The following is a 72,089-nucleotide window of genomic DNA, read 5'->3' as shown; positions in this document are numbered from 1 at the left end:
AGGGATTGAAAGCAACCACCTATAAATAGAAAGAAAGGGAAGACAAGAAGGATCATCTGAGAGACCATCACTTTTACTCATATACTTTGTATTCTTAAGCAATATACTCGCCTGTCACGCCTGATATAACAATACCCTGTCAGGCTATCCAAAATCATAGTAACAATCACTCCTGGCTTGGTGCCCGTGGTTTTTTCCCTTATTCCCAGGGTTTTCCCACGTATAAAATCCTTGTGTCATTATTTATTAGTTTGTTTTACATTTAATTATATCAATCAGGCAAGTTATTCGAGTTAGATCACCCTACATATAAATCCCTGGCAGGACGCTCTAGATCACCGAAAATCCTGCTAAAACACATACTTTTTCATTTATTCCTTTATTTATTCAATTATACTAGTCAAGCTATTCAATTTGAGTTAGATCGCCCTGCAAAATCTTCCCTGACAGGACATTATCTTTGTGAGAATTCCTGCTAAAGCAATTGGCGCCCACCGTGGGGCATCTAGCTCAAAAATAATCAAAACCTAAATCCAAACAACACAAAAAACAATTTCAAAAAATGACTGGAGATATTATTGAACAACATCTGGCTGCTGCCCAGTAACAATTGCTGGAAATGGAACAACTGTAATAGAAAATGGCCCAAGCTGAAGCTGAAGTTATGAAACTAAAGGAATCAGAATCTAGTCTGAAACAAAGGCTAGGAGACAAAGCCTCGGGCTCAAAATTTAAAATTCAGCCTGGCACACCATTTTCTTCAATCATCAGAAACATCGATTTCTACAACTTTGGTATACCAACTCCATCAAAATCCAGAGTGGGAGAAGATGATACAGACTCAGAAGAAATCCCAAATGAAGAGGTTGTACCAGATCAAATCAACACAGCAATAATGATGGCCATGCTCCAGGTAATCCAGAAACTCCATGAGAAATTTTAAAAGATACCTGGAGTACCCACACCCATTGAGGAAGCAAACCCAGAAAGTTATGCTGACTCACCCTTCGTGGATGAGATAGCAAAGATATATCTACCAAAAAAATTTGTGGTACCATCAATGAGAATCTATGATGGAACCACAGACCCACAAAATCAAGTAGCCTACTACAAACAAAGAATGTTGGTAGCCTCCATACCTAGTGAACTACGACAAGTTTGCATGTGCAAGGGATTTGGAACAACCTTAAATGAACCTGCCCTACAATGGTACATAAATATACCAAATGGAAGCATCAAATCCTTTGCTGACTTAATAAACTCCTTCAACCACCAATTCGCCAGCAGCAGGGAACTTGAAAAGAGATCCAGTGATCTGTACAGAACCAAGCAAAAGTCTGTCGAATCAATCAGAGCATTCATGACCAGATTCAACAAAGAGAAAGTATCAATTCCCATATGTGATGTTGGAACAACTGTGGAAGCTTTCAGGCAGGGGATACCATTGTACAGTGATTTCTATGATGAAATGACTATGAAGCCTTGCCAGACCTTTGAAGACGTCCAGGCATTGGCCCTTGGCTACATTCGGCTGGAAGAGGATTAAGGTTTCAAAGAAGATACCACTGACAACAACCCAGGATATGACAGGTCCAACAGGAAAAGTTCCAATCACAGAGGAAGCAGTTCCAGGCCATCCCCTTATACCAGACCTGACAGATCAGAAGTCAATTATGCACATGAACAACGAGCTAACTCCTATACTTATCCCCTTATTCAAGAATATAACTTCTCTGTTGACACTGCAGGATTGATCAAAAGGCTTGAAAACATGGGAGACATTGTCAAGTGGCCAAAGAAGACAGACAACCCTAACTCAAGGAAAGACACAACGAGATGGTGTGAGTTTCACATGGACTTAGGACACACAACAGAGGAATGTGTGGGACTACGCAGACAAGTGGCTTACTTGTTAAAGAAAGGGTACCTGAAAGATCTAATTTCATCAAAGAGCAAGGAAGACAATGGAACAAGAAAGGACCAGAAGAGACCACAACGTGACCTGCCTCCAGCACCACCCATCTATGAGTTCAAGTTCATCAATGGAGGATCTGAAATCTGCGGCCTGGCCAGCTTTGCAGCAAAGAAAATAGCCATGGAGTCAAAAATAAAATCTCCATTTAAACCCAAAAATTTACCTCAAATTACTTTTGATGATACTGACATGCAGGGAATCCCTGATGTACATCATGACGGCCTGGTTATTACCATGCAAATAGGAACTGCACGTGTCCTCATAATTTTAGTAGATGGGGGCAGCTCAGTCAACCTGATCATGCTTGACGTCCTGAAAGCAATGAAGATTGATGAAAGCCAGATCATAAAGAAATCAAATGTCCTGGTAGGATTCAATGGTGAAACAAAGAACACTCTGGTAGAAATATAACTTCCAACATACATGGAAGGTGTCTCCTTATATGAGAGATTTGGAGTCTTGGATTGCCTATCATCTTACAACGCCATCCTAGGTAGGCCTTAGATCCATAATGTCCGAGCTATCCCTTCAACTTATCACCAATGCCTCAAGATACCAACAGATAGAATAGGGAATAGCAACTATTAAAGGTGAACAAAAGTCTACTCATGAATGTTATACTGAATCATTAAAACCCTCCAAGGCAGGTAAGTCTCTCGCCTAGCAATTACAGTACCCTGTTAGGAGCACTTATGTGGCAGAAACCAAAATGGAGACAGATTAGGTAATTTTAGACCCTGAGTATCCTGACAGGCATGTACTGGTAGGATCTGATGTCCCTAGCAATATCAGACCAGAACTCCTAAGTTTTCTTAAAAATAAATTTTCATGCTTTGCCTAGTCCCACTTTGATATGACTGGTATAGACGCCAATATTATTACCCATAAACTCAATATTGACAAATCATTTAAGCCTGTGCAACATAAAAGGAGGAAGTTTGCCCCTGAACGCAACTCTATCTTTAATGAATAAGTGGACAAACTCCTAGATATGGGAATGATCAGAGAAGTCATGTACCCTGAATGGCTAGCAAATGTGGTTGTAGTACAAAAGAAAAATGGCAAGTGGAGAGTTTGTGTAGACCACACAGACCTAAACAAAGCCTACCCAAAAGATCCATTCCCACTTCCTCATATAGATGCCATGGTAGATGCAACAGCAGGACATGAGCTCTTAACGTTTATGGATCCTTCAAGTGGATTCAACCAAATCAAGATGCACCCAGTTGACCAGGAGAACACTGCATTCATCACGGAAAGGGGCATATATTGTTACACAGCAATGCCCTTTGACCTGAAGAATGCATGGGCAACCTACCAACGCCTGGTCAACATGATGTTCAAAGATCAAATAGGTGATACAATGGAGGTCTACATTGATGATATGGTGGTTAAATCAAAAAAGGCTGAAGAGCACGTAAAAGATTTAGAAGTAGCCTTCAAGATCCTGGAAAATTCAATATGAAGCTCAACCCTTCCAAATGCCACTTTGGAGTCTCTTCAGGCAAATCTTGTAATACCCCTTAATTATAAAGGTTGATAAGTGAATAATTTATGTAATTTAAATAATTAGTTAATTAGTAATAATCGTATTTATAATAATAATTGTTGTGAGACGGTAATTAAACGAATTAAATAATAAGGTAAGACGGGCTTATTTCTAGTGTCGACTTGGGCATGTGTAATATGGAGTAATAATGGCATTAGTATACTAATTTACATAATAATAATAATAATAATAATAATAATAATAATAATAATAATAATAATAATAATAATAATAATAATAATAATAATAATAATAATAATAATAATAATAATAATAATAATAATAATAATAATAATAATAATAATAATAATAATAATAATAATAATAATAATAATAATAATAATAATAATAATAATAATAATAATAATAATTTACTTAGCTTTGTTATTGCTAAGGGTGTGGGAGCCCAGATTGTTTCTCGGCTCCCCACCAATTTCATGTAAACTTTTATTTTTATTTTAATGAAAGTTGCGCGCATCCTTATTATAAAAAAAAATAATAATAATAATAATAATAATAATAATAATAATAATAATAATAATAATAATAATAATAATAATAATAATCACATATGTTTCTTAATTGCTTCCTAAACATATCCTACCCCTATAAATAGAAGACATAACCTAAATAATGAACCTTATTCCATCATAAACATAATAATTGATAAAGAAGAGAGCAATGGAGATCTAATGAGGAAAGAGAGGAGAATTCTAGCTAGAAGATCGTCACAAGGTAACTTTTAATCACCTCCTAACATACTCGCCTTAAGACGAATATAACTTGTTAATTAGACAACCGTTGACTGACCCGAGATCGTGACCTTGATCGTGGGATACCAGGGAGTGACCGGACCCGCCGTTGACCACCTTTGACCGGCGGGAAAGGGGAGTTTGAAGGTGGTTTTGGTTGGTGGTTGGCTTATTCATTTTATATGATTTTTGAACCCGTATTGACTCGTCTTGACCTGGGTGTAGGTTAGGGTGGAACCTAAGGCTGAGTCGACCACATTGGGTGGTCAAGGGACGGTAAAGCTGGTTGCTTGGGTGGTGTCTGGCCGGAAAACGCGAAAGAGTGGTGGTTGTTGCATTATGTCTTAAAACCGTGAATTAGGTAGGGATTTTAACCCCCACCGTGACTGAAATCGGACCACGACCTGGATTAGGTAGCTTCTAGGTGGTTAGACGATGCTATTGGGTGGTCTTCGGTGGCCATGGGTGGGGTTTGCGCAGTGCTTGCCGTGGCTTTGCTGGAATAGGGGAAAAAGGGGTGGCTTTGTTGTTCGTTGGTTTGATGCTATTTTTGGGAGGTTATGGTAGCTGCAGCCACCGTAGCCTACTGTGGGGAGAAGGTGGGTCAAGGTGGTGGCCCGTAGTGGTGGTGGTCATAAATAGTGTTTAGCCGTGAGTTGTATAGGTTGCGTCGGGTTCGGGTTTGTATATAATGATATTGTGAGTTAGGGCGTGGATTGGTGGTTTAATGGGTTGGCTAGGAGTGGATTCTGGACCAAGGTTGGGCTGCCGGCAGTGGAGGGTCTCGGTGGTGGCAGTGGCAGGCCTTGGTGGGTATCAGGTTGAGTTGTATACACGGTTGAATGGGTTGTTTTAGGTGTCGGGTTTTCGGTTGTGTGTGTAGCTTGTAATGGTGAGGCCGTGGTTAGGGAGGTTAGTGTGGCCGTGTATAGTGGTTGTGAGAGGGTGGTTAATGATGGTGGCAGTGGCGTGGTGGTGTTGGCGACAGAGGGAGCAGTCCGGGGAGGTATTAGGTAGTGGTGTTGGTGACGGGTAGGTGGAGGTGTAAGGTGTTGGCATGTATGGTGAAACACGGGTAGGCAGAAGGAGTGATGTCCTGTGTTTTTAAGGAAAATTATGATGGGACACTTACATTTATTATTTATTTAAGTCGGGTTTCGTAAATTGACTCGGGTTTTCCGTATATCGTAATGTTATAATTATTAATAATAATTAATTAATGTATAATAAATAATTAATTACAAACAAAGTGAAAATAATTGGTTTAAGGTGACGGTTTCGAGGTGGAATACTTTTGATTGATTGCTCGGATTTGCTATTGGATTATATTTGCAACGAGGTAGGATAACTACTCAACTGCTATTTATGTTGTATTTCACATGAGTGTGTTGGCTGAAGTATGTTGGTTATATTGTGGTGGTTGATTTGCTATATCGTGGTGGTTGGTGATGGTGGATTACTCTGGCTAATTGTTATTATTTGTCATTGCATTAACATAAGCATGGTTTTGATTGTGGTCGAGTATTGTTGTAATGTTAACAGATTTATTCTGGCAGACATTACTTATAGTAATGTGGAGTGGTTGAACAGCTTTATTCTGGCAGACGATATTTATCGTGTTTACTCGAGGCAGGCCCCAAATTGGTCTGCAGGCCATCTGGTGGATATTAATCGACTATGAGTTGAGGCAGACATTACCTTATGGTAATGTAGTGTGTGGTTACTCACCTTCGGGTTCAGGCTACCCCGGCCAGGGATTGGCGGGATGATTAGTGTAACGAGTAGGGCTCGGCTGAAGTGTGCTAATAAGTCATATATTGCGGAGTTATATTGTCGTTGTTATTTACTGTTGTTAGTTATTCTACTCAAGCTAGTGGTTGACTGTGTATTCGTGAACACCTGTGATGAACCATAATGGGGAGCAGATTTGACAGGTACTAAAGATTAGTTGACTTGGGAGCATTGGGACGTAAGCTTGACTTGGACCATAGTTGCTGTCTAGATCACTTAGATTAGTAGTCACTTTATTTATTCCACTGCGATTTGTAATTATTTTATATTAAGTTTTAGTTGGTTAATTTGTAATAAACATCTAATCGCTAAGTTTTAATTAAAGTACTTTGGTATTGTTATACTTTGTTATTCACTACCTCAGGAAACCGAGATGGTAACATTCCTATTTAGTTGGGAATGTCTAGCTAAAGGCTTCTGATTAAATGGGGATGTTACAAATTCTTTGGATACATGGTCACAAAAAGAGGGATTGAAGCCAGCCCAGAACAGATAAAAGCCATCCTGGAATTGGAATCTCCCAAATCAGTCAAAGATATCTAAAGGTTAACAGGAAGAGTTGTAGCCCTGAATAGATTCATATCCAGATCATTAGAAAGATGCAGTTCCTTCTATGACCTCCTCAGGAAGAACAAATCATTTAAATGGTTGCCTAAACATCAAGCAGCCTTCCAGTATTTAAAAACTTACCTAACTACTCCTCCACTAATGGCTAAGCCTAACAAAGGAGAACTCCTGACGGTTTACTTATCTGTCACTGAAACAGCAGTAAGTGGAGTCCTAACCAAAGAGGTTGAAGGCTAATAACACCATGTCTACTACGTAAGTAAAAGTCTCCTGGACGCAGAAACAACGTATAGACTTCTTGAAAAATTTGTACTTGCTTTAATTATATCATGTACTAAACTTAGACCTTACTTTGAGAGTCACCCAACAATTGTCCGGACCAACCTGCCTATCAAATTTGTCCTGAGAAAACCTGAGCTTTCAGGCAGAATGACAAAATGGTCAGTACAACTAAGTACTTATGACATAACCTTTGAACCTAGGACAGCAATTAAATCTCAGGCATTAGCAGACTTTGTGGCTGAATTTAGTCCCAACCTAGAACCACACCTCATAAAAGAGGTCAACCATCTAGACACCCGTAAATCACGCCAGGAATGGACCTTACACATAGATGGAGCAACACACATGAGAGGAACTGGCCTAGGATTAGTACAAAAATCACCACAGGGAGACCTAATTGCTCAGGCTATCAGTTGTGAATTCAAAGCAACAAACAATGAAGCTGAATATGAAGCCCTGATAGCTGGACTCAAGGTATGTATAGAACTTGGTGTAAAAAACCTCAAGGTAAAAACTGACTCCCTTTTAATTTCCAATCAGGTCAAAGGAACATATGCTGCAAAGGATTCCAAAATGATTCTTTATCTAGACTACGTCAAAAACCTTTGCAAAAAGTTTCGTTCATTTGACATTGATCAAATACCAAGAGACTTGAATACTCAGGCTGATGCCCTAGCTAGCCTGGGATCAAATTTCTGCCCTGCTGTATTTGATAAAATACCTATTGTTCACCTGCTAGAACCAACCATTGAAAAGCCTGACCAAACTTGTCCCATCAATGAGGATATAAACTCTTGGACCAAACCATACTATGATTGGTTCTTACAGGGAACACTACCTAAAGATAGGAATGAAGCAAGGGCCCTTAGGATCAAAGTTTGCACATATACTATTATAAATAATATGTTGTTCAAAAAGTCTCAGGTTGGACCTTACCGACGATGCCTGGAACCTCATGAAGCTAAACAAGTTATTGAGGACATACACGATGGATACTGTGGAAATCACAAAAGTGGCACAAGCCTGGCAAGCAAAGTTCTAAGGACAGGCTACTTCTGGCCAACCCTCAGAGCTGATTGCATAGCTTACAGCTCCAAATGCGAAGCTTGCCAAATCCATTCTTCATTCATCCACCAACCATTAGAGCTATTGCACTCCATCTCAGCTCCCTGGTCGTTTATGAAGTGGGGAATGGACATTGTAGGCAAACTACCCCAAGCTCCTGGACAAAAAGTTTTTATGCTAGCCATGATCGACTACTTTTCAAAATGGATAGAGGCATACTCATACATGCAAGTCAAGAAGAAGGATGTCATATCATTCATCAAACGCAACATCATATGTAGATATGGCATCCCTTCAGAAATAGTCTGTGACAATGGTACTCAGTTCGTGGAAAAAAGGACAATAGCTTTTTGTACACAATGGAACATCAACCTGGTAACCTCCACGCCAGGCTACCCAAAAGCCAATGGTCAGGCAGAATCTAGCAACAAAGTGGTAATCAGTTGCCTGAAGAAAAAACTAAAAAGAAGAAAAGGCAAATGGGCTGAAGAACTCCCCTTAGTCCTCTGGGCTAACATGACCACACCTAAGACATCCACTAGCGAGACCCCTTACTCCCTAGTCTATGGCTGTGAAGCAGTAATCCCAGCAGAAATCCATGGATCAACCACCAGAAGTAGCCTGAACACTATAGAGGAGAACAGGCCACTACTGCAAGATAGCCTGACCCTGGCTGAAGAATTAAGAGACGCAGCCAAGATCAGGATAGCTTCCTACCAGCAAACAGTAGCCAGAAGCTACAACAAAAATGTAAACATCAGGGTATTCAAAGAAGGGGACCTGGTCCTGCGAAAAGTTTTCCCTAACACCAAGGACAAAAATGCTGGCAAACTAGCCCCCACTTGGGAAGAACCTTACCTAATTGATGCAATAGTAAGACAAGGAGCCTATAGGCCACAGACCCTGGACAGAGAAATGATCCCCAGATCCTAGAATATTACCCACCTAAAACTATTCCACATATAAAACTAATATCCTATGATCCAAATCAGGTAAAACAACTGATACCGTCGTTCAGTACCAAAAGAAAATACCTAGATACTACTAACAGAAGTCAGCGGTAAGTAGGGTCGATCTCCACAGGGAAACGGTCACTATCAACTTGTTTACTCGGTCTGTCTAAGGTCACAGGGGGGTTTAATTGTTTGAACTAAACTAAATAAGATAAAGGCAAGATAAAAGGGATAAGAGAAATTAACAGGAAAAAGAGGGAACTAGGATGTCGGTTCATCAATGAAGTCAGTCAATCGCAGTTAAGGACACATATTGGTCGCATGTGTCGGTCTAAGGGGCAACGAATATCTCATTCCGGTCTCAATTCGCCCTAAAGCACAAATAGCTTAGCTTCTGCCCTCACTACGGTGCCCTAATGTTCGCTACGAGTCTCACCCTTTCCAACCTTCCGGTCCAGGTCAAGGTTTACTACGATAAAATGGCTAATTGCGTTGACTCAATTATACAGAAAGAATTAATTGTAGAAATTAACAACATAGATACAACCACAATAGACGATCTGTAAACCTAATTAGCAATTAACATTCATTCATCGAATCCCTTAATCCTAGCAGGGATAATTAGCTAGACATAATAACGAAAAGAGCAAAACAGAAGTAAGGGAAATAATAAACATTAAATAAAGAGAAAAGGGAAAAGGAAAGATTACAGAGATAATAGTCCAGAGAAAGAGAGAAGAGCAGATTACAGAGAAAAGAGTAGAGTAAAGTATGAGGTCTGCCCCCAAATGGCGTCTAATCTCGTCCTTTATATATAAAAGGCGATTCTTATTTAACCTTATAGCGAAATAAAACAAAAAGCCCGAGCCCAATAGCAGTTCCACTCGATCGAGTGATTTGAAACCACTCGATCGACCAAACTCAAGCTCAAACCACTCGATCGAGTAAAAAATCTACTCGATCGAGTAAACCCTAAAATGCAACTACTCGATCGAGTAGAATAAGGAGTCGATCGAACACAATTGTACTCGATCGAGTACTTTCCAGCGCACAATTCCTGCTTCGCGCACTGAATTTCAAACGGCTGCCATTTCTTTGTTACTTGGGCAAACAGGACGATTCCGGTGGCGTTGGAAAGCTAAGAAGACAAACTTTCATCTTCAATTGGAATCACCTAAAAATAAGTTGTAAAACTCGAGATATGGCTCTTCAAAGTAGGCACTAGTAATTTGAAGTCCTTCCTTTGCTCGCCTAGCTATCTTACTTCTTTGCGCATCTCAAGACAGCTACATTCCCCCTCCAAATTCACTCTTCCTCCAAATGCATGCTAAACGGATGGTAAAAGGCTCAATTTCAGTACTTTATGGTCCATTCTTGCAAATAGAACAAAACAAACCAAAGTAGAATATTCAAGGCATTTCGTAGCATAAAACTACGATAATAGCATAGAAATACGTGCATAAAAGGCCAAAAAAGGCTATATAAAATGCACGTATAAAATCTCCCCAAACCAAACGTTTACTCGTCCTCGAGTAAAATAAATGCAAACTAATGGAACGGAAAAGATAACTCAGAGCTAGCTACAAATGCCCACTTAAACCAATTTAATGCAAGCAAACTAACACTTATAGCAAACTGTCAAATGCAAACAAGTTGTAAGATAATTATAAAATAGCTGACCCGTCGACCTTGAAAGACCTTTAATAATGGACTCTCACGGGTCACTCTTCTCTCATGAAGCAAAGGGTGAACATATGAATGTAAGAGAGAAATAAAATAGTCGCTCACCCAAACTACTACCTAGATAAACATGCATGCAACTAATATGATAGACAATTCTAACTACCGTACATACATTCCAACCAACAAGGTTCAGTCACAGCCGAGGGCTTACAAAAATATGGCAAAGTGAGGCAATGGGTAAGAAAAGGCAAAACATTTATGGGAATGTGGAGGTATAGGTGGCCAAGCTAGTACCTAAACAAAACCATATGACAACATCCGTTTCTCACTCAATTATAGAATTAAGCATGAGTGCCCTTCATTTGTCACAAAACTTACCAAACCAAACTGAAATTACTCCTCAATAAATGTAAATAAAGCATAGGAGCGAAACCATCAACAGTCCCTTTTTTTTTTCTTTTCTTCTTTTCTTTTCTTTCATCACGTCTTTTTCTTTTTTTTCTCTTTTTCTTTTTCACGTTTTTTTTTTTCTTCTTTTTTTTTCCTCCTCCTTTTCTCATAAATTACCAACTCCAGGACATTACAATACAAGCCAAACTCGGCACAATGAAATATATATCACAAAACAATCTAAACTAGCTTGACAAGGCAGGCTAAATTTGGATGTAGTTAAGGGTCAACAGGCAAATTTGGCTAATGTAGAGATAAATGGGTAAAAATGAAAGAAAGGGAAATTGTAAGCACCTCTCTGCATGTGACACCAACCACTAACCCGAATGTATGCAGGCAAAAAGCAATTGAATTTCATATACGTGCAAATTGATGAACATGCTATGCAAGGAGTAACTACTCACAATCCTACATGAAACTGGTCACAAATGACACCAGTTTATACGGCTCTAATTCCTTAGAAATTATAAGTAGCTTGCCAAAATTTTCAGGTCAAGTCTATTCGTTCAGCTAAATTTTAACATAAACTCGTAGATATGCAAAAAGACAATGCTAAAAAGAATAATAGTTTATGCAAGGCTTAAGCAAAAAGACAAATTATAGTGCAATTTCATCATTGAAATCTACCGTTCTGACTCAACCTATATACAAAAATAAACGTGAATTTTTTGATTTTTTTTGAAATTTTTTAATTTTTATGAGATTTTGAATTTTATAAAAAAAACTAAACAACAATGCATATAGAAAAAAAACGTGATAACAGAAATGCAATAAAAACGTAAATGCAGACACAGATATGGATGCATAACCTCCCTAAACCAAATCGTGCAATGCCCTCATTGTACCAAAACATGGAAAGGAAATGCAAACTGAAAGAGGAAGAGTGTAGATGCGGAAAGCTTGCAAGATTGCGCGAATAAGGGACCTCCCCAAATCAGCCAGCAACGTGGGAGGTCGCTAATAGCTGCCAAATACCGTCGCAAGAAGCTAATCCAAGCAAAAGGCATCCAAAGGCACTCGATCAAGAGAGAATTATACTCGATCGAATGAACTGGGCATACTAAACTACTCGATCGAAGAAGAATAGTGGTCGATCGAGTTATTTCTCTCTTTGCAGATACTCGATCGAGTAGCATAAATGCTCGATCGAGTAGATTCAGCAACAAAAGGGTTCGATCGAGTATATAAAGTACTCGATCGAGCCATCCACAATAGACTCCTGCAAAGACGCAATAAACAACCACAGATACGACCAAAACCAAGCCTAAATTGTTCAGAGTCTATGCTTCATAAACTAATTATTACACACACTACTGAAATGTTTTGAAAAATAGCTAAAAATTAAAACTCCGGGTTGCCTCCCGGACAGCGCTAGTTTCAGACAGGTCCCAGCTCGACCTTCTTTCCTTCAATAGCTGCTCCAGTTAGTCGCGATCAAAGTAACTCAAAGCCCTTAGCATTAGATCATAAATCTGCGCATGTGCTACACAAGAGCATAAGTAGCACCAAAATAAAGAGGGAGCATATAAAAACAATCTAAAGTATCGTCTGAGCCTAACAAATTTCCGATGACAAATACGGTGAAACATTATTAACTTATTTATCCAACTGGGATGGGGTGAAGTATTGAAATACAAAGCATAGGTCATATGAGGTAGTGTACTTTTTATACCAGTAACAAAATAATTATCATTAATTACCTCAGGTTGATTGCTCCTAACGTCAGAATCATTGACAAAAGAGTATATTACCTCTTCTGTGCTAGGAACAATTACTGACTCAGCAGTCTTCTCATTCCCCACCTTTGAGGGTTCTGTCCCATATATCGCAGCCTCTAAAGCATCCAACTCGGCTTTGAAAAGGGAGGGCTCACCGTAACCATTGTCTTCATCACAATCGTCATCCAAAATGAACCAAGATGACATTTCATTGCTCTCCATGGCCAAGATCAAAGGTACTCAAGCCTTCCCTTTGATGATCTTTTACCTAGAATTGTCTAGGTAGGACCTATCAAAACAACACTAGAGAAAAAAGATGAGAACTGCCTCAAGGAATTAATCCCTTGAGGCTAAAGACAGATAAAAATAAACAAGAAAATAAAATAGTTGCCTCCCCGGCAACGGCGCCAAAATTTGATACCGTCGTTCAGTACCAAAAATAAATACCTAGATACTACTAACAGAAGTCAGCGGTAAGTAGGGTCGATCTCCACAGGGAGGCAGTCACTATATACTTGTCTACTCGGTCTGTCTAAGGTCACAGTGGGGGGTTTTTAATTGTTTGAACTAAACTAAATAAGATAAAGGCAAGAGAAAAGGGATAAGAGAAATTAACAGGAAAAAGAGGGAACTAGGATGTCAGGTCATCAATGAAGTCAGTCAATCGCAGTTAAGGTCACAGATTGGTCGCATGTGTCGGTCTAAGGGGCAACGAATATCTCCTTCCGGTCTCAATTCGCCCTAAAGCACAAATAGCTTAGCTTCTGCCCTCACTACGGTGCCCTAATGTTCGCTACGAGTCTCACCCATTCCAACCTTCTGGTCCAGGTCAAGGTTTACTACGATAAAATGGCTAATTGCGTCGACTCAATTAGACAGAAACAATTAATTGTAGCGATTAACAACATAGACACAACCACAATAAACGATCTGTAAACCTAATTAGCAATTAACATTCATTCATCGAATCCCTTAATCCTAGCAGGGAGAATTAGCTAGACATAATAACGAAAAGAGCAAAAACAGAAGTATGGGAAATAATAAACATTAAATAAAGAGAAAAGGGAAAAGGAAAGATTACAGAGATAATAGTCCAGAGAAAGAGAGAAGAGCAGTTTACAGAGAAAAGAGTAGAGTAAAGTATGAGGTCTGCCCCCAAATGGCGTCTAATCTCGTCCTTTATATGGCAAAGGCGGTTCTTATTTAACCTAATAGCGAAATAAAACAAAAAGCCCGAGCCCAATAGCAATTCCACTCGATCGACTGATTTGAAACCACTCGATCGAGCAAACTCAAGCTCAAACCACTCGATCGAGTAGAAAATCTACTCGATCGAGTAAACCCTAAAATTCAACTACTCGATCGAGTAGAATAAGGAGTCGATCGAACACAATTGTACTCGATCGAGTACTTTCCAGCGCACAATTCCTGCTTCGCGCACTGAACTTCAAACGGCTGCCATTTCTTCGTTACTTAGGCAAACAGGACGATTCCGGTGGAGTTGGAAATATAAGAGGACAAGCTTTCATCTCCAATTGGAATCACCTGAAAATCTGTTGTATAACTCGAGATATAGCTCTTCAAATTAGGCACTAGCAATTTGAAGTCCTTCCTTTGCTCGCCTAGCTATCTTACTTCTTTGCGCATCTCAAGACAGCTACATTCCCGCTCCAAATTCACTCTTCCTCCAAATGCATGCTAAATGGACGGTAAAAGGCTCGATTTCACTACTTTCTGGTCCATTCCTGCAAATAGAACAAAACAAACCAAAGTAGCATATTCGGGGCATTTCGTAGCATAAAACTACGATAATAGCATGGAAATACGTGCATAAAAAGGCCAAAAAGAACTATATAAAATGCACGTATCAACAACTCACTTTATCTCTTGCCTTGCTAAAATTTTACACGGTAAACCCCTGAATAAAATCATGTGACCTGAACATGCTATGTTTTTCTGCTAACTGCCATCTTGCCTGAATATCTGCCTATCTTATTTAAATACAAATCCTACTATGTCTGCCTATTCCTGCTTTGTTGAATCCTAAAAATTTGTTTTACGCCTTTTTTCATAATTTATTTATTACAAACAGGCTTAAACAAATGTTCAGGATTGAGGGCCACTCCACCCAACCTAAAAAGCATCTCAGAAATGCTTTACAAAACTTGGCACCTGCTTGCCTGACCCAAAAAACACATACAAAAAACTGAGTTCAGTACAAAAAAACAAAAAGACAAGTACGATGGTAAAAAAGACCAGACCACTTGTCTAAAAGCGCTCCTGACAGGCTGAGGGCCATAAACCCTCCTGACTGGCAACTTCCCCTCTTACTAAAAAAAGCCCTCCTGACATGCAAAAAGCCATGATTTACTTAAAAGGATTGAGGGCCATAAGCCCTCCTGACAAGCATTTTTCTAACAAAATATTTTAAAAGCTGCGTTATTTCAAGCAAACATTCAAAGAAACAGGAACACTCCTTCAAATTGCATCAACACTAAGACAGCAGATCCAAAGACGCCCAGGGAACATCCCTCCTGGTTAGGACAAAACATTAGCAATATCTAAAAATTGTTTGTCCAGGGAACAACCCCCCTGGATGGGACAAAAAACAACTACCCTAAAAACCAAAGTCAACTAGCCTGCCTTAGAAGCAGTAGCAGAACTAATTCCTTCATCAGCTGGCTCCTCTTCCTCCTCGTCATCCTCTTCATCATCAGCTTCACCGCTCTTTTCCTTGGATGGGGGAGAATCAACCTCGTCATCAGCATGCAATTTTCAAAGGTCAGGATAAGTGGCGTTGAGGTCAGCCATCTCCTGATCAGGGTTCTAGTAAGGCCTGACTTCAATGGGCTCCTTCATAGTATCTACACGACCCTTACCAAAGAAGTACAAGTCAGCATCCTTATATCTACGTTGCACCAAATCCCTCTAAGCAGCCAGCTCCTCGTTCACCTTCAGCTGATCCTGCATAGCCTGCTTCTTAGGCAGCAACTCTTCCTGAATAGTGTCAAACTTGGCCTGGAGAGATTTCAGAGCATTCTGAGCAGAACCCAACTTTGATGCTTCCACCACCAACCGTGCCTTTCCTGCCTCATTATCTTTCTTTAAAGACTCATTCTCCGTTTTTGCCACCTCCAAATCTGTTTTCAGGGATGCAACATCCTTCTTCAGGCATTGCACCTCCCAGTCCAAAGTATCCTTGACACCATTTGCAGATACAGCTGGCAGGCACCCCTGAACATGTCATTCACATTCTACAAAAAGACCACTAATCAGACAAAGCAAAACAAAAAATACGCAACCAAAACAAAACTGAGAAAAAAAAAAAACATTACCTCCTGCAACATAGTAACCAGGTTAGCAACACAATCCCTGGAACAATACATAGCAGCCAAAGCACGAGCAGACGACTCCTTAGCCTGATATTTATAGAAGGGATCATCAACCAAGAAAGAATGGGCCTGGATCTGTTCTTTATCAAATTGTACCTCGTCAAGCCTAGCCCTAACCCCCCTAGCCTCATCAACCCCCTCTGAAGACTCATCAGGCCTCTTCCTCTTTTCAGCATGATCAGGCTCATCTACCACAACCTTTAGGGGAGACACCAATTGAGTTTGCTGGGTAGGCACCTGGACCTGCAATGTGCTGTCACTCCCTGTAGCCTCACTACTCTGTGATTTCTCCCCTGTAATCTGGGAAACACCTGCCTTCACCAAAGATAACCCAAAGCTAGCAATCCTGGCAGAAGCCCTGGTAGCTACACGACGAGACCTTATATCAGTAATACTAACATATGATCAAACAAAACAAACTACAAAGCAAAGGCAATAAAACTTACTGCCTGACGAAGAAGCCCATGTAGCTTTGACACCCTTAACAGCCTTATAGGTGCTCAACTTAGCCTTCTTGAAACGAGGCATAGGTGCCTGCCCCAGACAGGCAGGCCACGTCATCTCCTCATCAGGTAAGGCCATAAAAGCAGCAATCCGATCAGCCGATCCCTCAGCATCATGATTATTAGCCCATTCAGCCACTACAAAGACAAATCAAGTAAGCCTATTTTCAAAAATCAATAAGTTACCTCTAACCAAAACTGAATGCAGGAAAACGAAATTACCTCCCTCAACGGCAGGATAGCTGATATAATCCAAGTCAGGGGCAATAGAATCAGCCCTGATGAACATATAGGTCTTTGCCTATCTTTTATCATCGCCTGAGTCAAAATTGGTGATTAAATGAGCCATCTTTGACCTGACTCGAAGATTGAAACGCCCAGTAGAATTACTCTTCAGATGATAGACGCTTTTAAAATCATCAAGAGTAATGACCAGCTTGTGCTTGGCACACAGTTGTTCAACGGAATAAACAATCTTCCAAACCATTGGCATAAGTTGGAAAGGAGGAACCCTAACGGCCGTGAGAACTTCGGCCATAAATGGAGAAAGTGGAAGCTGACAGCCCCCTTTGAACGCCCACTCAAAAATAAAGAACCAGCCAGGACTACACCAATTAGCCCTGACTGGACCACTTTCAGGAATCCAAACTTCACCTCAAGCAGGAGAAGACCCCCCCTTCAAATAATGCTCAAAAGCAGGCTTCAATTGATTAGCCTCAGGAAAGGAGGCAGACAAAGCCTTCACAGGGGTATAAGTAACTCCCATGTGCGTCACGGACAGAATTTCTGGAGGGGCAGGAACCTCCACAACCTCATCTTCTGGAATGATCTCGGGAACATCAACAACCACATGAGCCTTTTCAACCTCAGCAGCGGCCTTGGATGCAGCCGTCTATCTTCTTCCTCCGGCCATTTTTTAGGTTTAAATTTGAAGATTGATTTTTTTAGAAAAGACAAATTTGCAAAGAGAATTATAGTGACAGAGAGAAGAATTTGGAGAATGGAAATATGAAAGCAAAAGTGAATGGAGCAAAGAATTTATAGCCGCAAAAACAAACGGGCAACACAAGTGGACAAACCTAATCATGACTCTCCTAGGGTTTGATGAACCTACCTCATTTATGGAAATTAGCCGTTATAGAAGTTGAAGCAAACACAAACTCTTTCCGGTAAAAAATCTTATACACCTTTTTGCCTGGCCCGAATTTTTATCTCCTTATTCCTGGCCAGATCCATTGGGAATAAGAAGATAAGGGGCAATTGTTGGGTCCAGAATTACCTTACCTCGTCAGACATGAGTCAGGAAATGCCCAAAGCCAAGCCTGAACCAAAGTTATCTCATACAGAATAATTGAGACGCCTGATCAGGCATCAACCACGAGGGAAAGACAGGACAATAGGCCTGGCCTGAAAAGATACCACGTCAGGCATAAACAGCATAATCATAGCAAGATAGGCAACAATGGAAGCACGGTCAGGATATAGAAAAAGAGTTCCTATAAACAAGGAAGACCCATTCAGCATTCAACACGAAAACATAGAAGAGTTGACCAAGCAAGGCTAACGGCTGGAATGTTGCAAAAGTCAAGTAACCACCTCCGGGTAAATAGGGCACGAGTCCTATTTACCAGGAAACCGTAAAACTAACCTGAAGGAGCCGTTGCAAAGCTATTATAAATAGAAGAGAAGAAGAAAAGAAGAGGACACTTGCTTACACAACTATTTACTCTCACTTTATTCTCATACTTGTATTCAACTAAAGATCTTAGCATTACTACTAAGCAGCCTTGCTATATATTTCGCCTAACATATAAATTCCCAGGGTTTTTCCACGTATAAATCTTTGTGTCATACTTTTTCATTTATTCCTTTATCTATTCATTTATACTAGTCAGGCTATTCAATTTGAGTTAGATCGCCCTGCAAAATCTTCCCTGGCAGGACATTGTCTTTGTGAGAATTCCTGCGAAAACAACCTCGTAAATGCGCCATTCCTGCATTTAAACACAAAGTAGCGGCAGTATCGATATTCTAATATAAAAGGCATATAAAGGACATATTTGGCACAGAAACTATATCAAAACCAACACAAAAGGAGTCATAAAAGTGTATATAAAAGTGGTACATCACTAACATTTGACAAACTAATCTTGGTTTATTTGCAAGCTTCCAAATATCTGAGACTGTTCTTTCTTTAACTCCAAATCTCACAGCTGCTTCCTTCAATGCACCACGACTGAGTTTGCCTTGTTTTGACTGCTGGAGCATATAAATGGCCACTTCCTGCCTAGCATCTTCTGAAAGACACTTGCCCAACATTGTAATTTAATGTTTGTGTAATGTTTTTGGCTTTGTAATTTAATGTATGTGTAATTTTTGGACTGAAAACTGTAATTTTTTCAGAGGATGTAATGTGTAATTTTGTTGGCTCAAGAAGTGTGTAATTAAGGAGGGTGATTTCAGGTTATGTAAAGGAGCAAGTGTACTCGCTGATTTGATGCTTTTTTTTGGGGGGGGGGGGGGGGGGGGGGGGGGGGGAATGGTGGGGTTTTTTAAACTCTTGTATTATTTGGTGGGATTTTGTAATCAGATAGCACATTTTGGAGGGAGTATTACCTCCTTAATCATATGCTTAACACAACTTGATTTTTCCCCTAATAAAATAGTTTACTTTAAGAGTTGTTCTTTTATTATTTTTTAACCATTGCCTTGATATCTGTGCATAAAGCATAGTTGCAAAGTGGAGTTGAGTAGAAAGAGTATAAATGCTTCTCAATCTCTCTAGGTCCTACCCAGTTGATCTGATGTTAACCATTCATTAGTTTCAATCTTCATTACTGTTATCCCGTTCATACAAATTCATAAAAACATGAAAATCGGTTATAAAACATTCATTTACATGAAAGGAAAACTACAAATAATACGTTGAGAGTTGATACCGGCCAATATCTTGTCAAAAATATAAGCTGTCATATGAATAGATGTAATGATACTAACTATGCAAAATCAACTAGTTTAACTCGTAAAGATGCAAAGTCATCGAAAGTGAAGTAAGTTCAAAATCTGTCAACATGAAACTATATTCCTGACTTCCTTCACACGTTAAAGCAAATGAGACTGCATAAATTGCAATTACATGAAAGGACAAACCTCAATGAAAGAGCAACCCCTGCTTAAGTGCTTAGCATTACATTTTGAAATTGTCGAAAAGAAGACAAAAGAGAAAAAAGTACATGCTTACAAACATACAAATTTCACATAAAGGGTGATGATCAGTGCTGGACACCTCAAACTTATAGCCCTCTTCACCTCACTACACTAGCATGTTGCTACTTGCAACATAACCTTAGCTTATAAACTGCCTAGTATGCACAGTTTTAAATAACCCAAAAATGGGAAAACTATAAAAAAAAACCCCATGACAAAATACTCGCCTATTTACATTTACTGTCAGTGTTAAATTTACAATGAACACTGATTATATCATGAGCTTCGCGTTAATGCCCTCTTTATATCAGCTTTTTGATCTGCAGAGAGCCTTGATGGGAACTTGACATCAAACTTGATTCTCAAAGTTCCTTTTGTTTTCGGTTCCTTGGATATTGGCATTCCCTCGCCAGATATCAAGACTTCATGACCCGGTTTAACGACATCTGAAACTTCGATGGTTAAGTTTCTTCCATCCAAGGTTGTCAAATTCAATGTCTTGCCGGAGAGAGCCTCAACCAGTGATATCTTCTTGTTAACAATAAGATCATTCCCGTCTCTCTTGAAAGTGGCATGTTGCTTCTCATCAATGACAAATATAAGATCTCCAGGTAGCAGGCCAGGCTCTTGGTTACCTTTCTCAGGGAAAGTGATCTTGGTACCTCTCTTCCAGCCTGGTTTAATGTCTATAGCTAATACCTCTTCCACTGTACTGGGCTCGCTGCAATATGGTTTATTGGTCAAATCATGTTGCCAGTCATCCATCAAAAAATAAAAATAAAAATGTTGGCAGTCACAGATTTATTACAAAAACAAATGTCGGGCGTAAGGAGCTCCATAGGAAGTCTAGTTAGATGTTGATAGGCTTTGAACTTGGGTTTTCATATCACTCCATGATTTAACAAGTTAAACTAGTTGTAGTTTATTGTCTATCACAGTATCACAAGTGGCAGAACAGGAAAGACGCAGATTTGGTTCAACCCTACAGTCAAACGCGGAAGGAAAACAGGTAGAATTTCCATCAGTCGAATCGTAGTTTGGCGTCTCAGGTCTCAACAACCAATTCAATAAGCACAATGTGAATTAACACCTAAAGGAGTAAGGGGCTCCCCCAACAATTTAGCAGAAACTTATGAATCCATTTTTATTGGCATTGCTTCCATAGTCCATGAATACGGGTGAATCAATCCAGGGCTGTAGCAAGGACTAACGGGTCATATTCAGCTTTAACTTTGTGTCAGTTTTGAGTCTTTAACTCGAATTTTTTGGCAAATTGGTGTTTATTAGCAAAATAATTAGGGAGTTGGGATTGGTTTGAAACTATTTAGACTTATGGTGTCCACGTCATCAGTTTCATTTTTTTTCCAATTTTTCTTAGCGGCTTTGTCTCTTTGTCATTTTTTTGATAATAAATGTCATAAGTTTATGAAAAATAGAGAAATAAGGAAGCCGCTAACTTTCTTAGCGGCTTTGGTGATTATTTATTTCTAGAATAGGCTGTCATCAGTGTTAGAAGGTGACGGTTTTTGAAAAAAAAAAATGAATAGTAAAGCCGCTAGGTTTCTTAGCGGCTTTACTATTCACTTTTTTTTTAAAAAAAATTAAAAAAAAAATAGTAAGCCGCTAAGAAACTTAGCGGCTTACCATTAAAACTGGAAAAAAAATAAAAACCGATGACGTGAACACCGTAAATCTAAATAGTTTCAAACCAAGCCCAACTCCCTAATTATTTTACTAATAAACACCAATTTGCCAAAAAATTCCTTTAACTCTATAAACCATATGAGAGAACATAAACAAAAACACTCAATGATCGAGTTCATTAAAGAGTGGAAAATGAGAAAATCTTTCATTGTCACGTCCAGAATGAATAAAACAGGGGAATATAGTTTAAGAACAAGTCACCAGAGATAAACAAGGGTAAATGGGATCACTAAATTACGAAGAATTCATCAAAGTTGCTCATTTCATAATCAAAGATGACCTTATCACCAGACAATAACACAAGTTGACAACACGATATCTCCCTCAACAAGAAATACTAATATAAGTAGTTGACAGGTGACCAACGCAACGATTATAAGTAAACCATTCATTGGCTACCACTGAGAGCCAATGACAAGTCATCATACATACACAAATACTAACTACTCCCTCTCTCCCGGTCATTTATTGTCTTTTTCCATTTTTGGGTATCTCAGTTATTTGTTGTCCTTTCTATTTTAAGAATGAACTTGATGAGCAATTTGATCATTCACCCTCAATTTGTTTCATTTGTCATTTAGTAATTGACCCCTTCCTCTTTCCTTAGTCTTTGTGCCAAAACCAAAGGACAATAATTGACCGGGACGGAGGAAGTCCTTCGTATATTAGGGGGTACATTATTATGCAATTACAAATTCTTATTTAAGATGGACCATTTTCGTCTTTCTAAACAGGCGGGATCTTATGATTATGAAATGATGATCTCCATGGATGATCATGTAAGCTTGTGTAAGAAGAAATCAAGAGTAAATAAATGTGGTTTGTTATTATCATCAACGTTAGTTACAATCTCATGTGTTTATCTCTTATATACAATGAGCTTAGTTAACTAACTATAGTTAGCTCTATACTAGTTAGTTAGTTATTCCTAACTAATTACATGAGAAGTCCAACTTGATAGCTTGATATTAGCTGGCATTTCTACACTCCCCCTTCAAGCTGGACAGAATGGTCTATACTCCCCCTTCAAGCTTAGCAGGTTTAAGAAACTTCATTCCGAGCATATCAGACAAGAACATATGCTGTTGAGTGCCTAAAAGCTTTGTCATAATATCAACAAGCTGCATGCTGGAGCTAACATGCTTGGTTGTTAGAAATCCTTCCTGTAATCTATCCTTGACATAATGACAGTCTATGTCAAGGTGCTTAGTCCTTTCATGAAATACAGGATTTTGTGCTATGTGCTGTGCTACCTTGTTGTCACAGTACAATACAATAGGTTTAGGTACAGCAACATGTAAGCCAGCACGCAACCTCTCTAACCAGACCATCTCGACAGTATAGGACATGCACCTGTACTCTGTTTCTGCTTCAGTTGAGCTCTTGCTAAAAGTCTTTTGTTTTTTTGTTTTTCAAGAAATTAAGGAATTACCTAAGATAATGCAGTAACCACTCAATGTGACCCGGAGCTGAATGCACATGATCCCCAGTCTGCATCACTATAGGCCTTGAGTTGTAGATCACTATTTGCATAATAGAATAACCCTGCATTAATGGTGTGTCTTAGGTATCTAACCACATGTGTGGCAGCTTGAATATGAGGTTTCCTAGGTTGAGTCAGAATTCCTAGGTTGAGTCAGAAATTGGCTAAGATGTTGAACTGCAGGTCTGCTTAGATTTAGATATAACAATCTCCCAACCAGTCTTCTTCTTCTTCTATAACTTTCTGGATTAGACAAAATTTCTCCTTGGTCAGTGCTTAACTTTAGTCCTTTGGGCAAGGGAAAACTTGTTTCTGTGCATTCTTCCATCCCCAAATCTTTGATAATATCAAGAGTGTATTTTCTTTGATTGATTGTAATGTCTGACTCATTCCTTGCCACCTCAAAGTCCCAAGAAATATCTCATTAATCCAAGATCTTTGATTGTAAAGCTTGATCTAACCCTTGCTTGACCTCTTGGATCTGAATCTAGTTGTCTCCAGACAATAGGACATCATCTACATAGACTAAGGCTACCATGAAAGATCCTGATTTTGTATTTGCCCTAATAAATAATGAATAGTCTTGTTTGGATTGAATAAACCCCAGACTAAGAAGATATATTGTTAATTCAATATTCCATTGTCTTAATGCTTGCTTTAGCCCATACAGAGATCTCTGCAATTTGCATACTTGCCCCTAAACATGGACATTGTACCCTTGTGGAGGCACCATGTAAACTTCTTCATCTATGTAACCAGAAGCAGTGATGGTTTAATGGTGGGAAAGGGCTTGATGTCGGGTTTTGGTGAGTGGTGTTTGAGCTGCTGCTGCAAATGGAGATGGCGGATGGAAAAATGGTGTTTGATGATGATGGAATAGTGGTGTGCGGCAGTACTTTAGTGTTGCGTGTTTGCAAATTGCAAATATGAATTCCATCTTTTGATTGTATATATAGTCATATAAGTTTATGATTTTCCAATGATACATAACTTATAAAACTCTATTAGATAGAATTTGCACAAATATTAGATAGAATTTGCACAAATATTGGGGATAACTAACTATACATAAAATTATTTTAAATAAAAATTAATAAAATCATATGTAGATAAAATTTGCATAAATATTGAGATAATTATACATAATATTATTTTAAATAAAAATTAATTAGGTAATTTTAAAAAGTTGGAGTTTTTAGAATTGTCAGAAAAAAGCCTCTTTTATATATATATATATATATATATATATATATATATATATATAGAGTCAAGATCCGGTGCAAACGAACACTCGGTGCAAACGGTGAGAACGAACTAGCTGTACAAACATAAAAGACAAACTTAACTCCCGCATATGGCATATCTCCAATTGTATACTTATCTATACTTAGACTTCCCGCACTCACGACCCCTCATTTTCCCAATCACAACTCAGCACCTGCCTCAACCACCGACCACCACGAAAACCACCGCAGACACTCTCTCTCCACCGTGTATCTTTCGCTTCACTGATTTATCTCGTCGGAACCCTACAACTGGCTATATCTAACCACCACCACCTGTGAGTGTGAAGCCGCTCTCGGATACCACCTCCACCATCGTGACCAATTTCACGCTCCTCCACGCATATCCCACATTTTGTGGCCGTTGGAAAATGACAGTGACAGTGGCGATGTCAATACGAAGTCGCAAGAGTAGTTCTTCAAGAATATTCTCCATTACCGATGACATTACGTCTAACAAGCGTGCTGGTGATGGTGACTTGGAGACGGTTGTTGTTGGGTGACTTGCAGACGGTTGTTGCTCATTATTCGTCCTTTTCTACAGGTAATGGAGTTGAATGGCCGAAGTAACCGTCGGCGTGAAGGATTCAGGCGCCATCGTCGGAAGTTGTTGTTGGTGGTTGTCTGGTGGTGCGGTTGGTTAGCAGGGGAGCCGATGGTGGGTGTTGGTCAATGGTTTATGGCGGTGGTAGTTGCGGTGGTGATTGAGTTTTTTGAATTTAGGGTTTTTTAATTGGGGATTTTTATTTGATTTAGGAATTTTTAATTTGTTTTAGATACATTAAAAACATTATCAGATACATTAATTATAATCCTAAATACATTAATCATAAGTGGAAAAAATGTACTCCCTTGGATGGAAATAAATTAGTGATGATTTTACATAATAGGACTGAGATAGGAGCTTGCACGAGGATGACGGAAAGTTGCAGCTAGTTAAATGCACAAGTTGTTTGCACAAGCATGACGGAAACTTCAGCAAAAATGAAGTGTAAACGATATTTTCTGGCCATGACTCTTTGGTGTCTATATCTCATATTCTCATATTCTGGCCATGACTCTTTGGTGTCTATATCTCATATTCTCATATCTGAGTTTTCGTCATTCGCGAACTCGAAAACCAGTGTCATGAACCATGCATAATAGCTACAAAAAGCGCTCACCAACACAAGTTTATCTGAAACTAATTTTTGTTGTATTTTTCCGCTCTTTTCTTATCAAACTTTTGTTGTTTTGTTGTTTTGTAAGCACACTTAAACCAGTGTCAGGAACGTATTACATTTCTGGCCCAATTGAAAGCAATCAAGAATTAAAAATATATTTTAATATTAAATAGAGAATATAATATAAAAAAGCCTTTCACATTATTAATGAGTGTATATAGAATTCTGGTAAAAAGTGTACCTATGATAGTCAAAAGTGTATCTGAAATTTGGTAAAAAAAAATGGTGTATCTACATTATTGAAAAGTGTATATAGAGTGTATATAGAATTCTGGTAAAAAAGTGTACCTACGATAGTCAAAAGTGTATCTGAGATTTGGTAAAAAAAAAGTGTATCTATATTATTAATAAGTGTATATAGAATTCTGGTAAAAAGTGTACCTACGATAGTCAAAAGTGTATCTAATATTCGGTAAAAAAAAAAATGTATCTACATTATTGAAAAGTGTATATAGAATTCTGGTAAAAAAGTGTACCTACGATAGTCAAAACTGTAGCTGAGATTTGGTAAAAAAAAAAAAAAAAAATAAAAAAAAGTGTATCTGTATTATTAAAAGAAAAAATCTTAGATACACTTTAACCTATCATAGATACACTTTTTTACGTAATTCTAGATACACTTTTTTTCAGTACATATACATTTTTTACAAATATTATAGATACATTTTATAACGATGTACATACGCTTTTTTTCATTTCAGGTACATTTTCTCCCAAATAAAGATACAAAAAATACAAACTATCTATATACACAAAATATTATCCTAGATACGCGTATTTGTGATCTAGATACACTTTAATTATAGACAAAAGTCAACCCCAAATAAGAAAATCCTAATCAATTTAAAATCCCCAAATTACAACCCTAATTTCCAAAAATCGAACCACCACCATATCTACCATCGCACGACCACCACCACAAATTCCTGGCCAGCATCCGCCACCACCACCATATCTACCATCGCACCACCACCACAAATTAGCTCATTTTATTTACTAATTTATAATAACTAATCGTCTCAATTTAATTTATTTATTAATCGGTTTTAATAATATTAGTGTTATTATTGTTTTATTGTTTGTAATTTGTAGGTGAGGTGAAATAATGAGACGGAGTCAAATGATAAAGAGATGAGAGTGGAGTCATGATGAACAAATCATGCAAATCAAGTTATGTTGACCAATACTTTTGTAAAAATCCAAACCCACTGTTGGCCTGTTGCTAAGCCTTTCGTCAATTTCAAATGACTAAAATTTCCGCTTAATCTAAGCCAATTCCCATAATCCCCATTATCAATAACTTGATTCATCATCATCACCATTTCCGTAACAATCACTCACAGCATACCACTCCCATCATCATCTCCATTTCGGCATCATCAAAACCATCTGCTCCTCCATTTTCACATCGACATCATCATCATCATAAACTCCAACCTCCATTACTCCCCTGCCTTCATCACCTTGCACCATCACCAAATTCAATCCATTTTCATCCATCGCACCACCACCACCGTCGACAAATTCCTGGCCATCACGTCCCACCGTCGACGAGCATCGCAGCGCACCTCCGACATCCGCCACCACCTCACGCAGCTATACGTTCCAACCCACCGTTTCTCTACCTCAAGCATAATCAAGGAATTCCGACCTCTAGTTCGTCGGAGATGGTGGTAGTCGACGTCCTTGGTTGACACTTCAACCAGTTCGACAACCTTCGTCGGCATCGCAAGGATGTGACCAAATCGAACCACCAGAATTTAGAGTAGAAGTGAGTATAAAAGAGGATGTTGCGCACCACCGCAAGTTCACAATCACAAACTTGTCGGTTACCCCACTCGACGTCGCGCATTATTCATAGTTGTAGCCAGCAACTGATTTTTCTCCGGCGACGAACCTTGCTTTTTGTAGATCTAACAAAAATGGGAGTGAGCACGATTATATATAGTTGGCAAGTTGTTGGATACAGACGGCGGCGGAAAGAGCAAGGAGGATGAAGGCCGTCGTCGGCATCAGAGCCGCGATAATTAGGGTGAGTAAGGTGGTGACCGGAGTAGGGATGGAGAAGAGAAAGAGAATGGGAGGAGTTTTGTCGCAAAGGGAACGACTGTGTGATGGTGGACACGCATTAACCGACGTCTGGTGGTGGTGGTTGACAGCGGTGGCTGGTTGGGGTGGTGACTGGTCGGAATGTTTGTTGACGGTGGTGGCTTAATAATTGGGGATAGGATTATGGTAGGATAGTGTTAGTTGTTATAATAAGCGGGGCACTGGGTTAATAATTGGGTAGTGTATTAGTCCGTTCTCACCGCTCTCACCGAAACATCGTTCACCGGGATCCTAAATCTATATATATATATATATATATATATATATATATATATATATATATATATATATATATATATATATTGATTCTCATTTATAACATACACTTTTCATCACAAGCAAGATTTGCTATAGATACCCCTTTCACTTTCCGTTTCAAGTTTCAGGGTCATAATTAAATCATTATAAAATTATGTATGATTCATACCGTTTTACAACAAACATCCCTTCAAAATAAAAGCGCCAAAAACGATATCACCCAAATTCGTGAATGACGGTATCACTCAAATTCGAAATTGCAAAACTAGATGTGTTTGTTACGAAGATAATATGTCATTTAACTATATAATCCGTAAAGCGATGATCCTTTAACGACATGTGAAAGGGTAATATTGAATGAATATGAATAATAAATAGCCCGCGTCATTTCATTTTCCTTTTGTTTACGGTTTAGCGATAGAGTTGCATTACATTAAAGAAACAAATTAAAATAAAACCGAAAAAGTTTAAAATAGAAAAAAACATACCCAGAATCATCAGGAACAATCCTGCAAATGACCATCTTACGTTTAGAACCCTTATACAATTCCTCCAAAGTACACCCCAGCTTATTCTCAATCGCCGCTGCTTTACTCTTTTTACTATCTGTTTTATTATTATTATTATTATCATTATTATTATTATTATTACCACTTCTTTTACTGTTACCTTTACCATTAATATTATCATTATTCTTCCTAATCTTGTGATTAATCTCATTATAATCACCATCATTACCAAACCCATTTAAGAAGTCATCAAAAATATCTTTTGCCTCCCTTCGGCCACCGTCGCGGCGGTGAGTGGCGGCGCCCGCAGCGGAAGGAGATGACACGTCGTACTTGAGCGCATCTTCGCCGTACAAGTCATAGATCTGACGTTTAGTTGGGTCAGAGAGTACGTCATAGGCTTCACATATCTGTTTGAATTTCGCCTCAGCCAGTTCTTGTGTGCCACTTGGATGTTTGTCAGGGTGCCACCTCATTGCTAGCTTCTTGTAGGACCGCTTTAGCTCTTCCTCGCCCGATGTACGTGACACCTTCAGTATTTTGTAGTAGTCCACCCCCATGGTAATTATCGAGGACGAGGATGAGTTAAGACGGAGCACGGATGTGTTGTGGACGATATAATTATGAGTTTTGAGTTTGGGGTGAGATAATGTGTGTTTTGTAGGTGGGATGGGAGAAATCAGACGGTTATTTAGGAGAGTGAGGGTCGGGTGTGATTAGTTGGGGAGGGTGACGTGGAAGGATGTGAATGGATGAAGGCTGTGAGAAAAGGAGGGTGAAGGATGAGAGAGGCAGAGAACGTGGAGGGAAGTAAGTTGTAAATTAGAGGGAAAAGTGGAAAGAGATGGGAGAGAGTTGAGGAAGTCCGCGAGGTGGCAAGGCTTTATGTTTTCTTAACACCACCTTTTTTTTATTTCGACTTCGGAACTTTTAAAAAAGTACGGATATCAATTTTTTTTTCTTTTTGGTGAGGGGGGATTGCAGTACCTGGCTGTTAAAGGTCGTCGACAAATTACTAAATATCGTCGACAATTTTAATGAACTTCCAATTTTGCCCCTCCCTCACACTCCCCCTTATATTTTCCTTTTTATTCAATAACAACCTTTAAAATTCGAAAATTTGAAAACAAAAAAAACCCGACTCAAATTTCAACAAAAAAACGTATCGAACGCATAATTTCCGTCACGAATTCAAACATTCAACAAGGTATGTGATTACTATTTGAATTTTTTTTGTAGTATTTTGTTAATGTTGTAATTTTGTGACGGAATTAGGATAGATGCCAAATTAGTGACGGAATTAGGATAGGTGCTACGATTTCAATCGGATTTAGTCTAGTTACGCGAAAATCAAACGGAATTATCGTAATCGAAAAACAAAAAAAAAAAAAAAAAAAAAAAAAAAAGGAAACGTGAAATCTGGGCTGGGACGAGGAACTTCTTCGTCCAAGACCAGGCCCAGACGAAAGAAGATCTCGTCTCATATGGGCTCTGGACGAAGGAAGAAGTTCTCGTCCTGGTGGATGTTGGACGAAGAATTCCTTCGTCAGCCCAATCGCGTATTTTTTTTTTTTTTTTTTTTTTTTTTTTTTTTCTTTTTTTTCTTTTTGTTTTAGAATATCTAGTCTTGTTTTGTTATATTTTTTCCGTCTCGTTTTGTCGATGTAAAATATAAATTAATTATTACTAATAAACTTCTTTTGGTGATATTTTGTTTTTATATTTATTTTTTAATTTACTTAAACTTATATTTGTAAATTCTTTGTTTTATTAATTTAAGTAATGAAGTTGTTGTAAAATTATTTTTGTTGCGTCTCGTTTAGTTTACGTAAAATATTAATTAATTATTATTAATAAACCCCGTTCCGGGTTATTTTTTTTTTTTTTAATTTTTAATTTACTTTAACTTATATTTATAAATTCTTTGTTTTATTTTTTGGTATAGATGGCCATGGAGGAAATGACCGTCACGTTCGAGCTCGAAAGGGGCTCCAGGTTTGAGTCCGAGGTTGGAGATGTGAGTGCCGATTCGTGGACCGATGAGCGGGTGGAGGAGGAGCGTTTGAGCGGTCCAGTGATGTGATAGGTGAGGAGGAGGCGGGTATTGAGCGAGTGCGTAGGGTGCCACGTAGACGGAATGAGGAGGGGCGTTTCGAGCGGAGGTCGGATGGTAGTTCTAGTAGTGTGGTGGCTCCGAAGAAGAAGTCGGGTAAGGATGTCTCTTGGTTGATCGATCATCGTGTTCCCGGTGGTCCCGACTTTCCCCACGTGATTCCTAGCTTCGGGGGCCACATTGCCAACACCATATGGGCGACTCCTAATGAGGTTGGTCGACCGGTTTGACGGGTTACCACCGGTTTGGTAAGACGAGGTTGTTGAGTTGTTGGCCACTCCTCCGCCGCCGTTAAGACTATTTATGACTGTCGGTCTTTCTCACCTATTAGATTCCATGGCCGAGAATTATAACATGCCCCTTATTTCTGCTTTTGTTGAGAGATGGCAACCCGACACCAACAGCTTTCACATGCCTTTTGGGGAGATGTCCATACTCCTTCACGATGTTGCGCAGATCTTAGGCGTTCGGGTTGATGGTAAATGTTGTAAGGTGGAGAGTAATGACGGGACGTTGGCGGATCCCCTTATGTATGTATGTGGCTTCTTTGCGATTTCATCAGAGAAGTTGAGGTTGCCGTTAAACTCTACTAAGAAGGTCCCTATTTACAAGAGTGGGGGTATATTGGTAGATGCAGTTTGTGAAACGGCGAGAGCTAATTGTGATGTTGTTTTTGCTCGGGGTTTTTGGTCAGGTGTTGGGGTCGACACTTTTTGTCGACAAATCGGTGATAGGTTACGTCCTCGCTTGTTTCCTTTAGTGTATGATACTGATGGTGTACACGACTACGCTTGGGGAGCCGGTGTACTTGCCTTCATGTACCGACAATTGGGGGTGGCTTCACGTCTTTGGTGTGAAGACTATTGGTGGTTGCTTGACCTTGTTGCAATCGTGGATCTATGAGTATTTTCCTATGTTCGGACCCGGTCCACCTTCGGCAATTGACCCTACTCAGCCTCGGTCGTGTTCTTGGAGATCCGTTGGTCCTTTCGCTCAAAATGCGGAGAAATTGTTGGAGTATCGGAGGTTGTTAGATGGGCTTACTTGTGCTTCCATTAGGTGGGATCCGTACGGGCCGCGTCGGGAGGAGTATCATCCTCGTACTTTGTATACGTGTTGTATTCGTTTCATGGACATAGCGGAGCCGTACCACTGATCGGTGTTTACTGACGTTTGGGTATGTGCAGATCATACCCAATCCCATTATGAGATTGACAACGCATCGTCCTGCTTCGGGTTTAGGGTACGAGGTTAGTGTTGGGGTTGGGAGACCGATCATCTTTGGGATTGCTTTGGCAGGATCACGTGGTTCGACTTTCTCGTAAATCGAGACCAGCTTAGCTTCCGGGTGAGACGGAGCCAGAGTATGAGGCTTGGTTTAATGGGAATTCTCACCCGTTCATCATTGATCCCGACCACCATGATGCCCCCGCCACATGAGGATTTTGATATTCCCTTGAGGTAATAATATTACTTACGATTGTTGTAATAATCGATATAATTTTCTTCTTGTTCCTCGATAATGTTTATAATTTTCTTGTCAATTTGCAGACCGCACGTCTTTGTAATGTTTCATTTACGAGGCCAAAAAATTAAGGATGACAAGAAACAGCTTGCCTTCCTCCGCAAGATGATGAAGAACGTCGGCCCATTGATTGAGAGAGGGTTGGGATATCATCGTCGGCGAGGACCTCGTCAAACACCCGGTGATGTTGTTCAGTAGAGATCGATGGTGTGTACACGATAGCGGCGAAGAGGATGATAACTAGTTTGTGTTTGTTTTCATTTATGTTGTACGGTTTTGAAGACATTTTTTATGTTGGATGATTATGTTAGTTGACTATTTGAACGTTTATTTCAAAAAACATGACGGATTTAAATTCTGAAATTTCTTAAATTTGTTGAATACATAGCAACTGATGCAAATTCATACATTTCTGGAAATAGTAACTACTTCATGACAATGGCCAACATAATGAAAACAAACAAATACAAGATACACTTGAAATAAAACTTCATCATCCTTGTCATTTCCGAAATCTCCTTTTTTATACCTATCACTTGCTCTTTCATGACATTTCCACTTGATGCATCATCACCTTCATCTTGACATGCTATATTCAACTTTTTTGTTATTGTTAAATGATCTTGATCAACCACGACACAAAACGATCGCAAGGTACGCACTTAAAAAAGCTTTCTTCGGATTAGTAGTCATCCTAAATCATGATGATAGCGTTTCTTTTACAACGATTGCAAATTTGATTCTTAAAATCAAGGCCTTCAATTGGTCGGGTTCCCCACATTGAGGATGATGTTGACATAAGTAAAGATTTGAAGAAGAAAATGGAAGATGATGAAGATGATTGGAAAATAGAAAAGGTTGAAGATGAGTGCAAAATTACAACATTATGTAGATGTTTATATAGGGAAAAATGTTACCGTTATAATTCAAATGTTACCGTTATAATTCAAATGTTACCGTTATAATTCAAATGTTACCGTTATAATTCAAATGTTACCGTTATAATTCAAATGTTACCGTTATAATTCAAATGTTACCGTTATAATTCAAATGTTACCGTTATAATTCAAATGTTACCGTTATAATTCAAATGTTACCGTTATAATTCAAAATAACCGTTGTATTTCAAAAATAACCGTTGTAATTCAAAAATAACCGTTACAATTAATAGGTTATAAATAGGCCATTCTATGTCAATTTCAATCACAACATCCAAATCATCTTCACTCACTACAATACTAATTATTCACTCACAACATCCAATCCTAAAATGGTTCTCACAAATGCTCAAAAAATCAGAGTTTATCAAATAAGAATCGATTTAATTGTTCAAAATTTACCAATTCTAATTGAGCGTCTTGAATCAGTGGTTCCTAGTGACACTTTGTATGGCACCGCTGAAGAGCCTCCAATTGGTACCCTTTGTATAATTTTACAAGGAAACCCGGATCATGTTCTAACTCCAAAGAGCTAGAGATGAGGTTGTTTCTGATGAAGTACTAAACGAGAAGATGTGGGAGTTTCGTAGGTTAAAAAGTGATATCTTTACATATTTTGAGCGCATTCTCACCGTGATTGATTACCCAAGACTATCAGACTTATGTGCTGGTAGAGTGCCGGGGCAAGGAATTCTTTATCTCTACTTGAATGATTTATTGACTCAATATATGTCTACCCAACCTGAAGAAATTGAGATTCAAGATCATGAAGAAGATGAGGAATCGTCATCTTCATCATCGGAAGATAATTAAGTTCGGTAGTTATTTAATTATGTTATGTTTTAAGTAATAATCGTTTATGGTATGGGTTTGGGGTTTAGGGTTTAGGGTTTGGGGTTTGGGGTTTGGGGTTTGGGGTTTGGGGTTTAGGGTTTGGGGTTTGGGGTTTAGGGTTTGGGGTTTGGGGTTTAGGGTTTCATTATGTTTTCAATGGTTTATGTTTTAAGTATGTCAAAACGCGTTTTAAGGAATGTTTTAATTAAAATATGTCAAATTATGTTTTAAGGATTGTTTTAATTAAATTACGTTTTAAGTCAATTAATCGGATGCAGAGGATAATAAACTACAATAATCGGATAATTAAATATAAAAAAATATAAGGTACAATATTCAGATATATAAAATAGAAGGTACAATAATCGGACAAATAAAAGCTAAGAACACCTCGCGAAATCGCGCCATAATCGGATCTGAGATTGGTCACCCCGAACAGCATGTGAGATAACTCGAAAACCACAATGACCGTCTCCGTAAGGATTAAACCATGCTTCTACATACTCGTGAAAAAATGAAGGCAGGAAGTCACGATAAGGAAAATACCTCAAATCACCAATGGTGTAGTCGACCTCAAGAGGTGCGCAATACGTTGTGCCGAAACTCCCCGTAGTCGTGGTAGCAGTGGTAGACGGTGTACCGGGGCCCGTTTGAGTGGACCGGGGGGTTCTATACGGAGTAAAACGAACCGACGGAGTAGAACGGGGAGTAGACGACGGAGTAACAGGAACCGTCGGAGTAGAACGGGGGGTACTAGACGGAGTACGTTGGGAAGACGGAGTACGTACTCGAACACGAACCCGTGCATGCTCAACGGCGGACGGATCTCTACGAGTTCCCCTACTCGGACGTCCTCTAGGGTTCTCGTTCACCCGAGGCTCGTTTACATCCTCCTCTTGCGGATGTATCTGAGAGTAAAGGGCATCGAACATGGATGATCTCATACTCGGATCTGCATTCCGAATTTCATCGAATAACTCCTCCAATCGATCATCATCACAAGTCGGCATTGCCTCCGAACCATCGTACTCCAACTTCCTCCAAAATGCATGTAACACATCAACAGGGACCCGAGATCCGTTTCTAGAAATGCGGTGAAGTGAACAAGCACATAACAAACCAAGTGTAGTAGCCTTTACACAACCGCAATCGATCGTCAAGGCATCTTCCGTCATCTTGGCACCTCTTTCGAATTCTTTACGCAATTCATCGATGGCATTCTTTGATATTTTGCAAGAAAGTCTGGAAAATAATCGCTGAATCCCCGTCAACCGCCTCGATCTAGATAACTCCAACGAGTGTCGGATCTCAACATGTTTTGTTTCCATCAAAGAATGAAACCGACTCCATTCTATCAATCGCCGCGCGCTTTCATTGCCATCTCTTCAAATTCGCATGAGCCGACTCAACCCGGGATGTAGAAGTATTGCCAAAATGAGTTATGTTGTTCGTTCTATACTTGGCCCATTTTTCCAAGTGCGGGAACCATTGCCTCTCAATATAAGCCGCCACTCCCGCCCATTCCCTTGCCAATGTGCCCCACGCAACATTAAACTTTTCTTCGGTTTCCGCATCGACAACCGCAAAAACAAAGTAAAGGTTACGTGCTTAGCCCAACTATCCCGACCCGTGATATCAAGTGCTTTCGTCTCCACGTTAGAATATATATGCCAAAGACATAGCAAGTGAGACGAATCGGGAAAAACAATGGGAATCCCGTTCAACAACCCTCCTCGCAATCGGAACAATAACATTAGGTTGAACGGCATCATTTAGCAGCCCCTTCAGTTTCCGTAGGACCCACAAATATTTGTCCTCGGACTCATGCGTCACAAGAGCATAAGCGATGACAAAGCTCTTCCCGACGGGTGTGACTCCAACCATCTCAACAAGCGGAAGACGATATTCATTTGTCTTGTACGTGGAATCGATCTGTACCACATAATAGTATGATCGAAACATCTTAACGGCTTCGGGATGAGACATGAACACGTGGGTTAGCTCGTCGGTCTCCGATCGGTGACCCAATAATGAACGTACTTATCTTTGAACCGCAAGTGCTAACATCTGTTGTGCCGGGTTTCTCCCTTCTCTTTCCTCGGCCCTTACTTTCTGAGAACGGTTGTAGATTTGTCGCCGATTAGGTCTTGACTTTTCCGGATTCCGCTGATGCAAACCCGCACTAATAATTGCCGGTCTAACGTGAGCTCTAACTTGGGCATCGATATAAGCCAACTCCTCGTCATCAAGCTTTGCAAAGTATCTCGCGTCACAATACAACGTTAAACCATGATTATGAAACCCGGATCTCATCACAAACTGCCACTTATTCTCTTCTAATTCAACAACTTTCATTGAAAATTTGCAATTGCACCACCCCGTAGCGGTGTTACCCCTCATTAAAGAATCGGCATCCTTATTTACGGGACCTTTTCCACCCATCCGACAAACAAAATAACGTTGTCTCAAATTCGTGTTACGACCAACTTTCTTGTTGCTTGCTTTTTTTATACCAAACCCGAGTCGGAGCCCGATCTCATATGCCCAATTAAACGCTTCAGTACTAGATGCAAAAAATCTCGTTGTCGTAAAATGATCTGAGTAATCAACACCGTCTCCATCGTTAATCACCTGCGCACGCATTTCAACAAGTTAGTTATTAATTCAATTATTTGCTACGGGACTAGTCGAAGTAAATATAAAATAATATAAAATTAATACAAACACGGTAATAAGTTATTTTTTACAAAACGAGTCGGAAATGTTAAAGATAAAAATTCCATATAAAGACGGTAATTAATTAATTCAATTCTTTTATAATACAAAAACGGCATTTAATTATTTTGTACACAACGAGTCGGAAATAACGGAAATTAATTATAATTATTTGAATTGTCGGAAATTATAAAAAATAAAAAATTTTAATACAAAGACGGAAATTAATTATTTTATACAAAACGAGTCGGAAACAAAAAAAAAAAAAAAAAAAGTAACGACAAACTCTAAAACAAAAAAAAAAAAAAAAAAAAAAAAAAATAATTGGGCCAGACGAAGAATTCCTTCGTCCAACACCAAGCCCAGACGAAGGAATCCTTCGTCCAAACCCACAATGGGACGAATGATGGGCTCGTCTGGTCTGGGCCTGGGACGAAGAACCCACTCGTCTCAGCCCAGTTACGTGTTCAATCTTTTTTTTTTTTTTTTTTTCGATTACTTTTTCATATAAATCCGTCACAAATTCTATCATAATTCCGTCTACATTCATGGCATCTATCCTAATTCGGGATTCAAACGATAATAAAACATAAATTTTTAACAAAACTAAATCGTAAACTAACCTCGTTACTATCTTCATTGTTGAAATCGTTGTTAAAATCGTTCCCGATCATGTTGTTAATTACAAAACCCGACTTTTTTTTTTTTTTTTTTGAAATATTTTAGTGAGACGGTGACTTGTGTTTTAGTGAGACGGTAATTTCATTTCTCTTTTGAGACGGAAATTGCATTTTGGTGAGACCAATATGGAGTCATGATATGGAGGGCAAACTTGGAATTTTACGTTAATTGTCGACGATATTTAGTAATTTGTCGACGACGTATAGCAGGACCCTTGCAGTATTGCACCAGCCGAATGGCATCTTGCGATAAGCAAGGTGGATAAAGCCATATAAACGCAGTCTTTCCCACTAGAGTGCGACAGTGAAATGTATGACCATGAGAGCCCCGAAACCCAATGAGTATGAGGTATTGATAATTAATTTTTATTCAATGGCCAATATTTTTTGTTTCTACTAGTTGTTCCTCCGCGCATGCGCGCGAAGTTCCAAGGACCATCTCCGTCTATTATGAAAACAATTAACTTGCATTCAACTGTCAAAGCATCAATTATGGTATAAGCGTACCCACAACTCCCTAACATTATTTCGTAGACTGAAAGCGCATTACAAGTTATAATCGTAAACCAAGACCATTGCAAACTAAAGCTCCTAACTTGGTCTTCAAATGGAGTTTGTAAACAGTTTGATAATTGAAGTACGTTCTCATTAATGATAATGATATCTCCTTAAGTTTGGCTTCCATAAATTGGCTCCCACAAACTCAAAAGCTCAAGTTTATCTATCGGTATGCTTGTAGGAAAAATTTAATCATAATATAACATCAACCTGAATTCAAAAATTAGACTATCGTAAGCAAGGGAGAAACAAAAGATACACTTAGATCAAATATACCTAGTATAATAAAGCGTTAGTACTTTCTCAATGGAGTGTTCTGCCAGCTCCTCCAGTACAAATCACGAACAAATATTTTGGCATGAGATGTAAAGTGTATAGGCGCAATTCTAGGTGACAATATATTTAGGCCAACGACAGCCTTTATTTTGGATAATTTTTTTTTAAATCGGGAAATTATGAAGGGGGGCAAACAGCTAAACATATAAACAAATCAAACCGCAAAATTATTATTAATAAGAGTACAAAATGGTGGGAACACGCCATCGGGAAAGTACTCTTGTACATACTAAAGCTACGATGTTATCGTAGTGACAATGTAATTTACCTTGGTATTGTTTAAGGAGTTGTTTATAGTTAACGCAAATTTAAAATGTGAATAACTCACCAAATAAGTGTGTGAAGGCTTGTTTCCCCTATCCAGCTTGACACGTGTAGAAAAATCTCTAACTGCTGCCCTTAAATCCTTGAATTTGAATTTAACAATACCTGAAAGAGAAAGAGTCAAAGACTCAAAATAAATTAATAGGAAAGAAATTCTGACCAGGGAACATTATCTGCGTTCTTGTGGGCTTAGGTAAAGCGTTAAGCGTAGGAGGCATGCCCAAAGGACAGTGACAGCAGTGTAGTTCCACCCTCTTCGCAAGCAGATAAGAAGCAAGGGAAAGTTATATAGGTCTTTCTTCGTTTTCTGGCGTAAAAAGGATTTGAATCATGTTTCGGTTCCTTTTATTAGTCTAGCTTTTTTTGTAACACCCGCGAATTTCCCTATTTGACATTTAAAATTTATTAAACCGTTTAATCACTTAATTATATATTTTTGAATTATTCAATTTAATTAATTTTATGTCAAAGACGATTTTTATGTACGTATTATATAAAAGCTCATTTTTATAAAAATTCGTATTATTAAATTATATTTTTAAGGCATAATTTGTATGAAAATACGTATCTTAGTCGGATAACTTTAATAACGACAAATAACATTAATTCCCGTCTAGCATAAGACCGTCATAATTCATTAGTAAGGCTAATTTATTTCGGACCAGCCCAATTTCGACAACACAACATCCTCACCTACTCTCTAAGTTAAATAATCTTTTATTATTATTATTATTATTATTATTATTATTATTATTATTATTATTATTATTATTATTATTATTATTATTATTTATTGTTGTTTTTGTTTGCGCGTCCCCACACACCCATCCTCATTCATACTCCCTCCCCCCCTTTCTTCTTTTTCTTTAAACAAAACAACAACAACGAAGAAGAATAATACTCAACCTCCATTTTCGCCCCCTTAAATCCCAGATTTCTCCCTTATTCCTCAACCAAATCTCCTAATTCTTACACCATTAGCTTCCCCTGTTCATTCTTCATCTTTTGAGGTAAGAAAGTATTGTTTTTGTGGTGATTTTAATTTGACCCGTCTCATGAAAGTTCTGATTTTTAGCTCTTTTATCTCGTTTTCTTTCCTCTAGTTTAAGAAACTGAAGAACCGGTGAGAAGCTCATACTTTTTAGACGTTTTCTCGGAGTTTTGAAGGGCAAAAAGGTAACGGTGATAGGTTACTCGACAATTGTCGACACCTCTTGTTGTTAGGCCGTTTTATATGCTAGGTTCGTGTGTGGTATGCTTAGTCGCAGTAAAGTCTCAATCTTTATGGGGTTTAGCTTATTATTCGTCTGAAAATGGTGTCTTAGCTGGGTAAAAGTTCTGCTTATTCGCGTTCTGTATGTGGTCTTAACCCGAATTGGTTTTGGGCTGCTTTAGGCGTAAGAACAGAGGGCGTTTATACTGTTTTGTGGTGGAAGTTAGGGTGGTGCGAATGGTAACCGTTTGGGGATTGCTCGTGGCAGTTTTAGGCGGTCTTAATGCTGAGTGTCGAGTCGGTAAACGCAGCTTTCAAGCTGCTTTGAATGGTTTGTGGAAGGTGGTAACGGTCTAGCTTGGGATAGCATAAGATGGGTATATTTAGACGGAATTTGGTCACTTGTACAGTTGGAATTATCGTCTTAATTTACGTTTCATTCATGCATATAAAACCCGTCTTAAACTTGTCCCATGTTGGTTGTTGTTATATGGTTTTAGTGGCTGCCCAATTTAGGTGTTGTAGGAGTTGTTTTGGAGTTGGACGGGTGACCGGCCGTGAGCTGACGGCGCGGCCACAGCCTGGTTGTCCTGGGTCAGTCGCGGGATGGGAGTATGGTATGTCGATGTTCCTTGCCCCTTTTCCTCCTCAATTTATGTTTTGGTAGGGGTCATTCATTTGGGCTGCTTGTTTCGATGCCTGATGGTATCAAGCTATACCTCGCAAGTGCACGATTTTATCGTTGTACACTATTAAGGGTCGATCCCACAAGGAGCTAGGAAGATTACTAATCGTTTTAACTCTATGGTTTAGCTAAGTCGACAATAATGGGAGAAGGTTATACTAGAACTACTAACAACAATGTAAAACAAACTAAATAAGAATTAGGAGAAAAGGCAAGGTAGAATGAAAAGATGGAAATCAAATAATTTAAAAACCTAAGACTCGGTTCTTCCCAAAGAATTCGTAATTCCACACAATCAAATCTCTAGGCTAATCACAAGGGTAGTTAGGTGAGGAGGTGACGACTCTAATTCGCCTAAGACCCCCCTCTCAGGTTCGAAATAGGACACTAGTACTACCCACCAACCCCCCTCTCGGGTTCGAAGGTCGGAATCCCTAACTCAATACCCGACTACCCCAAAAACATGCATTATTCCCAAGGTAGTCCAATATTTGCTAAGGTCATTAAGCCCCGTCAATTCCCGGGTCATCCCACTCCCTCTCTCGAGGGTCGATTTCAAACGCTAGATTAGAGGCGTCCTACCCCGGTTCTCCCTTTCGGTCTCAACCAAGGTCAACAATAGGGTCAAATATCGGGTATCCAAATCACAACCTAACCAACTCTCGTTGGTGGTCAAGGGTCGTAAGTCAACACTACCCAAAAGTCAACCCATAAACCAAGTCATTCCTCTAACCTACCCTCACCAATTTCCCCAAATAATTAGCCTTTATGAAATTCAATTAGTGAAATTACTCATATTGGGTCAAACCGAGCCTTAGAGGGAGACTACTCACTAATCATGGTCCTAATACCAAAATAGACAATAAAGATGGAAACTTTGGTCACAAACATGGTGGGAAGATGAAATTCACTACTAAACATGCAACAATCTAACAATAGGTGTAAGGAAAGATGATTTAATCTAATAACAAGGTTGATTAAACTAAAAGACACAATCTTTAACCAAATCAACTCAAAGATTAAGTCTTTGAGGACAACTACCCAAGGAAGGACAAATGAAAGAGAAACAAAGGAAAGATGAACAATAATGAGATTAACAACAACAAACAACAATCAACAACAATTTTAACATAAACAATCAAACAAATATAAAAGAGGAATAAAAATGTAAACAAATGAAAATAGGGAGAGAATTAATACCAACAAAATAGTGAAAGAGGAATTTGGATAGAAATAATAAAGAAGGAAATCCTTCAATCTTCTTACAAACCCAAATTCAATCACTAATTGATTGAAGAATTTCTCTAATTAAGGAAAGATTAACAAAGAGATTAACAAGTTTTAAGCTTGAAAGGGTAAATATTCTGGATCTAGGGTTGTGTGTACAAAAGGGTTTAAGAGGGGGTATTTATAGGTTCCACCAGGATTAGGACAGAAATTGAAATGGGCTTTGAAACACGTATGTGCACTCCCGGCCGGTCAACCGGCTGCCGGTCATTTGGCCGGCTGGGAGATCTCTAGAAGTTTTGAACAAGTTTGGAGGTCATCAGGTGTGCACGGCCGGTCGACCGGCCGCCGGGCCCTGACCGGCTGGGACAGCTTCTTGACTTGGAACTTGACTTTTGGCCTTGGAGGAACTCCCGGTACCGCTAGGCGTCACGTCATTTGACCACCGGGAGATTCCCAGTAACTTTCTTCCAATTTCTTTGTTTCTTCACTAATCGTCTTCCCGTACCGGCTAGCCGGCCGCCGCCAGGGGAACACTCCTTCCTTGTTTCCTTCTTCATTTCTTGTATACAGGTGCTCCCAGCCGGCTGGCCGGCTGCCGGCCTACCAGCTGAGAGTACTCCTCAGCATCATTTCCTTCATCTTTTATGCGTGGCTTAGCATTCCCGTCTTTTTAGCCTCACTTTGCCCGTTCCCGCCTCGGTTTTACGCAAGGGGGCCACAATGTCATAGTAAAGGGAATCGGGACAAGAAACAAGAGGAAAGGGGGTGCTAAACCGCCTCAAATGGAGTTGAATATGCATGAAAATAGGGGGAAAAAGGGTGCAAAATGGTCCTATATCAACCTCCCCACACTTGAACCTTACTCGTCCCCGAGTAAGTCCCAAAACCAATGTACACAGCATTATTATGATAGATATGGAGAGTGGATGCACAATGTAAGCATCACTCAACTAAACTACTACTACTTAAGCCGATCGAGTATTAGCGCACTCAACGCCCCTTCAACTCACAATTTGACACTCATGAGGGAAGAGTGCCCTATTGCAAGGCAAGTTGGGTCTTGCTACAAAACTTTCGACACATTCATCAAGAAAGCATGTAATCAACAGATAGAATGCATCTAACAAAATGATCCACTTTCCTCATCTAAGTGGCCGAACTTTTCAAATGACAAAACACGGTCTTGGTCGGGAGTACCATCTCAGAAGTGCCAATTGAGGTGCCAACCCCCTAAATGTGACAAAAAGCAACCCTTGTGTGACCAATGCTCAAGAAACTAATTCAAGAGCGGGGAAAGGGAAGAAATGGCAAGTCCGCCGAGAATTACAAAACCGACACAAGATTCAACCAAAGGACCCATGACTAAGAGGACCAAGGCAACGACATCCTCACGGTTTTCACTCGTCACTCAATGAAAGAACAAGGTGATTTTTGTGACAAAAAGTAACCAAAATCACTCAACTAACTCGACTAGCGAAAACGTGCCCGCAATCTAATGTGTAAAATCGTCCTATGTCCAATGAAATGCAAACAAAGGGAAAATGCACAAAACATGAAGCAAGGGTTACAACGGGGCTAAGGAGAAGGTCGAAACGGGATTGGTGCAAGCACCGTTTGGACATGTGGGGTTCAAATAAAGAATCGTCGACACATCACATCCCATCTCTTATTGCAACACATGAGACACGTCTATGCCCTAACATAGCAATGATGACCCAAAACTATGCAAAAATTGCATAAACCCAACTCAAGTAGGAAAAATTTGATAAAACTCCTTTTATTTCAACAAATGGTAACGTCTACACCGTAACAACAACTCGGTTTCCCAAGCCATGCAAAAAATGTGCAAACCCGACTCATCTTTGGAAAAACATCAATTTGCCCCTTTTTATTTAGCAACGGCTTTTTCTACCCCTTTTAAATGATGAGTAGGGGTGTTGCTTGCCTTTTTCTTTTTCTTGACAACAAACAAATATATACAACACACAACTCATTTTTTTTTTTTGAATTTTTCATGACTTTTTCAATTTTCTATTTTGCTTTTCATTACAATTTTACAACCTCTTATTTATTTACAAACCAAATTCTCCTCGAAATCCGACCCAAGTGGATGTGCAAGCCATCCACCGTTACGACCCAAATCACCTCCTACACCACTACTACTAAACCGACCAATTCTTGATTAAGGAAGGGTGGTTATGGGAATGTAGCTATTTAGGTGGGTTTGCCAAACGAAAAGGCTAAGCTCAAAAGGGGGTGAATCAAAAAGGGAAACAATGTAGGGGAGAAAACAAGGCTATTTGGCTATGTGAGGCTCATAAAAACTGATTTTTGCTTCATATCATATGCACAAAAATGTAATTCAATTTCATGGTCTAAGGACGATGCGACACACTTATGCGTAATGATGTGACACGCCTCGCGAGGAGACCTACTCTCAAACCTAGATGAGGGCGGGGTATGAATGTACCCGCCCTAGGAGGCTCTACCCTTACCTTTGAGTAGCTAAGTCGAGCCAAAGGTCTAGTCTACGGCCCTAGGTCTCACAAGATCGGTCTAAACTCATTGGTCAAGCCCTCCTTCCTCGGCTAACTAAGAGGCCACGGGCGCGAGTCACGAGGAGGGGAAAGGCACTATTGGGCACATTAGTTCATCATGGGGGTACTTGGTTCCCTTCCTTTGACCATGTTCTTCCTTAAGAACTTATTTACAAACTCAATGCAAAAGAAAGAAATGCAACAAGTATTTACATGTGAACAAATGCATGCGGAAATTTAATTAAACATGAAGTGAAACGTGCAACAAATTGGCTAAACCTAGCAGCACATCAACACCACAATTCCAAACGGTCTCCCAAGGAGACACCCAAAGCAACAAAATTCCCATCCTCCTTCAAAATATCAAAGATACCAAAAAGAAAGAATAGTAAAAGGAGCAATAGATAGGAAGGATTATACCGAGCGGTCTTCTAGCTCCTTTTTGCCTCAAGTGGTCAATGTGCCAAGCCAAAAGGTTAGACAAAACATATATATACAATGCAAATTTTTTTGAATTTTCAGAAATTTTTCAATTTTTAGGCGTTTTATCTAATTTATAAACATTTACAATTATAAACAAATATTCACAAGAGTGGATATTTCCCTCCCCACACTTGAGATGTACATTGTCCTCAATGGACAAAAGCATAGGGAGTGAATAAGAAAAAGAAATGAACATATTTTTTTTTTGATTTTTCAAAGGGAAAATAACATATTTTTGTGACTTTTTTTGGTTTTGAAAAATTTAAAAGACATATTTTTGGGTTTTTGATAAGAGAACTCCCTCCCCACACTTATTTATTTACATTACTTCCAAATGGAAATAAATGTGTGGAGGGAGTACAAATTTAAAGACATGTTTTTGTTTTTTTAGGCCCTCCCCACACTTATTTATAGACATGGGAGGGCATTTTAGTGAAATAGAATAACATGTTTTTGGTGGTTTTTGTCATTTTTCAATTTTTAGTTGGTTTTTATTTTGAATATGCAATGCATGCTCTATTCTACATGCAAAATTGAAATGACAATGCAAGTTATGCTAAGTGAATGCAATTACTAAATGTGACAATATATTACAAAATTGAAATCTAATGCAATCCTATATGATGCAACTAAATGAATTATCAACTAAATGCATGCGAAAAATTGAAACATGAATGAGAAATTTGGATAAAAGGGAGGGATCATACTTGTCATTTGGATTGAATAAGGGGAGCATACCGACGGTTTTGGATTGAAAAGGGAAGAAGAAGCGGAGCCCTCATTACTAGGCTCTACTCAAAATCATAATCACCATCACCGTCTCCATCATCATCTCCATCATCATCATTACCATCACCATCACCTTGAATAGCCCCGAACTCGGACTCACGGATGAAATCGTCCGTGTTCAAGTGGACATCCGAGCTAACATTCTCCATGCCCGAGCTCATACCAACAAACATCTCCGAGTGCCCTCCGGCACCACTAGACCCGCCCTCTTGGAAGATTGAAGGGACTCCCCCGAACCACCTCGCGTCATGTCCCTCCCCTTGGGTGTTAGGCGGGGTGGGAAAGACCGGGGCGCTAAAGTAGTCGGGCCGCAAGTTAATATCTCCGTAGCGGAAGGTCCCATCTTCCGGATGTCCGCCATCCGGGAATAAATAGTAGGAGGGGTGAAGTTTAGAGGGGTGCTTGTATTGGTTCCTCATATAGTCATCATAGACCGGGAATTGACCAATAGAATGGTCATAGTAAATCCGGTCAAGTAGTTGTTGAAGCCCAAGCCGCTCACCGGCGGCGTTTGCCATGTTAATTTTCATCTCCTCCATGAAGGAAATGAGGTCGGCGTGGAGAGGGGGCGATTGTTGTTGTTGTTGACTGGAGGACCCCTCTCCTTGTTGGAAAGGCCCGGGGACAAAAGGGGTAGATGGTGTGACATACCGCAAGGTAGACCTTGCGGGAATGATGGGTCGGTCACGAGTATACCGAAGATTTGGGTTGATTTGTTGGGGAATAGAGGTGTCTTCAAGATTTTCAAGCTCAAGCAAATAGTACTCCGAGTTAGGCACCACTTTCATTTTGTCGGCATTGGGAAGAGGGATAGAATTTCGGTCAACTCCATCCACCCGAATTTGCCAATAGTCAAGGCCATCATTCGGGTTGGTATTCAACCAACCGAGGTTGTGGTGGATATAGTTCTTGAACAACATTGTATCACCAATCATGTACCGCATCCCACTCAAGTTGACCCTCCGATTGAGCCTCTTTAGCAAATGGGTGATGAGTCCACCCACGACAACGGCCGTATTAGAGGCCGGAGAATTGCTAAGCCTTTGTAATGTAAGGGCCAAGTGGTGGGCAATGTCAATTTTGAAAGTAGTGGGGTTGGAACGAAGATAAGAGCCGAGAATTTCCAACTCTTCCGTTCGGAAATTGTGATTTTCCTCACGGCCGAAAACGGTCCACCCCATGAACCTATGCCAAACCCGGATAGCCGCATTGTGGACGGTGTTGGCGGCTCTCTTGACCCCCTTAACATCATCTAAACCCGTAATAGCCTTCCATAAGGCCCCATGGTCAAATGTCTCGGGTGCCTTGTGAGGAGGGCTAGTGTCAAGCCCGAAATGGGAAGCGAAGGTCGCAAGGGTCAAGGATTAGTCCTTGTTCATCAACCGGAAATGCAAAAAGGCAACCTTTTGGGTTTGGCGATGCTTGTCAAGACGAAGGGAGCTCAAAAACTCCCATGTAAGACGGGCATAGGTCCGCTCATGAATTCCATACATCATTTTCATTCCCACCCCATCAAATAATTCAAGAGTAACTTGATCTAATCCTAATTCCCGCATGGATTGTCGATCAATAAATCGGGTAGGGGCAATAGGGCGTTTCTTGAATAAGACAAACTTACCTTTCATTGTGATTGAAGTGAATTGGATATCCGGGAAGTCAGGATCGGAGCTCATGTCGGTCGCCGCCGCCGCTACCGCCTCCGCCTGTTGAAGTGCCAAGTCCCCTCTCCTCACTCTTTTCTTTGGGGCCATGTTTGTGATTGTTGCGGTGGGTTAAAGGGAGGAAGGGAGGTTGATGTGGTTGTTGGTGGTGGAAGGGTGGTGGTAGGGTGGTCGGTGGTGGGTTGAGGTGAGGTGAGGTAGGGTTAAGAGTGAGAGATGAGAGAAGGAAGGGTCGAAAATAATGAGGGATTTTTGGGTGACTTTTGTGTTAAAAACACGATCAGAGGACTCCCAGCCGGTTAGGAGACCGGCCGCCGGTCACCCGGCTGGGAGTTCGGGTAATTTTCAAAAATTTCAAAATGGAATCAGAAGACTCCCAGCCGGTCACCCGGCTGGGAGGTCACCCACTCCCCATTTTCCTCATATATGCATTCCCAGTAGGTGGGCAGTGCCCCCTGCCCGTACTGACTCCCTTCAATCCAATTTGATACATTTCCTCTAGTATACGCACTCCCAGCCGGTGGACCGGCTGCCGGCCTGCCGGCTGGGACTACTCTTCCTTGTGTTTTCGTCAAAATTCCTTAAAATTTACAGGAACTTCCCAGCCGGTCGGAAGACCGGCCACGGTCACCCTACTGGGACTCCTTTCATCATGTTTTCTCCAATATACCATTATTCCAATTCCCATCATCTATTGGCCTCGACTTCCGTGTTTTCGACTTTCAAACCCGACTCGGGACGTCGGATAAAGGCCAATAAATGGTCAAACGCTTGTTCATCAAACAAAAACCCCAAATCTTCAACAATCATGACCGACAACAATCAAATTGACAAGTAGTATCCATCCAAAATTCCTCAAATTCTACCTAAATGCATGATATATACAAAGTTGCATGGGTTGCCTCCCATGTAGCGCCCTTGTTTAATGTCGTAGGCTCGACGGAGTTATGAATAACAATCAATAATTTTGAAGGTAGGTAGCAATGGAGCTCACATTCTTGACGATAGGGGTTCCGGCAATGTAGTGCTTAAGCCTTTGCCCGTTCACCTTGAAGGATTGATCTCCATCGGATATTTCAACAGCGCCATGTGGAAAGACTCGGACCACGGTGAAGGGTCCCGACCACTTAGACTTGAGCTTTCCCGCAAACAACTTGAACCTTGAGTTAAAAAGGAGAACCAACTCTCCCTCCTTGAACTCTCTCCGGAGGATGGCCTTATCATGAAATCTTTTGGTCCTCTCCTTATACAATTTAGAGCTCTCATAAGCCTCTAGTCTAAATTCTTCAAGCTCATTGAGGTCAAGTAGCCGCTTCTCTCCGGCGCTCTTCAAGTCAAAGTTAAGGAGTCGGATGGCCCAATGCGCCTTGTGCTCCAACTCGACCGGTAAATGACAAGGCTTCCCGTACACCAACCGGAACGGTGAAGTTCCTATTGGTGTTTTGAAAGCGGTCCGGTAAGCCCACAATGCATCATTGAGCTTGGTAGACCAATCTTTCCTTGACCGGCTCACGGTCTTTTCAAGGATCATCTTGATTTCACGGTTAGAGATTTCGGCTTGGCCGTTAGCTTGTGGGTGATAGGCAAGACTCCGCCTATGTTGCACCCCATGCTTCTTGAGTAGAGCATCAAGAGTCCTTTCCCGGAAATGAGTTCCACGGTCACTAATCACAATTCGTGGAACTCCAAACCGTGGGAATATGATTGTCTCCATGAGTTTGGCCACCGATTTTGCATCACAAGTCTTTGTTGGGATTGCTTCCACCCATTTGCTCACGTAGTCCACCGCAACAAGGATATACTCATTCCCATTTGATGAGGGAAAAGGGCCTTGATAGTCAATGCCCCATACATCGAATACCTCCACTTCAAGTATGTAGTTCATTGGCATTTCATGCCTCTTAGAAATGTTACCACTTCTTTGACACTTGTCACACTTCTTGACGTAGGTGGCCACATCATGGAATAGGGAAGGCCAAAAGAATCCACATTGGAGCACCCTTGCGGCGGTTTTTCGTGAACTACCATGCCCTCCACTTGGCATGTCATGGCAATGAGAGATTATGGGTTGGACTTCTTCATTCGGGATGCATCTTCTAATTATGCCATCCGCACAAGCCTTGTAGAGGCACGGTTCTTCCCAAAAATATTGCTTAAGGTCATGGAAGAATTTCTTTCTCTTATGGGAGTCATAACCGTGCGGGATGACCCCGGATACCAAATAATTTACATAGTCCGCGTACCAAGGGACATCCATCAAAGCAAGTGCGAATAGTTGATCATCCGGCAAGGAATCGTCAATTGGCAATCCATCCTTCCCCTTGACGTGGAGTAGCCGAGAAAGATGATCGGCTACCACGTTTTCCACACCCTTCTTGTCTCGAATTTCAATATCAAACTCTTGTAGCAAAAGTATCCACCGAATCAAGCGTGGTTTTGACTCCTTCTTGATTAGCAAGTGCCTCAATGCCGTGTGGTCGGTGTGCACAATTACCTTAGAGCCCACCAAATAGGAACGAAACTTGTTCATGGCATATATGACCGCCAAAAGCTCCTTTTCGGTGGTGGTGTAGTGTGATTGAGCTTCATCCAAGGTCTTGCTTGCATAATATATGGCATGGAGTTTACCATTCTTCTTTTGTCCAAGCACCGCTCCCACCGCTACATCACTAGCATCGCACATCAATTCAAAAGGTTCTCCCCAAGTGGGAGGTTGCATAATTGGAGCGGTGATGAGAGCTTCCTTCAACCTATTGAAAGCATCCAAACACTCATTAGTAAATTCAAACGGCACATCTTTTCCAAGCAACAATGTTAAAGGTCGGGCAATCAAAGAAAAATCCTTAATGAATCTCCGGTAAAAACCGGCATGCCCAAGAAAACTCCTAATTCCTTTAACATTAGTGGGAGGGGGTAGAGTTTTAATCACTTCTATCTTGGCTTGATCAACTTCCAAGCCTTTACTTGACACTACATGACCCAAAACAACCCCGGATGTCACCATGAAGTGACATTTCTCCCAATTCAAGACTAGACCACTCTCTTGACATCTTTTCAAGACCTTACCCAAATTAGCTAGACATCCATCAAATGAGGTGCCTACGACGGAAAAATCGTCCATAAACACCTCCATGATATTCTCAACATATTCGGAAAATATAGCTAGCATGCATCTTTGAAATGTAGCCGGCGCATTGCAAAGCCCAAAGGGCATGCGCCTATAAGCAAAGATGCCGAATGGGCACGTGAATGTGGTCTTTTCTTGGTCATTAGGGTGAATCGGGATTTGGAAAAATCCCGAAAACCCATCAAGGTAACAAAAATGGGAGTGTTGGGCAAGTCTTTCCAACATTTGGTCAAGGAAAGGGAGGGGGAAATGGTCTTTCCTAGTTGCCTTGTTGAGGCGCCTATAGTCTATACACATTCTCCACCCGGTTGTGACTCTTGTTGGAATAAGTTCATTCTTATCATTGGTGACCACCGTGACCCCGCCCTTCTTTGGCACAACATGCACCGGGCTCACCCATGCACTATCGGAGATAGGGTAAATTATGCTTGCATCATAGAGCTTCAACACCTCCTTCCTAACCACTTCTTTCATAGCGGGGTTAAGGCGGCGTTGAGGCTCAATGGAAGATGCACTCTCATCCTCCAAGTGAATGCGATGGGTGCAAAAAGAAGGGCTAATTCCCTTAATATCATCAATTGAGTACCCAATGACATCCTTGTACTTTCTCACAACATCAAGCAACTTTTGAAGTTCGGTGTCATTGAGTGCACTATTGACAATAATAGGGTAAGTATCATTAGGGCCAAGGAAAGCATGTTTAAGAGTAGAGGGAAGAGGTTTCAACTCCACTTGAGGAGGCGTGGATCTCTCCTCTTTTTTACCATCTCCTCTCAAGCTTTCAAATTCTTTGTCCGGGTCTTCTTCAATTGTAGCTTCCATAGCTAAAGCATATTCCCGGTGTTCCTTACAATCTTTTACCTTGCCCTCAAGGAACCTTTGCAAACCCTTGTCTTCATCAAACTTCTTCATATCAACCCATTCTTCTACCACATCAATCATATAACAAGACTTTTCTTCCGAAGGCTCTTTCATAGCCTTGTTCAAGGAGAATTCAACCTTATCTTCACCCACTTGTAAGGAAAGCTTCCCATTCTTCACATCAATCATGGCACCCCCCGTAGCAAGGCATGGGCGCCCCAATATGATGGGAATATTTGAGTCTTCGGGGATGTCCATTACATAGAAGTCACATGGAAATGCAAGTTTCCCCACCTTGAGCGGGACATCCTCCACAAGACCAATCGGGTATCTTACCGACCTATCCGCAAGTTGGAGAGAAACCCTTGTTGGTGAAAGCTCATAACCTTTCAACTTCTTGAAAATTTTGAGGGGCATAAGACTAATGCTTGCCCCCAAATCACACAAAGCCCTCTCAATGTGTACGGTCCCAATCTTGCAAGGTATGGAAAAGCTCCCCGGGTCTTCAAGCTTTTGAGGAGCCTCATTCATGAGAATTACACTACACTCCTTGGATAAGTTCACCGTGGTTGTTGGGCTCAAGGAGTTTTTGTTAGAGATGAGCTCCTTCAAGAACTTGCCATAGCTTGGAATCTCCTTTACGGCATCAATGAAAGGCATGGTAATGTTGATACCCTTCATCATGTCCATGAACTTCCCATACTTTTGTTCAAGTTTGGCTCTTGCCAACCTTTGTGGAAAGGGAACCGGTGGTACATAAGTTCTTACCACTTGTTGTTGAGGCTCTTCAACTACCCTTGTTGGTTCATCAATCACTCTTGGAGTTTCCACAACAATTTCCACAAGCTCATCTTTTCCCTCCTTTTCTTCAATTACCTTAGGAGGTTCAACCACAATTTGAGGTTCAATGACATTACCCGGTCTACTACTCTTCCTTTTCTTGACAAATTCCCGGTCTTCCAAATCTCTACCACTCCTCAAATGAATAGCATTCATGGTTTTCGGATTTTCCTCGGTTTTACCCGGGAATTTACCTTGGGAGGCTTGTAGTTGGCTCATTTGGGTAGCCAATTGGGAGATTTGGTTGTCCGTCATTCGTTGAGAGGCTTGCATTTGGGTTCTAAGTTGGTTGATGGATGTGGTTGTCTCTTCTTGTTTTTGGGTGGTATGGTTGATGAATTGTGTTTGATGATTCATCATTTGTTCCATCATGAGTTCCATGTTTGACTTTGGTTGGGCGGGTTGTTGGAATGGTTGGAAATTTTGTTGGAAAGGTTGGGTGGTTTGTTGGAATGGTTGGGTGGTTGGTGGGTTAAGTGATTGAAATTGTTGTCTAGGTTGGAAGGTTCTTCCTTGGAAACCCGGTGGACCTTGATTAAATGTTGTGTTTTGTTTTTGAGTTTGGAAGTTTGGTTGTTGTGACTTTTGTTGGAAGGTTGGGTTTTGGACATTTTGAGAGCCATAAGAGAAGTTTGGGTGGGCTCTCAATCCGGGGTGATATTGGTTGTTGTTAAATGCTTGCTTGGCCGGACTAGACTCCCATATCCCGTTCACTTGCTCCATACAATTGCCATCTCCAACCACCAAAGGACACTCATTGGGTGGGTGTCCTTGGTCTCCACAAAGCTCACAACTATAGACTTGGTTCCTCATAGAAGAATTGCTAGATGTTTTGCTTGAGCTCATCAAGGCAACTTGTTGCTTAAGCTCTTCTATCATCTCTTTCACTTCCACATTGTTGGCCGATTCGACCGTTGACTTCCCCTTCCTCTTGTGCCTATCATTGTTCCAATGAAAGGTACGAGAAGCCATTTCTTCAATAAGCTCTTTTGCCGTCTTGTGGTCTATCTTATCCAAAGCTCCCTTCCCCGAGCCGGAATCAAGGTTCATCTTCATCTCATTGTTTAACCCTTCATAGAAATTGTTGATGAGCTCATCATCCCCAATACCGTGGTGAGGACATAGCCTTTGGAGGCCCTTGTACCTCTCCCATGCTTCATAAAGGGTCTCATCTTCTTGTTGGGTGAACCCTTGGAGCTCACTCTTGATTCTTGCGGTTCGTTGGGGTGGGAAATACTTGTTGAGAAAAGCCTTAGAGACATCGTCCCAAGTCCGAAGAGAGTCGGGTTCACAACTTTTAAGCCATTCCTTGGCACTTCCCCTCAAAGAGTAAGGGAAAAGCCTAAGGCGTACGGCATCTTCCGTGACTCCATTGGCCTTGAACATGTCACAACTATCCAAGAACTCGTTGAAATGCTCGTTGGGGTTTTCGGTGGCTCCCCCTCCGAATTGATTCCCTTGGACAAGTTGTAGCAAGGTGGCTTTCACATCAAAATTGTTGGCTTGAATAGGTGGCTTCACAATACTCGGATTCACCACCTTTTTCGGAGCCAAGTTATCTCTCATAGGGACCGCGACCATTGTTACTTCCGTTTCCGGTGTTGCAAAAGGATTTTCGAAAGTTTAAAAGACCCGTGGTTCCCCTTGAAGGTTCTCAATTACTGGATTTTCTTGAGGAATCGGTGTTTCTATAAGTCCTCTTCTACGGAGCGAATTTAGTCTTCTCGCGGTTGCTTCGATCTCGTGGTCAATTGGACGTATTGGTTGACCTCTTCGAGCTCTCCTAACCATGCAAGAAATCCTACACACTCAAGAGAGGGATTAGAAACAAAAGACTTAGTCTAAACAAGAACGAAAACAATTAATATCTAGCCGAACTCCCCGGCAACGGCGCCAAAAACTTGATGGTATCAAGCTATACCTCGCAAGTGCACGATTTTATCGTTGTACACTATTAAGGGTCGATCCCACAAGGAGCTAGGAAGATTACTAATCGTTTTAACTCTATGGTTTAGCTAAGTCGACAATAATGGGAGAAGGTTATACTAGAACTACTAACAACAATGTAAAACAAACTAAATAAGAATTAGGAGAAAAGGCAAGGTAGAATGAAAAGATGGAAATCAAATAATTTAAAAACCTAAGACTCGGTTCTTCCCAAACAATTCGTAATTCCACACAATCAAATCTCTAGGCTAATCACAAGGGTAGTTAGGTGAGGAGGTGACGACTCTAATTCGCCTAAGACCCCCCTCTCGGGTTCGAAATAGGACACTAGTACTACCCACCAACCCCCCTCTCGGGTTCGAAGGTCGAAATCCCTAACTCAATACCCGACTACCCCAAAAACATACATTATTCCCAAGGTAGTCCAATATTTGCTAAGGTCATTAAGCCCCGTCAATTCCCGGGTCATCCCACTCCCTCTCTCAAGGGTCGATTTCAAACGCTAGATTAGAGGCGTCCTACCCCGGTTCTCCCTTTCGGTCTCAACCAAGGTCAACAATAGGGTCAAATATCGGGTATCCAAATCACAACCTAACCAACTCTCGTTGGTGGTCAAGGGTCGTAAGTCAACACTAACCAAAAGTCAACCCATAAACCAAGTCATTCCTCTAACCTACCCTCACCAATTTCCCCAAATAATTAGCCTTTATGAAATTCAATTAGTGAAATTACTCATATTGGGTCAAACCGAGCCTTAGAGGGAGACTACTCACTAATCATGGTCCTAATACCAAAATAGACAATAAAGATGGAAACTTTGGTCACAAACATGGTGGGAAGATGAAATTCACTACTAAACATGCAACAATCTAACAATAGGTGTAAGGAAAGATGATTTAATCTAATAACAAGGTTGATTAAACTAAAAGACACAATCTTTAACCAAATCAACTCAAAGATTAAGTCTTTGAGGACAACTACCCAAGGAAGGACAAATGAAAGAGAAACAAAGGAAAGATGAACAATAATGAGATTAACAACAACAAAAACCAATCAACAACAATTTTAACATAAACAATCAAACAAATATAAAAGAGGAATAAAAATGTAAACAAATGAAAATAGGGAGAGAATTAATACCAACAAAATAGTGAAAGAGGAATTTGGATAGAAATAATAAAGAAGGAAATTCTTCAATCTTCTTACAAACCCAAATTCAATCACTAATTGATTGAAGAATTTCTCTAATTAAGGAAAGATTAACAAAGAGATTAACAAGTTTTAAGCTTGAAAGGGTAAATATTCTGGATCTAGGGTTGTGTGTACAAAAGGTTTTAAGAGGGGGTATTTATAGGCTCCACCAGGATTAGGACAGAAATTGAAATGGGCTTTGAAACACGTATGTGCACTCCCGGCCGGTCAACCGGCTGACGGTCATTTGGCCGGCTGGGAGATCTCTGGAAGTTTTGAACAAGTTTGGAGGTCATCAGGTGTGCACGGCGGTCGGCGACCGGCCGCCGCCCCGACCGGCCGGGACAGCTTCTTGACTTGGAACTTGACTTTTGGCCTTGGAGGAACTCCCAAGAAGCTGGCATTTGCGGTCATTTGACCTACTGGGAGATTCTGTAACTTTCTTCCAATTTCTTTGTTTCTTGACCAATGCGTCTTCCCAGTAATGGCCAGCTGGCGCCGGGCCACCGGCTGGGAACACTCCTTCCTTGTTTCCTTCTTCATTTCTTGTATACAGGTGCTCCCAGCCGGCTGGCCGGCTGCCGGCCTACCGGCTGAGAGTACTCCTCAGCATCATTTCCTTCATCTTTTATGCGTGGCTTAGCATTCCCGTCTTTTTAGCCTCACTTTGCCCGTTCCCGCCTCAGTTTCTGCAAGGGGGCCACAATGTCATAGTAAAGGGAATCGGGACAAGAAACAAGAGGAAAGGGGGTGCTAAACCACCTCAAATGGAGTTGAATATGCATGAAAATAGGGGGAAAAAGGGTGCAAAATGGTCCTATATCAATGCCATCGGGCCATAGGGAGTTATGGCTTGCCTAGTTGGGCTGAGTTTTGCTTTGGATATTGGCCCAGCTAATAAGATGGGGTGGTCTTATGGATGTTCGTTACGATTATTGAAATCCCGTCTCATGCTTTACATCACTTAACTCGTTAAATATCATTCATTTACATATTGAGTTAATTGGACTCCACATGATTATTTTGTGGTACTCATTTGATTTAGTTTGTTGGGCTCAATTGATTTTAGTAAATGGGCTAGCTAAATTTAGTAATTTGGGCTAGTCAAGGTTATAATTCGTTTTGGCGCTAAATTGGTTTAATTAAAATATGATTAATTAACCGTCTCACTTTTCATATAACATAATTAGTTAATATCGTTCATTTACTCATTTATTCTGTTGGACTTGTCACACGATTTATTTATTGGGCTTATCCTAGTCCATTCATTGGATTTCACATGATTTAATTATTGGGCTGATAAATGGGTCACTTGGACTTGGTCACATTTCATCCCGTATACTTCATATAACGTAAATTATTCATTATAGCTTATTATATTTTATTTAACCGGCATGTTAAATTATGAAATGGAATATTTATTATTATAAGACAAGTATGAGTTATTTATTAATGAATGGTTATTTTGGTGAAGCGTCACATTCTTGATAATGCCTTGTATTGTTTTGTTGTGAGAGTCTTGGTCCTATCGGATACTAGGGGTGAGCTATAAGCCCTCTAGTTGCGATATGATCGTCGGGATTGATGTTCCCATCCGTACTCATGGTGAGATGCAAGCCATGAGTATGAATGTGATATTAATGGTCCCGTGTCATATGCTGTTTGCATGATCATTCTTACTCTTATTGTGACTCAAGTGTGACGTTTTACATTGTGTGACGACTTGACTTTCCTTTTTACCCCTTTCGGACCTTTGGTTACGAGTGTGTGCCATGTTTCCGGATTGGGTTACCTTTCCTCTTTCGGACCTTTGGTTACGAGTGTGTGCCATGTTTCCGGATTGGATTATCTTTCCTCTTTCGGACCTTTGGTTACGAGTGTGTGCCATGTTTCCGGATTAGGATATCCTTCCGCCTTTCTTCGGACCTTTGGTTAAGAGTGTGTGCCATGTTTCGAGTCTTGGATACGATTGGTATATCGTATGTCGAATCGGGTGACGTCCATCCCGAGAGTCTGGATCCAGGTTTAGACTAGGACCGTATTATGATCGTCTTCCTACCAGGAGGTTGGAGTCTAGGATGTAGTCTTGTGTGTGGTATCTCGGACATGCTTTAAAGGTAGCCTCTGAGTCGGATACTCCGTCTACACTTTGTGTCGGTCTTACACTTGTTGAGTCGATCAATATGAGTTGGTTGACTTGGTTACTCCATGCCCTTGATTGCATGTTTATTTTAACATATCACGCCTATTCTATTAAGAAAGTATTATGCCTGTCTCATCATGATCATTCATTATATCTCTTTATTCTTCATTGTTCACATATGATGCATGATTTATATGTTTAATTAAGTGGTTGTTTACTTGCATTTCGACATATTGTGGCTGGGAGGACCTTGAGTTACTCCCCACTGACTGTGGCGTTCATGTTTACATGAATGACAGGTGGTGAAGATGCTTACGTGGGGAAGACGTGTGGGCTAGCGAGAACTAAACCCTCGGACCTTAGTTTCTAATTTAGAAACCCTTTATTTGTTTATTCGTGGGATATCTTTTCCCCGCTTTCTAGACTTGGGTTGTAATAACCTAAATCTGTCTATCGTAGTACTTGTTTCATTTCGTTTTTGGCACCCGCGTTTTAATCTTTAACTAGTAATCTAAAAGTTTTAAAATTTCACAAATTTCCGCTTTAGTTTATTAGTTATATTTTCCGCTTTATCGCGGGGTGTCACATTTTTTTTGGCGATAGACACTGCTCTAATCCACTCCTACTGCGGGAAAAAAAAGATCCCCATGTAGGGCGAGTCAAGAGCAAGCAATAAAAGAGAAAAAAAAGTAGGAAGAAGAAGATGGCATGAGTTCAAAAAGTGCCTTACCACAAGCGAGAGATAGGCCTGACAAGAAATTACCTCTCATAGCTATGATGTCAAAAGAGACTTATTATCATAAATACTACTATACAACCAGTTGTATAATAAGCATTGTACAACCATATACATTAATCCGAGCTTATGTGTAATTTTTCTGAGTTTTATAAGAGTATTTTTTTTATGTTTAAGTGTGTGAGTTCAAAAACTTTACAGCATAACTCAGATTCTTTTAAACAAAACTCGAAAACTTTAATACACAGCTCGAATTCTACACCGTACAACTGCATACAACTGGTTGTATAATCTACTAATTGACTTATTATGATCTGTGATAAATGATAATGCATCTCATTTATGCAACATCATGATAAAACTGAATGCACTATTTTTTGCATGCAGTTGCATACTAAACATACCCACCTATGTGTCTTGCTGCTCACTGGAAAGTAATTTCCCATGGTTCTATGCATACCAAACTTCCAATCCTGATATTGCAAGAAAACAGGATTTAGTAGTTTTTATCAAAAACTGAACATAGACTAAAAATTAGGCATCACCCCTATATCATGAATTCCTACTTAAAATAGTTTCTAACATAATGATAGAGTCATATTATCATGAGCTTTAAATTTGAAACCATCTTTCTCTTCACTAATTAGGCTGCTAGATTATAAGTGTCTTCTTGCTGTTGATAGAATTACAAATGGAAATGAAGAGGAAAGTTGAAGAATATAGAAAGTTAAATTTGAAACCATCCCTCTCATGTAGGATATCAGCCGAATCAGGCTTAAACTCAGCAACACGGTTTTACGGCTGATTACTAATGCGCACACATATAGTTTCTAGCAGTTTAATAGAGCAGTATATGGGTGTTTAAGGAAATACCATTGTAAATTGCCAATACAAACAAGATTGCGCCTACTAACAAGCAATCTTGATTTATAAAAAATTGAAATAGGCACACTTAGCAGGGGTAGAAACATTGACATTGTAAAACGGGACCTTGAAGAACAATAAACGGGATAACATTAAAACTTCCAAGTAAGAAAACACACCACAAAGAACCAGTATTAAGCAAGGTTAAAATGCATTAGTTTTACGGCTGATTACGAATGCGCACACATATAGTTTCTAGCAGTTTAATAGAGCAGTATGGGTGTTTAAGGAAATACCATTGTAAATGGCAAGGAGAGAGCTGTTGAATTAGGTCCCTAGTTATTGAATCAGCTCCGCAGCTCCAGATACTACAGGTACAAACCTAATTTAAAATTCTTTCTAAAACGGTAGCGCCAATTACAACACAATGCAAGCTATGAGGAGGAGAGTGCAAACAAAGGGCATACACCTACCGCGGCACAGGTCTGTCTTCTACGGTGAAAGACCAGAAATCAATATTACCTGCAGTAATTTAGATCATGCATAACAACATTAAGGAGGAAAAATTAAATGAAGACCAAAAAGCCACTGATTTGACTCCAAGAGTGGATCAACTGTTCTTCCTATCCTGTATGCATAAGAGAGAATGGATACAATATACATAATGGGATCTACAACGCAATAAACATAACTACCTCACAACAAAGACCTCTTCCCCATCTATCGGGCCTCATAGAGACATAGGGCAATATATAGTCTCCATTTACTCATTATAAGTATTAAACAAGAGGACAAAATATGAACTGAAGATCTTCAGATATAAGTAGTGCATTGGTGAATGTCTGTCAATAAGGGGTGATTTCTGGTGTGTTGAAAGTAACAATGGAATAGACTTGTTAGACAACAGTATATAAACTATGGTATTTAGTTTCGGTTTCATATGGTCAAACAGGCATTACCAAGACCAGATGGGATATTTTCTGATTCAAGATGCCCAGACGGACTTGGTAACAAATCCTTTATACACATTTAAGAACTAAGAAGAGCTTTTGAGCTATCCATATGTTAGTATTTAGTACTCAGTCGAGTGACAGTTACTATCATAGCGCTCTCTAACATTAGTTACAATGAAGGTACTTATGTGCCAACAGAATTTGGATTAAATTGGTCACAATCATGGCACCGCCTCGTTGGGGTGTTTTCAACACACAGTTAGATGGCGTACAACCTACCTACTTACCCACCATAAGCGGGAGCCTTTATGTCACTGGGGCAATATTGCTAATGTGTATAATTGATCTCTACAAATCAATAAATTTACTCAATTCCCAATCATCAATGCTTACACCCATTAAATTTGTAACCATTTCAGTAGACTCATCACATCAATACTGCACTCACATATAAAGACTTATAGATGGACCACGGTTTCTTAATAACCTTGGACAAGAACCAGTTATGGAATTCCTTTATACAATGGAGTTTGTATGTCAGTGATTAAATATATCAAATTTCAAGACATGGTTACTACAACCCGATCCAAATTATTTAAAGTGACTCCCATTACGCAAAAGGACTAAAATAAAAAGTCTTCATGCTAATTGATACCCGTCGTTGTGAGCACCAAAAATAATATTTATAATTCCTATTAAAACTAACCTAGGCTAGTGGTAACAGGGTCGAACCACAAGGAGGCGAATGTAATTAAAAGTTGTCTAAATTTAGTCTAAGGTAACAAGAGTGGGGGTTGGTTTGATTTGGTCTATAGCTAATAACAATAAAAATTAAACTAAAGAAATATATTAAATCAAATATAAAGAAGGGTACTAGGATGGTCGGTTCACTATAGTTTCGGCGGTAGCAAACTAAGTCGGTCTAAATCAAACACATGAGGCGGGAAAACAAGAGGTCCTCTCGGTCCACTCTTTACAGATAGCATCTTTCGATCTCGCTATAAGTCCCTAATATAACTAATACTGACTCTCGTCCTGAAAAGTGACTAATAATCTAAACTTTACCTATCTTTCGATCTCAGCATAGTTTAGTCATTTTAATTGGTGATCTAACAACTGTCCCTATCTCTCGATCTAATGGGTCAGTCACATCCTAAACATTCAACTAGTCGTGTGCACTCGATTCGTCGAATAAAGAATTAAAACAATTAAAACGAAGGTAAAACCTCACGTGGCGATCGATCGACCGGGTATGGCGGTCGATCGATCGACACGCGATTTCAGTCCATGTTAATTCTACGCCGCCTAATCCTACAGTTCCCCTACATCCTAGCACAAGCAATTTAGCTACTCATACTGAAATTAAAGGCAACAATAAAATTGGCTAAATAAACTACAGAATTCATTATTAATGCGGTAAAATAAACAATTAACATAAGACGGCAATTCGGCTTTGGGGAAACTGATCTAGCAATTCTACAACTACGAATGAATGCAAAATAACTGAATAAAACCAGAGAATACCGTGTGAATTGCGAAGGAAAAGAACAAAGCCGAATGCAACAGTGAATTGTATTCAATACCGAAGTAATCCTCGAACCCTAATTAATAAACTCAAACTAAACGGAATTGAAAACTGAATAAGAACTTCCTCCTTTTCTGAATGTTCTAGGTTACGTTATATAGAAAATATACGTAATACTTATTATCAAAACCTAAACACAATGGGCTTACTTTTCCTCGATCTTCTTATTCACTTCTGATTAGCGTCTTGGTCGATCGACCAAGCATGGTGGTCGATCGATCCCTGAGTGAACAAGATGCTATCTTTGGAACCCGCAGGTTGGTCGATCGACTGAAGGCAGTGGTCGATCGACCGAAGTAGCTGATAGTTGGGTTCTATAATCTCGTGGATTTGTCTTTTGGGCCTTGAAACGCGCACCAAGCTCGTTCCTTAAGTGAATTCTTCACGTCAAATGCAATGCAGGATACTCGAGGACGGATTTAGCTCAATTTCCGTTGAATTCTTCACATTTCTGCAATAATGTACAAAAACACGAAAGTAGACGGAAATAGGGAGAATAGTAGCATAAACTACTAAAATGAGCTCTGAAATGCGTGTAAAACAGGATGTAAAACATCATATAAAAGACACGCATCAAACTTCCCCAAACCAAACCCTTGCTTGTCCCCAAGCAAGAACTAGACTCGATCTAATTACCTAATGGAACGAGTTCAATCTCAGAACGAAATGCAAACTGTCAAGCCTAAACCAATTTAATGCAATAACCAACAATCAATTAGCAATGTGTATCATGCAAACGAGTTATAAAGTCGTTAAGAATTGCTGAACCGTTAACTGTAGAGACTTATCAAATTGGACTCTCACGGGTCGCTCAAATCACTCATAAGCACAGGTGAATATATAAGAGGATAGAAAGAATTTATTTTGTAGAGACTCTCACCTAACTACGACTTATAAGAACATGCCTGCAATCTAATATGAAAGTAATCTCTATGACCGCACATATGCATTCCAACCAACAAATGACCATGACACATGCCGAGGTAAATATGGATAATGTGAGGTATGGGTAAGAAGAGGCAAAACATTTACGGGAAAGTGGAGGTACATGTGATCAAGCTAGTACCAAAACGGAACCATATGACAACATCCTTCTTCTTGCTCAAAATTCAATCGATACGGTGCTATAGCAAGCACAAAACTCACAATCTCCATCATAACAGTAATCAACCAACTCCCCATAAGATACTAATGCAACATGGGAGCAAAAATCGCCATAAGATAAGGATTTTGAATTATGCGAATTGATTCCTTCGGAACCCAGTCGATCGACTTGATGTAGTGGTCGATCGACTGGGTTAACAGTACAAAACTCTTTTTTCTCTTTTTCGAATCATTTTTTCTTTCTTTCTTTTTCCTTTTCTTTGAACTTCTATCCTCCTTCATTCTTTTTATCCAACAAAATCTCAATAAGAGCAAATGCTACCAAAAACCGAGTAACAATCCCAAGAACATAGACTACTAGCCTGACAAGGGCAGGCTAAATGTAGGATGTAGTAATGGGACAAAAAGGATGTTTTGGCAGTGTGAAGCTTATTGGGCAAAACGAATAAAGGGAAACCTCTACCACATGTGTCAACAAACCACAAACTGAATGCATACAGGTATTAAGCAGATCAAGTTCATATTTATGCACATTTATGTAACATGTCTCATAAGGAGTACTACTCGCATCCTAGATAAACTGGTCATAGATGTCACCAGTTATAAGCTCTAAACCTTAGAAAATATGATGTAGCTTGCCAAAATTCTAAGTCAAGTCTCAAGTTCAGCAAATAATTAACGAAAACTCGTAGATATGCACTTATACGATTTTACTAATAACATGACAATTAGCAAGGCTTAGGCATAAACAGGTGAAATTGCAATGTCATCATTGAAATACTACCGTTCCAACTCGACTAAATGCTAAAATAAACATGCAAATTTTGAATTTTGATGAAATTTTTCAATTTTTTTTGGAATTTTCTTTATATATAAGAGAAATTAAATAAACAATGCAAACTGAAATTGTTAGAACACATTGGATTGATGATGCCAAGTCCCTTTGTTATTTGATTGTTTGCTCTTAGTTGAAATAATTAGTGAATGAAGCAATCAAATGGACTTTCAACAATGATTCAAGATGATCAAGCCAATCAAGGAAGTCAAGACAATGATATTTTCCAAGCCTTAGTCGATATATGTAAGAGTAAGTGTAACATTCTCATTTAAGTCAAGTAATGGCAAAACCATGCAACGTGCACGTCTCTTGTGGTTTCTGGTACTATCATACGGAGGAGGAATTTTCGACCAAATGTTTTTAAGTGTCAAAACTTTGCAAACTTTAAACCTTAAACATTTGAATTTTCAAAAGCTTGAAAATAATATGAAATTTTGGAGTCACAAGCCCACTTGTCTAAACCTCTAGTGTAGATACCCGTATCCGTCGATATTGGAATTTATAGAGAACCCGACAAACACCCGATGATGATAGGACACATGTATTCTTTAGTTGTCATTGTCATTATTTGGAGCTCGTTTTACGATGTAGAATGGACGTCGTCGATGAAGTATTCTATTAATTTAAATGATATTTAAATTAATGTTTTTTTAAGTGAGTTCATTTTATTAATTTAAATGATATTTAAATTATGGCTTTTTTTAGGTGAATTCAATTTATTTTATTTTATTTTGAATTTATTTTCCCAAGTTTATTTTATTGAAAATAAAATAAATATTTGATTTGAAAAATCATTTTATGAGTATATTTGGTATGAAAAATCATTTATTTTAATGTGTTAATTGATTTGAAAAATCGATTTGAAAATCGAAAAGAACTCGTTTTGAACATGTGTTTTTGAGCTCGATTTTAGCTCGGTTTTTGAGCCCGTTTTCTTTACGAGTTGGCACGAATATCGAGTACACTAACCAACCTAAGCCTCTACCCATCCAACCCCAGTTCGAACCCCATAACCACGGCCTAAATCATGCCCCAAATCACCCCCAACAGCCCGCACAAAAACACGAGCAGCCCCCCTGTTTTGCAGCTCAAACCCGAGTCCAAAACCCGCTCCAAATACCACCAAAACCCGTGCCCATTAACCCTAACCCATACCCTAGTATCCTACCCATATTACCTTACCTTAATCACCAAGAAAACCCCCCATACGAACCCTAGAAAACCCCCCAAAAGCTGCTGGACAGCAGCTATGCTCAGCCGAGCCCGTCTGCCTCTCCTCCCTTTTAACCTACTTTAACTCCTTATAAATACGATCCCTTCACCATACATTCATTCCTATAAGTTCTCCATACATACTACCTTCACTTACAAGCTTTAAACCCCAGAAACAAACCCTAATTGCCTCTCAAAAACCCTCCACAAAACCGACATCCAAACTGGAACAGTTTGTGTGTCCTCTTCGAAATACAATTCGTTCCTCCTTCAAACATCCATTAAAATTCGAGTTTCTTGTTCCTAATTAACCATACAACATCCATCTACACATTAGATAAAGATTTATGAGCCAAATTGCCCTTGAGAGTACACGAATTCCCTCGAAAAACAGAGTGTTATACACTCTGTTTTTTTGTGACTTTTTCTGTCTGTCCAGTTCTGTTTGTGCTCGTTTTTCGTGCCCAATAACTCAAAACGAGCAGGGGTTGCTTTAAGATATCTGTTCTCCACTCTTTCTAGTTTTCAAAACATCTTTTAAATCGAATTTTCACCGTGAAACGAGAGAGAAATCGCTGTTTGAAAGTTGCTGTCCAGATTTGCCAAAAACGTGTTGTTTGCTTTGTTTCTTCGTCGACGACGGCCTCTCGAGATAAAATCTACCATCGATTACGACCCAAGACGGTGTCAACGATACATGTAGGTTTAGGGTGCATCAAATCCTCCTCTTTCTCCCTTTTATTTCGGTTTTTTATGTTGGTTTTTTATAGTTTGTTTTTATTTGTTTATCGTTTTTTATTTATCGATTGTTCTAATTAACTACGAAACTAGTTTAGTCCGAGTATGAGTTAAAGTACCACCATGAACACCCGCGTTGACTTGAGATGGGAAAGAAACCGCTACATCAGTCGGTTGTACACCCCCGTCTCATTTACATATCCTCGTGTTCAAGGTAGGACATAAATAAAACGAACTTCTAACTTCGCTCCTCGTTTTGACCCCCTGTTTGTTTCGGCCAATTCGACACACCCTAGGACTATTTACATGTTAGTATGACCTCTGATTGTTAACATATGACTTATTTAGACGACATTCGATCATTTAAATAACCTAATTAGACATGTTAGGGTGCTTCGACATAGCTTTTAAAATTAATCGACAATTCTGTAACTTAATGAACGCATCTCTCTCTTTCACCTAATTTCTCGCTAGTATAAGAGTGCGTGACTAGAACCTTCTTATTAACACTCGACGAGTTAATTTAATTAGCGAACTGGACCTAATTTGACCCCTTAGGCCGTGTAGAAGACCCGGTTTTAGGCAGAGCCTTCTGACCTCTTTTTGTCATCGATTTCTAATGTATTTTCCGCATCGCTTTGCAAATCCATCTAGCCTAATGAATCTAACCTAGGAACTAGGATAGCCGTGTATGAGGTCATGTTTGGCCGTGTCTTTTGTATCCCTTTTCTCGTTCCTATTTTATCTTAGTCTCATTGTTTGTATCTTGTAATCAATTTGTGTTTATCGAGTCGCGTTTCGTAACTTGTTTGTAGTTAGTTCTCCTTTATCGAGTCAAACGATTTCTAAAAACCTTAGTCTTGTTTAGTTAGACGGTTGTGCCCCAATGCAAGTGAGAGCGTAGTAAATCGCATGTTGTTTAAAGCAACATGGCCCGATTTATGCTAATGCATGCTTTGGTGTGTGACCCAGTGTCTAATTCGATAAGATTAAGTGAAAGCACACATCACGAGGAGTGACCCAAGGCCGTGAGTCATGTGAGCCGTGGGCCACCCCTTTGTGCACGTTTTCCTAGGCCGAATTGGCCATGTGTCGCGTATGGTATAGTATGTAGCAATTGTATTTAGATCGAGTTGTATCTTTAATTTATTGTTGTGTCGGCATGAAATGCCTGGTTTGTAATAGGTAGATCCTACGGCTCCCCCATTCCCCCTTAAGCCTTGTTTGCTTTGTTTTGTATGTTGTTAGATTAACCAACCCACATGCTAAATTACAACTTTGACAAAGTTAGTTTAGTTGCATCTAAAACGACATAGAAATTGTTGTCACATGTTAGGGTTTAAAACAATGTTTGCATATCATATATCGTAGTAGCTATGACCTTGTTTGAACTCCGACACTTGACTTAGTAGAGGCCGTTATCGACGGGCGGGGTTAGGTGTCCTTGTGGGCTTCCTAACACGTACCCTCACCCCTTACTCAAGATCTATGGTTTGTGGATCCGTCTAAATACCATTGGATTACGAGAGTCATTCAAATCGAGTGATATAGGGTACAAGTCTTTATCTTTAATCACTCGTAGTCGATTGGCTTTATGCTTTTCGATGAAAGGTGTAAAGTTGACTTGAACGGTTCCAAGTTCCCAAAAAACTTGGTGGCGACTCTAATATGTCTTAATTCGATTCGAAAGAACCTCGAGTCGATTATGCCTAGTTTGGATCCCGCGGACGCAGTTCCCGAGGGCCTTGTCCACAGTTTGGCGACTCCGCTGGGGAAAAGAGGACTAGTTACACTTTGTTTCTAAGGTCTTTTCCTCCGAGGTGAAACTTGAAAAGAAAGTGTTGGAAAGTAAAACATTACTCATAGTGCTACGATTCATGCATAAACCCGTAAGGATTTTCCCGGGCCGTCCCAGCGTTTCTTTGTGATGCGTGGGGGGCGACGTCCCACTATGCTAGGAAGCTGCACATTGCTCGCTTCCACTTCACCTCGCGTGGTTCTTGATGGTGGGGACGCTCTTCTAGGTACTTTACCTTAAGGCCCTTGCTCTATAAGACCGCAAAAGGATGGAGGGCATAGACCTTCTTGTAGAAGACTTGCCGAGACTTAGAGATGTCTAGGAGCATACATCCTTATAACATGAGAATGACAATGTGCAAGTTGTTTTCCCGAGTCTTTTCAAAATTTTCCATATCCATTTCAAAACCGAACTTTTGAACAACTTACTTTCAAAATTAGCATGGTTTTAAAAACGCGGAATGCTGCCCAAATAGGACTAGAAATTTCGGCCAAAACAAGCCTTTATAGCCGGCATGCTGCCCATTTCAAATCTCATTTTCAAATCAATCCTTCGTTTTTCAAAATCAATCTAAAATGCCTCTCGAACCTCAACCAAGCATGAAATGCGTCAAGTCGTATCCGGGTCATGGCCGTGTTAGGCCGGGTGTGTTTCATTCTAAGAGTCTAGAACACGACCTTGTTGGGTCACCCAAGCTCACCTCTTGGGCCTTGAGTCATGTTGGTCGACCATTTGGTCTAGGATAGTCCACAGAGACGCCCAAGCTAGGCCATTTAGGGCGTTTCACCCGAACCTATGGGCTATGTTAGTCCGATCACTGGTTTAGTCACACCGAGTCCAGTTTAGAATCGAGCTATGACAGCTTGAGTCATGTCGTTTTGTCGAGTCTAAAATGAATCAAGGTCTAAATCCAACCGTGAGTCGAACCTTTGGTTAGTCAGTCTTAAGTCAAGTCTTGACTTGAGTCAAGTTGGTGTCGTGTCCTTAAGTGTGCAGGGGCTCTTACTTTAAATATTGACTCGGTTCAGGGTTTTCTTGTAGAAAGGCCGCCAAAAACCCGACGTCAAGCAATGGAAGATGCTGTTAACAAGCTCACTGAGGCCGTGAACCTCATGATGACCCGCATGGATGCAATCGAATCTAAGCTGGGTGAAGATTCCCCTCTATCTACCCCACCTCTGACTGATCTGGAGAAACGGTTCAAGTTCATCGAAGACCGTCTGAAACTCTCCCAGGGGAAGAACATCCACCATGAGAATGCTAGGGCCTATGCCCCAGTTCAGGATAAGTTTCCCACGAACATGGTACTCACTGACATCCCAAAGTTCAAGGGCACCGAAGATCCAGTCCACCATGTTAAGGCCTATAAGGGGTACTTAGCACTGAAGGGAGTGCCTGCTGACATGCTCTCTGAAATTTTCGCCCAATCTCTGGATGAACACCCGAAGGCGTGGTTCTATAACCTTGACCTTAAGAACTTCCCCACTTTCGAAGATATTACGGTGGAGTTCTGTAAGCACTATGCTGACAATGTTGAGATTCAAACCAACATAAGGACTTTGGAAGTAATGACACAAAAGGAAAAAGAGGGCTTTACTGAATTCCTCGCAAGATGGCGCGCTGAAAGCGTGAAACTAGCTAAGAAGCCTGACGAAGTTGAAATGGTAGATAAGTTCGTAAAGAATCTACGACCTATTTATCGCAATGCTCTGAAATACCAGAATTTTGGCTCTTTCAAAGAATTGATAAGAATCGGGATAAAGGTAGAAGATGATGTCATAAGGGCAGAGGCTGAAAGGCCGAAAGGGTACCAAGGGGCCTCATCGTCTAAGGGCAAGGCCCCAACAACGACCCATATTGATGAAGCCATCAATCTCTTAGAAGGGCAATCGAAGATGTCGCAGCGCCAAACACCTAGGGAATTCACCGATATAGGATGCACTTATACATACGCTCTCCAAAGGCTCATAGCCCAAGGAAAGCTGAAGCCTATTGGTCCAACTCCGGACCCTCCCACTGAACAACAAGGTAAATGGTATAAACCAAATGCCTATTGTGCCTTTCATCAAGGGAAAGGCCATGATACTGAAAAGTGTTATCGACTGAAGCACGAAATTCAAGACATGATTGAGAATGGAACGCTCCCAATCCCAGCCATAAAACCCAATAACATCACCAATCCATTCGGCGACCACACTAACTTTGTTTCTGTCGAAGACAATGTCGATTATTCCCATCTTATCCGCCCATGTCACTTGAAAGGGGTGTTTATCGGGAAAATATTTGTGGATTGCTTTGAATTCTTGCCAAACCCGAAGAATGAAATTCAAGTCGGGAGTCTTGCTCTAGAACGTACTCCTCTCATTAATGAAGTTAATAAAAGACAATTCGATTCACCAACCTTCATCACTGGCGTAGATCCTCAGAGGACTACCTCGGGATGGAGGCCGACCATCAAAGGGATCAAGGACCAGAGCCGGGCATCTAAGGGGGACAATTTGAACAAGAGAAAGCTCAAGACCAGATTTGAAAATTATGAGTCGGGACCTGTTTTCTTATCTTAGTCGAGTCGAGTCTAGAACTTTCTTTTTTGAATTTGAGTCGTTTGTTCCGCGATGACCTAGGATGTGTCCTAGGAATCGTTCCTTCGAGTTTGTTAAGCATTCGTCTTTCCAATAAAAAGTTCCAGTTTCGTTTCCAAATTTGTCTCGTTTCCAATCCTCAATCATTCTGAAAGCATGATAAAATGCACAACACACTCAAAGGCATCCCTGGGGTAGAAATATGTCCTGTTTCAAAATGTAAGGTACACTAGGATCCCGTGTTTGATTCCTTTACCTATTCCATGTCTGGTGGTAGAAAACCTCCATCTGAACCAATGTTTGTGACAAGCTTTTAGATGATTCTATGACAAACCCGGACTAGCTCCTTGTTTCCCTTATCGATGATGGAAGGCAAGCCTTTTCCCCAACAAAAACATCCCATCTCGAAGAGAGAAGATATCAACCCGTTCTAACAAGGAATTGTTAGTTCCTACCCAAATTAGTTGGCGAAGCCCAGTTTTCAAGGTGTATCCATTTATGACTAAGAGAATGAATAGAAGATCATTTTCAAAGAGAGAAAAAGGATGAAAAAGAATGAAAAATGAGAAAAAGAGAAAAATTGGAAAAATGAAAAAAAATGAAAAAAAAAAGAAAAATAAAAAAAGATGAAAGAAAAAGAAAAAAGGAAAAAAGATGTTGAAGTTATCGCGGAATGCTTTTTGGTTGAATGTCGAAGTTACGGAAGCCAGAATTCAAGTCAAGTACCCATAGTTGAGGTTCAATGGGCGAAGCCCAAAAGCTTAAGTAGTAACCTCTTTACCCCTAAGTCCTTCCTGAGACAGTTACAAAGGGATAGTCGGGAATTTTGAGAATTATTCCGCTTGTGTTAGTACACCCAAACCTTTAGGATCCAGACATGGAAATTTGAACCCACATCGATTCCCAACCCATTTTGTACTCGGGTTTCATCAAACCTGAGACACCATTTCCAACCACGTTATAAGCCATAGCCCTTGGCCTTAACACCACAAAACGAACCTTTAGAATGATGGTTTACCTTGCGAACCTATTTTCACCAAGCTCCACATCCCAAAGAACTACAACCTTTCGTACCAACCCTAGACACGGGATTTAACGGTACTTTACAGGCTAGAATGGGATATGACATGATACCTTAGGTGAAACCTTAGAGTGTGTACACACAATCAAAATGCCATGTTTATGCACCATGATCGAACTACGTCGGATTTGATTTCGCTCCACGCGAATACGTAGGCAGTCCTTCAGAATAAGGGACTCAATCCACCCGTCATCCAAGTTGTCATCTTGTCGGTTTCTTACGGGTCTTAACCAAGTCCAAATGAAGCCACCTTTGTTTGAGTTGGTCTTAGCACTCGATGTAGGCTAGGATAAGGATATAGGTTCAGATGAGTAATGTCAAGTCTCGAAATGAGCTTTATCTAACGGTGTAGGCAAAGGTGCTGAGTCAGATAGATGTGAGTTTGTGTTGGGAACAGAAAATATGAAAAACCCGCTGAAAAGAAAGAAGGCGTAAAAGAAAATTAGTAAAAGCCCGCTGAAAAGAAAGAAGGCGGTGGAAAGAAATGATGAAAACTCGCTGAAAAGAAAGGAGGCGAGGAGAAGAGTGACAGAATGTTCCCAACAAGAGTGATGTGTGATGTCTAAGTGCTTTCATAAAATCAGTCTGTGTTTAGTGTCTGGGCGAAGCCAACGTTGTTGCTCTGTGAGTTTAATCCTCCTTGTCAATGCCAAGTGATCTTGATTCCCATGTGCCCTCGGGAGCACGCCCATGACATACGATCTCTCTGTCCCAAGTCCGGCGACCTTGTGATTCCCATTTGCCATCTTTTGGCACCAGAATGGCCAATTTACATTTCTACCCCCAACAAGTCAATAATTGAATTAAAACCTGTGCACACTTACGGTTTTATTTTCCTTTTTTGTTTTACGGTAGCGGGCTACGCCCACGTTGTTTACAAGTCATACAGAGTGTCTGAGTCGTATTTCGTGCTCATCCGTCAAGGTTCGATTTCAAAATGCCAAAGATTTCAGAATTCCGAAATTTCAAAAACTTTTTGGGTCGACGACCCAGCATCCAAGTGATTCATTTCAAATTCAAAATTTGGGTCGATGGCCCAATTATTCAAAATTTTCAACTTGTTCAAATTTCAGGTCGATGACCCAGTCATTCAAATTTAATTTTAGGTCGACGACCCAGCATTCCAATACTTCAACTTCAAACCTCGGGTTGATGGCCCAACATTCCAAGTGATGTCAAATTCAAAATTCGGGTCGATGACCCAATTACTCAAAATTTTCAAATTCTATTTTCGGGTCGATGACCCAATCTTTCAAATGATCTAATTTTAGGATCGATGATCCAATTGTGCTTATGTGATGATTATTGCTAGTACGTTTTTGTGTTTCAAATGCAGCAGGATATGCTTCAACTGGGGGCTCTAAAGTCTTCGACTTTAGAGCCATCACAAAGCAGGGCTCTGGCCGTGGGCT

General features: G+C 40.1%; 2 protein-coding genes and 1 non-coding gene across 3 annotated transcripts; 2 read left to right on the top strand and 1 right to left on the bottom strand.

The window, feature by feature from the left end:
• Window positions 1-8,497: 8,497 nt before the first annotated feature.
• On the top strand, window positions 8,498-8,914 carry LOC141630624 (uncharacterized). The gene has a single exon (XM_074443407.1). It carries the CDS (start codon window positions 8,498-8,500, stop codon window positions 8,912-8,914), a length of 417 nt encoding a protein of 138 aa, XP_074299508.1.
• Window positions 8,915-19,838: 10,924 nt separating this feature from the next.
• On the bottom strand, window positions 19,839-29,305 carry LOC141627005 (uncharacterized). The gene is made up of 2 exons (XM_074440528.1): window positions 28,436-29,305; window positions 19,839-20,608 (listed from the first exon to the last, which is right to left on the bottom strand). Exons 1-2 carry the CDS (start codon window positions 29,014-29,016, stop codon window positions 20,164-20,166), a joined length of 1,026 nt encoding a protein of 341 aa, XP_074296629.1. The 5' UTR covers window positions 29,017-29,305; the 3' UTR covers window positions 19,839-20,163.
• Window positions 29,306-53,010: 23,705 nt separating this feature from the next.
• LOC141634845 (small nucleolar RNA R71) lies at window positions 53,011-53,117 on the top strand. Its single transcript, XR_012539564.1, has one exon. It is a non-coding gene; the product is annotated as a small nucleolar RNA R71 (small nucleolar RNA).
• The last annotated feature ends 18,972 nt before the right edge of the window (window positions 53,118-72,089 follow it).

This window comes from Silene latifolia, chromosome Y (assembly GCF_048544455.1).
Source record: "Silene latifolia isolate original U9 population chromosome Y, ASM4854445v1, whole genome shotgun sequence".
Classification (NCBI taxonomy): domain Eukaryota; kingdom Viridiplantae; phylum Streptophyta; class Magnoliopsida; order Caryophyllales; family Caryophyllaceae; genus Silene; species Silene latifolia.
This window is presented reverse-complemented; position numbering and strand designations above follow the sequence as displayed.

Coding starts and splice junctions, on each gene's coding strand:
- LOC141627005 (XM_074440528.1), bottom strand. CDS start 29,016: ATGGGGGTGGACTACTACAAAATACTGAAGGTGTCACGTACATCGGGC. Junction 20,609..28,435: donor ATTGTTCCTGATGATTCTGG/GTATGTTTTTTT, acceptor ACCATATTGCAG/CGAGCCCAGTACAGTGGAAG.
- LOC141630624 (XM_074443407.1), top strand. CDS start 8,498: ATGACCACACCTAAGACATCCACTAGCGAGACCCCTTACTCCCTAGTC.